Raw genomic sequence first — 54653 nt, forward strand, 5'->3', positions numbered from 1 at the left:
ATAGGGGAATAAAATCGAGGCTGCATGGCATGAAGCCACACCCTCTTTTGCCAGCACTCATTTTTATTGTTCTTCCTGGTGCCTGGACCATAAAGACCCAAATGGGAAGACTCAAATCTGGGCTTTTTGGCATGAAGCCAGTCCTCACTTTCACCAGTATCCATCTTTTCACTGTTCTTTCTGGCACCTTGTCCATGAAAACCCAAATTGGAAGACTTAAATCTGGGGTTCATGTCATGAAGCCATTTCCCCCTTTGCCAGCAGCTTTATTTTTATTGTCATTCCCAGCATGTGGGCCATGAAGACCCAAATGGGAGGACTCAAATTGGGGGTTTGTGGCATAAAGCCAGCACCACCTTTTGCCAGGACACATGTCATTATTGTTCTTCCCAGGGCCTGGGCAATAAAGACCCAAATGGAAAGACTCAAATATAGGGCTTGTGGCATGAAGCCAGTACCCCCTTTTGCCAGGACACATGTCATTATTATTCTTCCCAGCACGTGGGCCATGAAGAGCAAAATGGGAAGACTCAAATATAAGGTTTGTGGCATGAAGCCAGGTTCCCCTTTTTGCCAGCACCCATATTTGTAATTACTCTTCCCAGCGCCTGGGCTGTGAAGATTCAAATCTGTAGTTTGTGGCATGAAACCAGTACTCCTTTTGCTGGCACCCATATTTTTAGTGTTCCTCCTTGCACCCAGGCCACGATGACTCAAATGGGAAGACTCAAATCTGAGGTTTGTGGCAAGAAGCCAACCCCCTTTTCCCAACACTCATATCTTTTTCACTCTTCCCAAAGCCTGAGCCGTGAAGAGCTCCCCATCTTCCCTCCCGAGCCCGGTCCTCTCCCAGACTTCCCTATCACCGTGGATGGTACGACCATCCTTCCCGTCTCTCAGGCCCACAACCTCCGTGTCATCTTTGACTCGTCTCTCTTGTTCACCCCACACATCCGATCTGTTACCAAGACCTGCCGGTCTCACCTTTATAATATCGCCAAGATCCGCCCTTTTCCTCTCCACCCAAATGGCTACCTTACTGCTACAGGCTCTCGTAATATCCCGGCTAGACTGCTGTGTCAGCCTGCTCTCTGATCCACCTTCCTTCTCTCTCGCCCCGCTCCAGTCTATTCTTCATTCTGCTGCCCGGCTCATCTTCCTGCAGAAATGCTCTGGGCATGTCACTCCCCTTCTTAAAAACCTCCAGTGGTTGCCTATCAACCTCCGCTCAAAACAAAAACTTCTCACTCTAGGCTTCAAGGCTGTCCATCACCTTGCCCCTTCCTACCTCTCCTCCCTTCTCTCTACTGCCCACCCCACATGCTCCACTCCTCTGCTGCCCACCTCCTCGCTGTCCCTCGGTCTTGCCTATCCCGTCATCGACCTCTGGGCCACATCCTCCCGCGGTCCTGGAACGCCCTCGCTCCTCACCTCCGACAATCTAATTCTCTTCCCCTCTTCAAATCCCTACTTAAAGCTCACCTCCTCCAAGAGGCCTTCCCAGACTGAGCTCCCCCCTTTTCCCTCTGCTCCCTCTACACCCCCTTCACCTCTCCACAGCTAAACCCTCTTCTCCCCCCTTTCCCTCTCCTCCTCACCTTCTCCCGTCCCACCCCCACAGCACTGTACTTGTCCGCTCAACTGTATATATCTTCATCACCTTATTTATTTTGTTTAATGAGATGTACATCACCCTGACTCTATTTATTGCCATTGTTCTTGTCTGCCCGTCTCCTCCGATTAGACTGTAAGCCCATCAAAGGGCAGGGACTGTCTCTATCTGTTGCCAATTTGTCCATTCCAAGCGCTTAGTACAGTGCTCTGCACATAGTAAGTGCTCAATAAATACTATTGATTGATTGAATGAATGAATGAATGAATGAAAACAAATCTGGGATTTGTGGCATGAAGCCAGCTCTCCCTTTTTCCAACACCCAGATTTTAGTTGTTCTTCCAGGCAGCGGGCCACAAAGACCCAAATGGGAAGAATAATCTGGGGTTTGTGACATAAAGTCAGCCCCTTTTTTTCAGTTATTCTGCCTAATGACCAGTGAGGTGCAGGGGGTTAACAAGTGTCACACAGGCACAAAGCTGCTTGCAGTGGCTCTGCCCCAAGGGCGTGCTCAGAGTGTCAGACAAACACGACATCATGGCAGCCCTGCCCCCAGGGATCTCAGGGTGTCACACAGGACTATTGACAGTGGCAGTGGCCCTGCCCCTCAGTGCAGTGCGAGTAGGTCACAGTGTGACATGGGCATAACATTGCAGTGGCCCTGCCCCGGGGGGGTGCTCAGAGTGTCAGACGGGCACAAAATCATGGCAGCCCTAGCCCCTGAGGGCTCAGAGGGTCAGATAGGCCCATTGTCAGTGGCAGCAGCCCTGCCCCTCGGTGCAGTGCGGGGGGGGTCACAGTGTCACACAGGCACAAAGTTGCGACGGCCTAGTCCTAACCCTGCTCACAATGTCATACATTCATTCATTCGTATTTACTGGGCACTTACTATGTGCAGAGCACTGTACTAAGCACTTAGGAGAGTTCAGTATAACAATAAGCAGACAGATTCCCTGCCCACAGTGAGTTTCCAGTCTAGAGATAAGTTTACAGTACCAGTGCCAGAGAGTTGTTGTTCCTGATGCTGGGCAATGAAGACCCAAATGGGAAGACTCAAATCTGGAGTTCTTGGCATGAAGCCAGTCCCCTCCAACTTTTGCCAGCATATATTTTCACTGTTCTTCCCAAAGCCTGGGCCATGAAGACCCAAATGGGAAGACACAAATCTGGGAGGTTTGGCATGAAGCCAGTCTCCCCTTTGTCGGCACCCATATTTTTCATTACTCTCTCCAACATCCAGGCCATGAAGACCCAAATGGGAACAATGAAGTCTGGGGTTCTTGGCATGAAGCCAGTTTCACCATTTTTGCCGGCATCCATATTTTCATTGGTCTTCTCAAAGCCTGGGCCATGAAGACCCAAATGGGAACATTAAAATCTGGGGTTCTTGTCATGTAGCCAGTCCCTCCATTTTTGCCGGCATCCGTATTTTCACTGGACTTCCCAAAGCCTGAGCCATGAAGACCCAAATGGGAACATTGAAATCTGGGGGTCATGGCATGAAGCCACTTCCCCCTTTTGCCAGCAAACCATATTTTCACTGTTCTTCCCCTCACCTGGGCCATGAAGACCCAAAATGGGAAGACTTAAATGTAGGGTTTAGGACATGAAGCCAGTCCCCATTTTGAGGGTACCCATGTTGCTGTTCTTTCCAGGACCCGAGCTAGGAAGACTTATATCTGGGGTTCAAAACATCAAACCAACCCCTTTTTTCTGGCATACAGATTTCTGTTTGTTCTTCCCAGTGCTTGGGACAAGAAGATCCAAATGGGAAGACTAATCTGGGGTTCGTAGCATAAGGCCAGCCCCCTTTTGTCACCACCCATATTTTTAATCATTCTTCCTGGTCCCCAGACCTTAAAGACTTACTGTGTTACATAGGCACAACACTGCTATGGCCCTGCCCTCGAGGGCTCACAGTGTCACACAGGTACAGCACCACAGTGGCTCTGCTCTGGAGGGGCTCACAGTTGTCTCACTGTCAGAACATTTTTGGGGCCCTGCCCTCAGCGGAGCGGGAGGGGAGATGACTCACCGTATCCAACAGATCCAACGTTGAGGCCAATGTCACCCAGGCACAAAGTCATGGTGGCTCTGCCCTGGATGCGCTCACAGATTCAGACCACTCCACGTTGTGGCAGCCTTGTCCTTGGTAGTGGCAGGTGGGGGGGGGGTGCGGCTGGCAGCCATAGATCACCGCCAGCCACCCTGCCCTCAGTGGCCCTGCCCTCAGGGGGGTCGACATGCCCAACAGGTCCCAGGTTGTGGTAGTCCACCCTTAAGGAAGTTCACTGTGTGCAATGGAAAGCCCAGAGCACTGGAGGGAGCACAATTTTACATTAAGAGCATCTAATAAGTACATTTGTCTGCTAAACTTTTGGGAGGATTCAGCACAAACAATACACACCATCACTGTGCTTCACGAGTTTACAAGAACTCTGCACACAGCAAGTGTGCAGTCAATACCATGGATTCATTGTATTGTACTCTCCCACATGCTTAGTTCAGTGCCCTGAACATATAAAGTGCTCAATAAATTCCACTGTCCTGCCCAGGAAAGTCCTTTCTCTGGGGGCCGAGGATGCATAGAGTGACCCTGCAGACAGGACAGGGCTGTGTGCATAAAGAGGTTTGAGCCATCTACAGAATTAAGGGTACTGGGTCTTCTCAGTTCCACACTCAAGCAAAACAGAACCAGTTCCTTACACAGGTCCCCAATCTCCATTTCCACAACCAGACTTCATGCCAATTGTGGCAGTTTTTCTCACTACCTTTCCCCCAAAGCTCACCCCATATTCACACGTACATGCACGGGACCTTCCCTCTGGTGGCAACTTGGCCCCCAGCTGCATCTCTTAATTGTGGGGCAAGTCTGGGAATTAACTGTCCACACTGCAAAGGGATGGTCCTCAAGACTTGGGTGTTGTATTGAGCAGTCTCTGCCTAGAAAGTAATAGCTGGTCAGGTGCTCTCTCTCCTGCCAGCCCAGTACCTTGGTCATCCTCCCCTGAGCTGTGCACTGCCAGAGATTGGGGGTGCTTTTCATGACTGAGCCAACAGGATGTGAAGCTGACTTGGGACACAGTGCTGAGGCCTCCTCTGGGTGCAGGGCAGAAGAATGTGGTGTATCTGATGGAAGTGAGGTTTTGCTGGAGGCTTTCCACTGATCCTGTCTGAAACCTGGCCTTTGAAGACACAGACACACAAACACACACACACACACACACACACATGTACATACAGAAAGAGAGACACACTCTGAAACACAGAGTCACAGAGAGAAACAACCTAGTTTTTGCAGACACTATTTTCCCTGCTCCAAGTTCGAGAAGCCATGTGGCCTAGTGGATAGAGCCTGAGCCTGAAAGTCAGAGGACAAGGGTTCTAATCCCAGCTCTACCACATGACTGTTGTGAAATCTTGGGTAAATCACTTCTGTGCCTCAGTTACCTCATCTGTAAAGGGGTATTAAGACTGAGCCTATGTGTTATATAGACTGTGTGCAACCCAATTAGCTTGTCTTTTCCCCAGTACCTATTACAGTGCCTGGTACCGAGTAGGTGCTTAAATAAGTTTATCTCCTCCCCTGTCCTCTCTCCCTCCCTCCAAGCTCGCATCTCCTCCTGCCTTCAGGATATCTCTACTTGGATTTCCTCCCACCACCTCAAACTCAACATGTCCAGGACAGAGCTCTTTATCTTCCTTCCCAATCCTTGCCCTCTCCCGAACTTCCCCATCACCGTAGACAGCACAACCATCACAAGCCGGTAACCTTGGTGTCATCCTTGACTTAGCACTCTTATTCACCCCACATATACAATCCGTCACCAAAACCTGCCGGTCTCCCCTTCACAACATCACCAAGATCAGCCCTTTCCACTCCATCCAAACTGCTACTATGTTAGTCTAATCACTTATCCTATCCCGACTGAATTACTGCATTAGCCTCCTTTCTGACCTCCCAACCTCCTGCCTCTCCCCACTTCAGTTCACACTTCACCTCCCTGCCCAGATTATCTTTCTAAAGAAATGTTCAGGGCATGTCAACCCCTCCTAAAAAATCTCCAGTGGTTGCCTATCAACCTCTGTATCAAGCAAAAACTCCTCTTTTTTGGCTTCAAAGTTCTCGGTCACCTTGGCCCTTCTTACCCCACCTCCCTTCTCTCCTTCTCCATCCCAGCCTGCACACTCTGCTCCTCTCCGCCACTCATCTCCTCACTGGACCTCAGTCTCGCTTGTCTCGCCGCCAACCTACCTCTGGCCTGGAATGCCGCCCCTCCTCAAATCCACCAATCACTCTTCCCCCCCTTCAAAGCCCTACTGAAGGAGCACCTCCTCAAACAGGCCTTCCCAAACTAAACCCCCTTTTCCTCAACTTCCCCTCCCTTACACATCACCTCAACTTGCTCCCTTTGCTCTTCCATCCTTCTCCCCGCCCCACAGCACTTATGTATAAGTAATTCCATTTATATTGATGCCTGTTTACTTGTTTTGATGTTTGTCTCCCCCTGTCCCCCTCTAGACTGTAAGCCTGTTGTGGGCAGGGATTGTCTCTCTTTATTGCTGTATTGTACTTTCCAAGTGCTTAGTACAGTGCTCTGCACACAATAAGTGCTCCATCAATACAACTGAATGAATGAATGAGTGAACATAAAAAGAACACTGACCCTAAAACCAGGAAAGAGGAGGTGTATGGACAGAACCTCAGCTGGGTGTACCAGTGCCCTCTACTCTAGCACTGATCTACTCCGTTCTGTTTGTTGAGGTGAGGCTTGTTCTCCAGGAACTGGGAATCCAGCACAACTGCAGAAGTGAGTTTCTAGTACAAAGTTCGCCCACTCTGCTCCTCCCCACATACATGCCTGCTGACTTGGTCTCAGAAGGGATTCTCAGAAGGGATTCAACTTGGCTTCTCAGAGTGGAATGGGGTGAATACAGTGATGCCACTCTGTCTTACTCCTGACATTAAACCCTAGTTCCATTTATTTATATTGATGCTATTGATGCCTGTCCACTTGCTTTGTTTTGTTTTGTTGTCTGAATCCTCCCTTCTAGCCTGTGAGCCCTTTGGGTAGGGATTGTCTCTACTGGTTGCCGAATTGTACTTTCTAAGCACTTAGTACAGTGCTCTGCACACAGTAAGCGCTCAATAAATATGATTGAGTTAATGAATGAATTAAACCCCCTCCCCTTCAGGCCCAGAAAGATCTCTTCACTGACAGGACTGTGGCTAAAGGAAGGTTGGACCCAGCTAAGGGCCTCGGGTCTTCTCAGTCCCAGGAAGGACAGACAGAAACAGTTCTCTGCATAAACTTCCAGCATCTGTTCCAGAAACAGCCTCCTTGCAACTTCCTCCTCACTAGTCTCTGAGAAGCAGTGTGGTTTAGTGGAAAGAGTCCGGGCTTGGGAGTCAGAGGTCGTGGATTCTAATCCTAGTTCCACCACTTGTCAGCTGTGTGACTTTGGGCAAGTCACTTAACTTCTCTGGGCCTCGGTTCCCTCATCTGTAAAGCGGGGATTAAGACTGTGAGCCCCACATGGGACAATCTGATTGCTTTGTAACTACCCCAGTGCTTAGAACAGTGCTTGGCACATAGTAAGTGCCTAACAAATACCATCATCATTATTATTATTATTATTCTCCTTTCAACTTAACCCTGTTATTCATGCAAACATACAGGCATGTGTGTGCATGCTTGCATGCATACACATGCACACACACCCTCACCAACCTTCTTCTTGGAATGGCAGAGTGGAACCCATGGAAGCTGTGGAACCTGGCCTTTGGAGATGTACCTGGATTAGTGAACTTGGGCTCCTCATCCCTCTAGTCTCCCCACCCTGCCTTCTATCAGCAGCTGAAAACCACATCTGTTTGACACACCAGTCTCCAGGAGAACCATTTGTTGAGATGGAAAGATAGAGATAGTGGATTTCAGACAATCTAGTGGATTTTTGCCAGCACTAGTTTTTCCCAGTACATCACCTTTCCCAGAGAGGGAAGCATTGGAGACACAAGCACGATTCAGTTGGCTGCTACTTATTGCGCCAACTGAGCCTTAATCACCCTCCTCCTCCTCCTCAGATCCCACTCTGTTAGGTTAGGAAGAGTTCATTCTGCAGGGCCTGGAGTGTCCATCACAGCAGCAGGTTGAGTTCAGCCTTCTCTTCTCTTCTCTTTCCTGCTTGCACTCCTGCTGATGTAGTTTAAGATTGGAGTCCACACGGCTCTGCTCTTCAGAGAGGAATGGGGTGGACATACTGAGGCCATCCTGCCCTACTGCTGATCCTAGACCCCCAGAAGCCCCTGTCAGCAGGCCCAGAAGGGTCCCTTCTCTGGGGGCAGAGAATGTGTAGGGTGACCCTGTAACCCGGGCTGTGGGCACAGGGAAGTTAGACCCATCTAGAGAATTAAGGGCCTCAGATCTTCTCAGTCCCAAGTCAGGTCAGACCAAACCAGTTTCCCGCAGAGACTCGGTCCCGGATTCTGGGACCGGCCTCTGCGCCTAATGTGGCAGGACCCTCCTCATTTCTCATCCAGGGTTCAACTCTATCACAAATGCACATCTTCACAGTCCCAGACATATCCAGCACCCACAAGCACCACCTTTTCCCTTAAAGGGAGCAACAAAGCTTCTGGCTCCATCTCTCTCTAAGGAATAGAGTAAGACATATTTCACAATAGAAGGGAAGGAGGCCCCTGAATGAGCAGTTGAGCACAGCAAGGAGGGCACAGGTACTAAGGGTGAGCCTTAGAGGCACAGGTGGAGAAGCTGTTGGAGAGGTTACCAGGGAAGGAGGAGGAAGAGAAGGAGGAAGAAGAGGAGAAGGAGGAGGAAGAGAAGGAGGAAGAAGAGGAGGAGGAGGAAGAGGAAGAGGAAGACTTTGCTCCTGATGGTTGAGCTGGAGTTTCAGCAGCTAATGCTATACATGCACAATAAACATTGCACCCGACCCCCACCCCCATGCCCCGAGGATCCTACTCTTGGCTGAGAGGAGGAAGGATGGAAGAGGCTGCTGCCTGAAGAGATTCCAGCTACTAATACAACTGCTAGAAGTGGAACTTACCTTCTATTCTGGGGAACAAGGTGGCAGTGGTGGCAGAACACAACTTCATCCTCCCCAGAGATGAGGTCGCCTCCCCTATCTTACCTCACCCTACCCTAGTCCTGAGGCCACTTATTTCCATCAATAAGGAGATGTCCACCAGCAGCTCCCTCTTCCCCTTCCACTAGCAGCCTCCCCACCGGCCCCAGTCTCCCAAGGAGCCTTCCTCTCTCCCTCTCCCTCCACCAGCTCTCATTCTGGATGGGGTTGGAGATTGGGCCCCACCACATTGTTCTTGTCTGTCCGTCTCCCCCGATTAGACTGTAAGCCCGTCAAACGGCAGGGACTGTCTCTATCTGTTGCCGACTTGTTCATCCCAAGTGCTTAGTACAGTGCTCTGCACATAGTAAGTGCTCAAGATGGGGGCAGGAGGGAGTGAGGAGTGGGAGGGCGGGGAGCGGGGGCTGACCACGAGCTTCCTGTGAGCTCTGACAGCTCAGACTGCCGCAGAAGCCTCCTGGGGGATAAAGAGTTAGCAAGGAGAACCCCAGAGACTGGCCCAAACCGCTATACAGCCTCCCTCGTTCCTCCTGTCTGCTTCCCCTCGTTTAAGGCACAGTTCAAAGCCCACCTCCTATGGGAAGCCTACTGGGATTGGCTCCACCTATTTCCCACCCAAACCCTGTCCTCCCTCCAACTTTCCTATCACCATTACTTGAAGCATTCAATCGGCTTGCCTCCTCCTACCTTACCATCCTGATTTCTTACTCCAACCCAGCCCACACCCTTCCCTCCCCCAGGGCCAACCTATTCACTATACTTTCACCTCGTCTGTCTCGCCACCAACCCCACACTCGCATCCTGCCTCCAGCCTGGAACTCCCTCTAGCTTCGAATTTGACAGGCATTCACTCACCCCACCTTCAAAGTCCTATTAAAAGCACATCTCCTCCTAGAGGCCTTTCCCAACTAAACCCTCAAATCGTCTTCTCCCACTCCCTTCGGCGTCTCCCTTGCATTTGGATTTACATCCTTTATTCATCCCTCTCAGCCCCATCGCAGTTATATGCATATCCGTAATATAATTAATTTATTTATATTACTGTCTTCACCTCTGCACCGTAAGCTCACTGTGGGCAAGGAACAAGTCTACTAACTCTTATATTGTACTCTCTCCCAAGTTCTTAATAGATTGCTCTGGAGACAATAAGTGCTCATTAGAGAAGCAGCATAGTCTAGGGGAAAGAGCTTGGGCCTGGGAGTCAGAGGACCAAGCTTCTAATCCCAGGTCTGCCAATTGTTTTCTGGGCGACCTTGGGCAAGTCATTGACCATCTTGGTGCTTCGTTTCCTCAACTGTAAAATGGGCTTCCACTTCCTACTGCATCACCCTGTCTCGCTCCCTTTGCTGTTCCTCCATCCCAGCCCCAAAGCACTTATGTCCATATCTGTAACCTTATTTATTTGTATTGATGTCTGTCTCTCCCACTCGACGGTGAGCTCTTTGTGGGCAGGGAATGTCACTGTTTATTGTTGTATCATACTTTCCCAAGCGCTTTGTACAGTGCTCCAAACCCAGTAAGCACTCAATACATATGATTGAATGAATGAATGAATGAATGAATGAATGAATGAATGATTAAACCGTGCTCCCTCCTATTTAGACTATGTGCCCATGTTTGGACAGGGATTGTGTCCCACACGATAACCTTCTACCTACTCCAGTGCTTAAAACAATGCTTGGCACAAAGTAAGCCTTTAACAAATACTATTTTTAAAAAAATCAATCACTCAAAAAATCCTGCTCTGTTCCAGGGGCTGGGTTCCAGGTCACTCTCAGTGTGACCTTGGATAGGGCCTGAGTATGCTCTCCCCCTAGAGGTCACCAGCAGCCCCCACTGTAGCTGGGGGGTGTGGCAAGGAGCTCTGGGGTGAAGGACCTGCTCTGCTCCCAGTGATAATAATAATAATAATGTTGGTATTTGTTAAGCACTTACTATATGCAGAGCACTGTTCTAAGTGCTGGAGTATACAGGGCAATCAGATTGTCCCACATGAGGCTCACAGTCTTCATCCCCATTTTACAAATAAGGTAACTGAGGCACAGAGAAGTTAAGTGACTTGCCCACAGTCACACAGCTGACAAGTGGCAGAGCTGGGATTCGAACCCATGACCTCTACTCCCAAGCCCGGGCTCTTTCCACTGAGCCACGCTGCTTAGGGAGGCCCAGCAACATTGCCTCCGGCCCAAGGGAGGACAGACACATAGTTGGTCCGGGGCGCTGTGTCATCCCAGTAGGGGAAGGACTCAGTGGGATGGGCTTCATGGGAGGCTAAGGAAGTCCCGGCCTGATCATTCATTCATTCATTCTTCATTCTTCATTCATTCAATTCAATCTTATCTATTGAGCACTTACTGGGTGCAGAGCACTGTGCTAAGTGCTGGGGAGAATACAGTACAACAATAAACAGTCACATTCTCTGACCCTGACAAGCTTACAGTCTCGAGTGGGGGAAACAGACAGTAATATAAACAAATAAATTCCAGATAAATACATAAGGGCAGTGGGGCTGGGAGGGCGGGATGACTCAAAAGGCAGTGGGAGAAGAGGAAAGGGGAGCTTAGTTAGGGAAGGCTTCTTGGAGGAGATGTGCCTTTGGTAAGGCTTTGAAGTTGAGGTAGTGTAATTGTCAGTCAGATTTAAGGAGGGAGTGAGTTCCAGGCCGAGGCAGTACGTGGGTTAGGGGTCGGCTAACTGTGACATCTCCTCACAGTCAGCTCTCCCCCCCACCCTCCCCTCTCCCATCTTGGAGGCGCTCTCTCATATCCTCTTCCACTGTGCTTCCCGGCCTCCTTTCTCATTTCTGCCTCTGTTGGAGCATCGCAGACAGCGTCCCCATCAGGGAACTGAAGCCATCGCATTGCTGAACGACCCTCGGGGGAGAAGATGTGCCAGAGATCGGGACCGAGGTTGGGGTTCTGTCATCCTTGGAGGAGGTGAGAAGAAGTCATCGAAGGAGATGATGAAGCCACCCTCTGGGGGGGGGGGGGTGTGCAACCAAGCCCCAATAAAGCCCAGGGTAAGGAAGGTGAGGAGTTGAAAGGAAGAACGGTTTTGGCCCACGGCTGGCAGGAGCAGAAGGGAAGACTGGGACCAAAGCATGGACCACATCCCCTACCCCGCTCGACTGACTCAGAGTTTCCCGCTCTGGATGGTTCAGGAGCCCGTAGGCTGAGGAGGAGTAAGGCCTCCACCCCAGGACAAGGGCTTAAACCCTGTATTAGGCAACGGTCACCAACATTCAGCAGATTGGTCCATCAGACCCCACCCTTTCAGCATCCCTAGGCCTCCCTGGGGATGCTGAGAGTCGAGGCACTCACAAAAGCCACTAGGTGGTATAGAAGGAGGGAGGGGAACAGCCCCAGCCCATTCCGGCCCAGTCCAGCCCAGCCCGGCCCAACCCAGCCCCTGCTCTGGCTCGGTTGCAGCCCCTTCCAGGCCAACCCTGAGCCGAGGCTTGGGGGGAGACTCTGCCACTGTCTGGTGCTCTGGAGATCTCCCTGCCCAAACATGGGGACAGAGGCAAGAGGGAGCCCTGCTCCTGCCCCACAGCCCTGTGCCCCCTGGAAAATCTCCCGCCCTGTGTACTCCCCTGCAATGCAGGAGCAGTTGGAGGAATGTGGTTTATTGAGCACCTACTTAGGGCAGTGCAGGATACTAAGCGCTGGGGAAAGTTCCCTTTTTTTAATGGTGTTTAATGGTGTTTTTAATGGTGTTTTTTAATGGTGTACTAAGCCCTGGGGTAGAGACACGCTAATCAGGTTAAACACAGTCCATGTCCCAGATGATGTAACTGAAGCCCAGAGAAGTTAAGTGATTTACTCAAGGTCACACAGAAGACAAGTGGCAGAGCTGATATTAAAACCCAGGTCCTTCTGACAAGCAGCGTGGCTCAGTGGAAAGAGCACGGGCTTTGGAGTCAGAGGTCATGAGTTCAAATCCCGTCTCTGCCACTTGTCAGCTGTGTGACCGTGGGCAAGTCACTTCATAATAATAATAATGTTGGTATTTGTTAAGCGCTTACTATGTGCAGAGCACTGTTCTAAGCGCTGGGGGAGACATAGGGGAATCAGGTTGTCCCACGTGGGGCTCACAGTCTTAATGCCCATTTTACAGATGAGGGAACTGAGGCACAGAGAAGTTAAGTGACTTGCCCACGGTCACACAGCTGACAAGTGGAAGATCTGGGATTCGAACTCATGAGCCCTGACTCCAAAGCCCGTGCTCTTTCCACTGAGCCACGCTGCTCTGTGCCTCAGTTCCCTCATCTGTAAAATGGGGATTAAGATTGGGAGCCCCACGTGGGACAACCTGATTCCCCTGTATCTACCCCAGCGCTTAGAACAGTGCTCTGCACATAGTAAGTGCTTAACAAATACCAACATTATTATTATTATTATCCACTAGCCTATGCTGCTTCTCAAGTAAGTCCACAGAAAGCTTGCCCTCTATCACGGGAGATTTTTGCCTTCTCAGAGAGCATTTCTCCAGGAGGGTCCCTGACCCTTCCCCAATTTATCCAGAGCCTTTGGAGTAGAGAGAGACTGGATATGAAATTTTAACGATGAACATAAAAGTATTCTTCTGATTCTAAATATTTCTGTCTCCCAAGACAGAGCATAAGTGTCCTGTGGACAGAGAACGTACTCTAGATAAGAGAAAACATGTCCGAGGCAACCTGCCCATGGGGGTATGAGGCCACGCTCCTCTCCATTGGTCTGCCTGTCTGTCCTGGTCCTTGTGGGCCCTTAACTGGTACTGAACACTTTTAAGTCCAATGTTAAAATTTCATGTGGAGTCTATCTCTGCCACAAAACTCTGGATAAATTGGAGGCGGGGGGCAGGAGAGGGGGTAGGGATTCTGCTAGAGAAACACTCTCAGAGAGGATGAAATCAGGGTTCTTCCACAAAATGGCATATGTGATGTCATCATGTTTCTGGCAAGTGCTTCTGGCAGACATGTCCTTGGCTGGTGTTTGCAAGGGTGTCGGAGACCACCCTAGCCCAAGTGGTCAGAGCTCCTCGGGTCAGGCTTGTGGGGAGGGAGAGAGAGAATGGGGAGTGGGAAGCAGAACCAATGTGGGGAAAGTGCCTCGAGGCCAGATCCCCAGGCTAAGGTTTGGGGCGGGAAGCAGGGGTGACACAGCAGACAGGAAGACACAGAGAAGGAGGGAAGGAGGGAGGAAGCTGGAGATGTCTGGGGCCAGCTCAATGTTGGGCCATGGAATCCAGGGTGGGATGTAGAGAAGAGAGGGCCATGACCAGCCCCAGGAGATCACCTCCAGGCACCTCTCTGCTCCACCCCTCATCCTCCCACCCCCAAAAAGGTGCTCAATGCTCCCGCACCTCAGGAACAGGCCTGAGAGAAACCTCGCCTCATGTGTGGGGAACTGCTGAAACCGCAGTGTTGGCAAACAGTCCAAAAGTGGAAGGAATCATTTCCATAGAGGCTTTGGATAAAACAGGGACGAGTTTAATTCTGAACATGTTGTAGCTTCAACCAGAGGGTATTAGCCATTTTCACATTCTTTTTCAGTCAGAACCTAGAAGAGGCCAACTAACCTTATTTACTTCTCTCGCCTATTTACTAATGCATTTCTTATGACCCGAACTATGTGCTCCAAACAGTAAGAACTCTTAACGATAACAATGAACAACAGAAATGGAAAATGTGATTTTTGTCAAATCACGTTAACTAGAATTAGGAATCTTCCAGGTCCCTGAACTAAACTGGAAGCTCTAGAGATTTACTGGCTCCGGCCATGTACCCTGTGAACCCATGTAGCCAACCCCCTCCCCACCTTCCTTTTCATGGCCAGAGGAGCCGCGGGCAGGAGAAGAAAGCAGCGGTCTGGGCCACGGCCTCAGGAGGCTCGCCCTGATCACGCGACTGCCAGCTGGGACCGAGCATCCTCCGGGTCTGCCAGCCGACCAAACCACAGATAGCACCAGCTGGGCTTCGTTCCCTGAGCGGTCCTGCTGGCTGGCCGTCATCCCAGTGGGCCTGGGCAGAAGCAGGGAGAGTGGCCGAGCCCATCCTCCCATGGAGCCCCAGGTCGGGAGGGTGGGGGAGGTCAGGGTGGCCCAGTGTTGAGATAGTACAAGTGGCACTCCTCCCTGTCGAGGAAAGCCTTTCTCTGCTAAGACTGTCTGGGAGGAGAAGGCCGGAGCATCCCGAGGGTCAGAAATGCAGGCACAGCACTTCGCTGCGGAAACTGTGTCCCGATGCCGTTGGGGTAGGTGTTGTCTGAGAGTCACGTGAAACTATCAACTTGTCAAATATTTGGTTCGCGGTTCTCCGATCCCCGTTGTCCCCTTGGCCGCAAACCCCACTCCGAGCCCTGCGGCGACTCAGTTACTGTTGGAAGATCTGCGACACGCACCTCCCAAACTCCTCCAGGATCAACTGCTCTGCTAAACACTTGGGGTAGTGTGCTTGCTCAGCCTCTTTCCCCCGGGCCAGGAGACGAGCACAGGTGGCTTCGACTGCTTCCCAGGAGATGCGCGGCAGGGGGGTCCTGTACGGAAACAAACTGGTTAAGTGGCTGATGTGGGAGGGACACCAGAGATGGAGCCAGGAGAGGGGTGGTGACCCACGGGAGTCACGGGGAAAGGGAGAAACCACTGTCCCAGCTGGCAGGGCTGGGGGGCACTTTCTGGCCAGTGGACGTGCCGGCAGAGGCAGTGGGAAGGGACGGGTCTTCATCTCGGCTGTCTCGGCACTCAACTATCCCCTCCTGCTGCTCATCTTGCCTGGACTTTGGGAGGGATTGAGGTTCCCAAGGGTTTCAGAGCAGCAAGGGGCCAGGCTGGGCTCCAGAGGCAGGGTCCGCCCTTGGGTCGGAAAGGCAAGCCAGGGTCGCCCTCCCTAGGACCAGTCCTGAGGCTCTGCTAAAGGCCATGTGAAGTAATCGCTGTCAATGGTTCGATGTGGGTTGGCTCTGAGGGTGTGATATGCCCTGGTTGGATTCTGGCCAGAAATGGAGATTTCCCACTAAGAACTCTTTTCAAAAACACCCTTTGCCTCTCATGGACCCGAGTGATGCAAAATCACCCTCGGCCTTTTCTTTCTCATCTTTAAACTAGGCGGTCTAATTCCTTTCAACCTTTCGTCTCCCAAAGTACCAGTGAGCTTGAGCAGTCTGGACACATTCTTTAGGGAAAGATCCAGAAAAGCCTTCCTAGAGGGAAAGTTAGAGAGGTAGAAGGCAGAGTTGGGGGTCGGTCAGTCCCTCCTAAACCAGGAGGGTGGGTGAGTGAAGGTCCAGGGGGAGCGACCGGCACCCGGCTCTTCAAAGTATCCCAGTGCCACTGCTGAAGCCAGATTGCCAGGCCAGAGAGATGGCGGGCCTGCTCCAGTGATGTTCCTGATCTTTGGATCTTACAGAGAATCTCTGGTTTAGTTCACTCCCTTGCACAAATGAATTGGTTCCTGTGCCTCAGATACCTAAAAGATAATAGGTTAAACCTAAGAGAGATCAGTGCAGATCATTCTAGATGTGTCTCCTTTGTGAGGTTTGCCCCCTTAGACTGTAAGCTCACTGTGGGATGGAAATGTGTCTGTTATATTGTTATACTGGATTCTGCCAAGCCCTTAGTACAGTGCCCTGCACCACAGTGAACACTCAATAAATATGATTAATTGACTGATTGATTAGGCTGTAGATTCCTAAAGAGCAAAGATTGGATCTTCTATGTCTATTACACCCTCCCAGGTGCTTATAGCAGGGCTCTGCCCACAGTAGGTGCTCGAGACTTCCTCTTGATGGATTGACTAATCGTCTCTATGGGACCGCTGTTCCACTTTCAAAGGACTTTGAACTTGTGAATGAAACCTAGAGGCAAGGGATTGCTCAGCCTAGGGCCATCAGGTGCCACAAGGGTCGAAGGTATTGTTACCAGAGTCCTGTCGCAGACTCTCCAGGGAGCCAGATGCCTGGGTCCTGGCCTCCCCCTAGGCCCTGGGGGTCTGGCTCACAGCTGCTGCCTGGCTTCAAGGCTCTCCATCACCTTGCCCCTTCCTACCTCTCCTCCCTTCTCTCTTTCTACTGCTCACCCCACACGCTCCGCTCCTCTGCCGCCCACCTCCTCACCATCCCCTGTTCTCGTCTATCCCGTCGTCGACCCCTGGGCCACGTCCTCCCTTGGTCCTGAAATGCCCTCCCTCCTCACCTTCGCCAAACTAATTCTCTTCCCCTCTTCAAAACCATACTTACAGCTCACCTCCTCCAAGAGGCCTTCCCAGACTGAGCTCCCCTTTTCCCTCTGCTCCCTCTACCCTCCCTTCACCTCTCCGCAGCTAAACCCTCTTCTCCCCCCTTTCCCTCTGCTCCTCCCCATCTCCCATCCCATCCCCTTAGCACTGTACTCGTCCACTCAACTGTATATATCTTCATTACCCTATTTATTTTGTTAATGAGATGTACATCACCTTGATTCTATTTATTTGCTATTGCTTTAATGAAATGTTCTTCTTCTTGATTCTATTTATTGCCATTGTTCTTGTCTGTCTGTCTCCCCCAGTTAGACTGTAAGCCCGTCAAAGGGCAGGGACTGTCTCTATCTGTTACCGATTTGTACATTCCAAGCACTTAGTACAGTGCTCTGTACATAGTAAGTGCTCAATAAATACTATTGAATGAATGAATGAATGAATGGCTTCTGGGCTTCCAGTCCCTCTCCTGGCTCTCCTAGCCCCATCTAGACTGCAAGCTTGATATGGGCAAAGACTATATTCACTAATTCTCTTGTATTGGACTCCCCCAAATACTTAGTACAGTGCTCCGCACACAGTAAGCAGTCAATAGATACCATTGACTGGTGGATCAATTAATTGGCATGCAAGATGCCACAGTAGTCACCACCAGTTCCTGGGTGGAACTCCAGAGGCCACATGGAGGGTGGTGAGTGAACAGTGGTGAGGGTCCTCTCCTCCAGCTACAGGGGCTCCTCGGGGGGAGCGGCCACGAGGACCTTCTGCCTCTGCCTTAATCCCCTGGGCCTACCATGACAGAATGGACCGGTCCTGGGGTGAGATTAGGGTAAACCCAGCCAGCTACAGAATCTCCTATTGGAGAACAAGCCGGAAGCAGAGAACAACAGGTCCCCCCATTGCACAAGCTACCAGGAGAATGGGAAGGAGGTCTCATCGAAACCGGAGAACTGAGAGAACTTCCGTAAACGTGCTGAGCAGGGGCCTATCAGAGAATGGCCACTGCAGGTCCCCGGGGAGGTTGTGGGAAAGTAAATGAGGGTGGCCCAGCCTGCACTGGAGAGGGCCCCCTCGCCTGCTGTACCCTGGACTGTGAGGTGGTTGGCTCACCAGTGACAGGTTCACTGGCTTCATACAGGAACCTGCTGGTGAGACTGTTTACGGGCCACGGAAGAAGTTGACCAACTTGAAGATTCCTTTGCCTTTATCGCCTATGTCCTTCTCGAGAGTGGTTTTTTCAAGGGGCCCTACCTGTTGGTTCCCTGTTCGGAGGGGGCCACAGGCTCAGAGGGCAAAGGGAGAGTGCCGCCTTCAAAACTTCCAGGCACCGCTGGGTGGGGCCCGTTCCAGAGGATTCTTCGTTGGGGGCTCTCTTCATAATTTTTGCAACTGATGCATTTGCAGGTAGAAGAACACATAATTTTAGCCTGGCAAGACAAAACCCCTGAGGTTAACTGAAACTGTTGGTTTTTTGCTTCAAAGATAGGAAAATTCAAGCACTCAATCAGGTTGCCCCCATCCTACCTCAGCTCACTGATCTCCTGCTACTGCTCAACCCACACACTCCGCTCTTCTGGAGCCAACTTACTCACCATGGTCCAATCTTGTCTACTTCACCACGGATCCCTTTTCCATGTCCTCCCCCTAACCTGGAACTCTCTCTCCCTCCATATACTCTTTCACCCTTCAAAGCATTACTAAGGTCACAGCTCCTCCAAGAGGCCATCCCCCAATTAAGTCCTCTTTTCCCTGGCTCGCTCTCCCTTCTGCATCGTCTTTGCATTTGGATCAGTGACCTTTGGATGTTTGATACTCTCCCCACCCCCAACCCCACAGCGCTTATGTACATATCTTTACATTATATATTGTAAAAATTACTTATTTATTCATATTAATGTCTGTCTCCCCCTCTATACTGTAAGCTTCTTATGGGCAGGGAGCATGTCTACTAATTCTGTTGTTCTCTCTCAAGCGCTGAATACAGTGCTCTGCACATAGTAAGCGCTCCATAAATACCACTGATTGACTGATTGGTGGAAAGAGGAACGGGTGAGAGGTAAGAAGTTTTATCAAGCTGAGGTCCATGAGACAGTAATGGGAGTTTCATGACCCCACCCCACCACTCCCCGTCTCTGCACACCTCTCCCTGTCAACCAGCAACTTCACACTGGGCAATGTGACAGGCTACAAGTCATTCAAATGTTTGGGGGCTTTACGCAGGAAGAGTCACAGGTCCGGCCAAAAGCTTTGGTCCAGGAAGCTCTAAGTAGAAATAGTTAAGAGTCCTGAAAAGGGCAAGGAGAGTGGCCATTTCCTTCTCTTCCTTTTCCAACACAGGAAGCTTCTAGATGGCAGGTCCCTCCAGAGCATCGAGGTGAGGACAGCCTCGACCAATCAGTCACGTTTACCGAGCACATACTACGCGCAGAGCACTGGCCCGACCGACCAATTGACTGACCGAGCAATCAACCACCTGAGAGAATTTGACAGAACTAGAAGATGGGTTTCCTGCTCTTAAGACCCTTCCACTCCTTTGTCCTTCTCTGGGGAGCTTGGCTGCGACACTCCGGCTACTTCCCGAACCATCCGACAGTCACCGCCTGACACTGCCTTCTCCCTAGGCAATTTGAGGCAGCTGCCCGGTCAACAACCCCCGAGGGCCTGTACACACATCTCAGTTCCTGGCCACCGCTCCTCCAGGCCCACAGAGCCAAGGCTGTCCACCTGGGGCACCTGCCCTGTTGGACAGTGATTCTGCCCCTAAGTGCCTGAGTGGAGGTCGGGGAGGGGAGAGGAAGAATAGGAAAGAATAATAGCAATAACTGTGGAATTTGTTAAGTGCTTATTATGTGCCGGGCATGGTAATAAGCACAGGGTGGGAATACAAGCAAATCATGTTGGATGCAGTCCCTGCCCCAACTAGGAATTAATAATAATAATTTTCAAGGTATTTGCTAAGCGCTTAACTATGTGCCAGGCACTGTACTAAGCACCAGGGTTGATAGAAGCAAATTGGGTTGGATACAGTCCCTGTCCCATGGGGGGCTCACAGTCTCAATCCCCATTTTACAGATGAGGTACCTGAGGCACAGAGGAAGTGAAGTGACTTGACCAAGGTCACACAGCAGACAAGAGGAGGAGCCAGAATTATCACTCATGACCTTCTGACTCTCAGGCCTGTGCTCTATCCACTAGGCCATGCTGCTTTTGATGGCAATAATAATAATAATAATAATGCTGGCATTTGTTAAGCACCTACAATGTGCCAAGCACTGTTCTAAGTGCTGGGGTAGATACAAGGTGATCAGGTTGTCCCACGTGGGGCTCACAGTCTTAATCCTCATTTTACAGATGAGATAACTGAAGCACAGAGAAGTGAAGCGACTTACCCAAAGTCACACAGCTGACCCATGGTGGAGCCGGGATTAGAACCTATGACCTCTGACTCCCAAGCCCGGGCTCCTTCCACTGAGCCACACTGTTTCATAATAACAATGACAGTGATGATATTTACTAAGCACTTACTATGTGCCAGAAACTGTACTAAGTTCTGGGCAGATACAAGCTAATCAGGTCAAACACAGTCCCTGTCCCATGCGGGGCTCACAGTCTTAAACCCTTAAATACAGTCTTAAATATGGTTGAATGCATCCCCATTTAACAGATGAGGAAATTGAGGCTCAGAGAAGTAAAGTGACTTCCCCAAGGTCACGCAGCAGACAAGTGGATGGATTAGAACTCAGGTCCTTCTGTCTCCCAGCCCCCATGCTTGTCTGCTCTTAAAAGTCACTCTAGGAGACCCCAGCCAGCCTAGGGACGGCCTTCCTCCACTGGGAGCGTGGCCAATGAGATGGTTCTGGTGCCTGCTCCAGGTCTGTCTGGCGAGGTTGGAGCTAAAGACTCATCACAGAGCTATATGGCTACAGGTCGGACTGGGTTTCTTGGGCACCGAGAGTGAGTGGGGTCAAGACAAGGTAGCCCGCACCCGGGCAACTCCTGGAGACATCTTTCCTACTGACCTCGAAGCATTCGCAGTAATTCTTCAGGCAGCCTGACCGCTTGCAGTTACACCCCTTGTTATGTCGAGGTTTAACCTCTCCCAATTTCCCTTTCCCAATCTTGGGCTGGAAAGCTTCTGGATTGCGATTGAGACAGGCCTAAAAGAGAAGGGGAACATTCTAATGGGAGGGAAATCCCGGTTTCTGGGCCTGCGGAACGTACGCAGGCGGGGTCGACTGCGAGCCCCGCTCGGTCGGGTGGGGTTTTCCCTCCCCGCCGGCCCTCCGTCTGCCTGGGGCCTTAGTTCCTCATGCACGATCCCCATCCTCCCCTGCTCCACCACAGGCTCCTCTAGATCTGGGCAGGCGGAGTAGAGCCAGAAGAACTGGAAGAGGTGTGGGAGCAGATAGGAGGGGACAGGATGAGGGAGGGGGCGGTGGGGGGGAGGTGGTGAACGAATCAGTCCCAGGGACCTCCTGATGGCTGCAAGTGCTTGAATGGACGACTCGTGGGACCCATTCAGGCTCTCAGGGAGAGAGAGAGCAAGGCGCCTGGGCTGGTTCTGCCCTCTGCGATGTGATGGCTGTTGTCAGGCCGTAGCAAGAGCCCTGGGCTGGGGGACTGAGTGCCCCATCCGGTTTTGTCCATTTTCATGAGAATGGAAATCTGCATTGCCGAAGGCAGTTGGCTTTTCTGGATGAAAAGATGATCCGGTTGGAGAGGGTGAGCCTGAACATTTCCAGAATGGCATGCTGGACCCCCGCACCCAGGCTCTTCACCTGACTTCTGTCTTCTGAGCTCTCCCAGCCTTGTCTTGGTCCTAATCTCGGTGGTCTGGCCAATCAGCCCAGACTGTCCCTCCAGGATGGATATCGTAGGCACAGCACTCTCCCGATCCTCGTCTGAGCTCTCCAGCTGCAGCTCGGTTTCCTCCAAAGCCTTGGTTCCCTCTTTCTCTCCTCACCCTCTGCCCATAGGTGGGTCTCGAGACCCCCGACTCTCTTCTTTGTGTGCCCGGTCTTTTGGGGAGCTCGTCAGCTCCCATTGTTTGACCTAACCCTCTGGCCTCTTGTTTGCTGGACAGCCCTGCTACCATCCTTAGTACAATGCTCTGCACACAGTAAGCGCTCAATAAATACGATTGAATTCAATGAATCCTATCTCCGTGCCACCTGCATCAGAAGGACCTGCCAGGATTTACAACCGAGGGGGTGCAGATCCTAGCTCCACCTGTTTCCTCTCGCACCATCTCTTCCACCAAACATTCCCTTCTCGATGGCATCACCGCCCCTTCCTGCCCACGGGCTCACCATTCCTCTGGCTCCTCTCTCTCAGTCTCCAAGCCCCACCAGGTCTTCTTCCTGGAGAGTTCCCGGCTCGGTTCCCTCCTCTCCGCCCTTACTACTGCGGCAGGCTGCCACCGCCTCCTGACTGAACAATTCCCACAGTTTTCTTACTACTCACCATCCCTCTGACCTCTCCCATCTTTTGTCTTCCTTACAGACGCCCGCCTAGGTCACCTTCTTGAAACACTGATTGGAACATATCATTCCCCTCCGGCAAAAATCTCTGATGGCTCCCCGATGCCTCTATCCCAAGTCGGTCAGTCAGAATTGAGCACATTGTGATGAGTTGTCCACGCCTCTTCTGTCATTGGTAAAATCAAGATGGGTTTTGGTGTGTGAGATCTGGAAGGTCTGGTCTCTTGCCAAGGCAACCTAAATATATTTTCCCTTCTCCCATTGGTCCTTGTCACAGATGGTTACTTTTTGCTTCTCTCTTTTGAGCATGGACAGTCTTCTCTCTTCAAAAGCTACACTCAGCTCTTGTTCAGGGGTGGGTTGGTGTTGAAGTCCAAGAGCCCAACTTAGGCAAGTTGGACTTAGTAAGTCCAGGCTTGCCAAAGGGAAGATGGGCTGCTGGATGGCTGACAAATGCTGGTAAACAGGCCTATTGTCCTCTACCCCAGGCTGGGCAGACTTTGTGTCTGTGTACGTCACGAAAATGAAAGCAACGATAAAGGCCCGACTATCATTGATGCTCACAGCTGACATTTGGGAGCGTACTCCACTTTTGACTGCCCACTCCCACAGCTGGACCCAAGGGAAATTATACTCAAGATCTACCCAAAGGCTCTCACTGCCAAAGCCGGGCCACGGGGCTCTTGAAGTAATAGAAAATCTCTAGGACTGTGTCCAGCGTGATTATCTTGTATCCACCCCAGCACTTAACACAGTGCCTGGCACATAGTAAGTGCTTTACGAATACCATAAAAGGAAAAAGGAAAAGGACCTAAATCGCCCTCGTTGCTAGAGCTTTTTAAAGAACCGAGAGATTTAAATCTTTACCTTAATGGCTTTACACCGTTCGGCTTCGTGACTCTGATTGTTATAACAGTTGTTACAGTTGCAGTTGTTGCAAAAGTCACCACTGGCAAAACAATCGCAGTACCTGCAAACAACAGAGACAACACGCACTGAAGGCTTTCTACATGCCAGGCAATGGGGTCAATACAACATCCGGTCCAGGCCTGCATGGGACTCCAACTCTAGGAGTGAGGGAGAGCAGGCATCTTAGTCCCATTTTACAGATGGGGAAACTGAGGCCCCATGAGATGAAAGGACTCGCCCGAGGTCGTGCAAAAGGGTGGAGGCAGAGCCAGGACTAGATCCTGAGCCTCCTGATTCCTAGGGCTGGGGTCTTTCTGTTAGGTCCCTCAGGCTCGCTCTAGTCTCAAAAGGCAAAGACCTTAGCTTTGAGAGCTCAAGAGGTAAAAGAGAAGTCGTTTATTCAATACTGTGGGTCCCAGGTGAAAACCTGACCTCTGCTTTTTGGTAGCTGTAGTGTGTTTAAAAAAAAAAAAGAAAGAATGTCCATGTCGGGGATGACATTTGTATTTTAAAAACTCAAGGTGTCAGGGTTACGAGGGTAACACCCACAGCATTATGGGCTGGCTGGGTGACACAGATGGAGCCTGCTCTCCTGCAGTCTGAGACTCTGGCCCGATAGCGGTGACTACTCTGATGGGCTAAGCCTGATTGGGCAGTTTCAGCTCTTACACAGGAGCTGAGGAGCATAAGGGGAAGGAGAAAGTAGGGAGGGAGGAGGTGGGGAGAAGAAGTAAGAGGAGGAGGGGAGAGGAGATGATGAGGACGAGGACAAGGAGGAGGAGTCATCAACTGCCTCCCAGGAACATAAGTCCAATGTTGGAAAATATTGCCCTCAGGCCATTAGTCACTGTCATGGATTTAGCACTAGGAATTGGAATGTCTGGGGACTCTAGTCCTGAGGTTTCCCACAGCCTCACGGATCCCTACCCTAGCCAACAGTGGGATAGTGATGGTAATAGTGGTATTTGTTAAGCGCCTACTATGTACCAAGCCCTGTACTAAGCACTGGGGTAGATACAAGGTAATCAGGACCCACATAGGCCTCTCAGTCTGATTAGGAGGGAGCCCAGAGAGTGAATCCCCATTTTGCAGATGAGGGAACTGAGGTCCAGGGAAGTAAGGTGATTTTTAGACTGTGAGCCCGTTGTTGGGCAGGGATTGTCTCTATCTGTTGCCAAATTGTACATTCCAAGAACTTAGTACAGTGCTCTGCACATAGTAAGTCCTCAATAAATATGACTAATGAATGAACTTACCCAAGGTCACACAGAAGACAAGTGGTGGAGCCAGGATTAGAACCCAGGTCCTCTGACTCCCACGCCCACGCTCTTTCCACTAGGCCATGCCTCTTCTAATTGGGAGATTATTACTGGGAGATGGCTGTTCTGGAGAAGTCCACTCTGCAATCACACCCACATCCTAGCCCCGAATCATTGAGAAGGGTTAGGGAAGCAAGTGCTTGCCTGGGGCTGAGAGGTTGAAGGATCTCAGTTTCCAGGACCTGGCTGGACCCTCTGTGTGAAGGGCAAAGCCCACTGGCTTGCCCCTCCATGCCCTAGTGGAGGGGTGGCAGTAACCTGGGTGAAGCCAACATTTGGCAGTCCCAGACAGGAGAGGAGAGGAGGAAGTCCAAGAAAGGACCTAGGAGTCACTCTGGTCTTTCAGCCCCTTCCTACCACCCGCTTCCAGGCCAGAGCTTGGCCGGGGCTTGACTGTGGAACCGAGATGGTGGTTTCCAGACTCTGGTCAGGTAGCAAGTGGCTTAAGGAGAGGCAGAACTTCTGGCAGCAGATGAAAGTTCCATTTTCTCAAATCAACCCGACCCTTACCCTCTCCCACCTCCCCCTAACTAGGGATCACTAAATACGAGCACCAGCCCAGCCCTGGCACGAGAGCAGCAGTTGTGCCAGTGGAGGGATGAACCGGACTATCACAGTGGATGGCAAAGAAAAGCCCCCTCCCCCCAAGACCCAACCCACAGAAGATGGTTAGAATGGGCCTTCCTCAAACCCAGTGAGCCAGGCAGGAAGGCCCCAGCCAGAACAGCCCCGCTCTGCCTGACTGTAGAGAGGGCTGCATTCAATCTAGCCACAGAATAGCACTGGCCTAGCCACATGGCAGGGGGTATGCAGGAGGAGGGTCAGCACAGTTAGCAGGGGGACTAGAGCCGAGGCTGATGCCCCGGGGCTGAGGCCGGGGCCACCTCCGGGCCTCTGCTGCTAAGTGCAGCACCTGGAGCTCTCTGCTTCCAGGCATGTAAGGGGGAACCTCCTATCTGTTCTGCGGTGCTATCTTGGGGCTTGGCTGGGGGAGGGCTAATAGACCCCTAAGCGCCAGGTAAACTGTTTAGGGTCTTGTGCACTATCATTTCCAGGTGGAGGCTCGGGCCGAGGGTGGAGAAGAATCTCGGGGAGTAGACCCAGCCTGTGCCGTCCGAGAAGGTGATGGCATAAAGGGTACATTATGAGAAAGATGGCGGTACAGAAAGAGTGGGACAGAGACAGAGAAAGAGACAGAGAGAACAAAGAGTAAACCGGGGGAGCTCCCCATTACCTGAGTTCTCTGAGGAAGTCTAGACACGCTAGAGGGTCATTCGAGTCATCACTCCCTGATCCTTCAAAGCTTATCTTTGTAAAGCTTGAAGGGCTGCCTTCTTGGAGCCAGGAGGGTCCACTCAGAGGGAGGCTCAGTCCCACCCTCCTCAGTCTTAGGGAGAGGCCAGCCCCATCCCACCAACTTCTGGAGTCAGAGCTCTACCTGAAACCACCATCCTCCAAAGAGAGGAGAAAGGCGAGCATCGCTGTGTCTCGCGTGCCTATGCGCTTGGAGTACTCGGGCTGTGGGAAGTGACCCAGGATGCTCCAGAGGCAGTGCTCCCCTCCTCCACGCCAGCCAGATTCTGGAGCCATCCCCCAAAATTGACAGGACTGGAGTGACCGGAGTAGTTCATTCCCAGTAACTTAGTAACCTGGGCTTAGAAATATCAGAGGAGATGCTGACAATATGGTCTTCCTAAAAATCTCTTCGTTGGAAATCATGCTGGGGGCCTGTGCCATGGCTGCCCGGTGTCTAATAGAACAGGTTGAGACTCCACGGGGAGGAAGCAACTGGCTGATGAGCTGCTCTGTCGGGGTCTGGGGTCCGCTGGAATAATCTAAATGGCCGGTCCAAAGAAAGCGGGATCTCTCCCAGAGATGAATCACTTTGTGATGCAAATTCTTTGGAGAGATCCAGCGGGGTAGGGCCTGGAGGGAAGCTCCCGAGGGACTTAGGCAAGGAAAGTCCCAGGGGGGGTGAACTGCCCATTTACATATGACAGCTGGAGACTGTCACCTTGGGGAGAATGCCTGGGTGGGTGACCAGTGGAACTCTATCTTGGAAGATCCAGAATAAGAGGGGGATGGGGGTCAGTCACTGCCTGGAGATCCATTCTGCCTCAAGTGTTCGTGATGGCCACTAGGTCAGGCACTGGAGATGGCAGCTGTGCAGAGGCTCGAAAGAAAGCTTGGTCAGCTGATGAAAAATAGTTTGCATCAGGGCACAGCGCAGGGGTGTGGGGAGTGGGGGAACATCCGAGGGATCCTCCTAGGAAGGCTGGGTTGGAATCAGCCCTCAAGGAACCAGTTGACCTTGTGGGAGCTCGTCCAGAGGCCTGCCGCCGATGGGCATGGAAAAGGCCAAGGTGGACCAGCACACCCTCGGGGGAACCCACTGTAACCCCATCCGGCCAGCTGAGAAAAGCGGTTTGGGATCACTGGGGCCAGATGCCTGCCAAGGGGGGAGACAGTTGCCGGGGCTCTGAGATCGGTAGGCCCCGATAGGTAGAAAGGTAGCTTTACTGCAGCTGTTGCCTGAAGCTCCACCATCATCTGTTGGAGTGAACCAGTGGGGCAGAGAGTGTGGCCCCCACCCTCCCAAGATGGCCTCAAAATCATCATCACGTGCCATAACTCTGCCCAGGAACACTCCTCCTCTTCCTTTATTGACTCCCATGCCCCCGCCCACACCAATTATTCCAGACTTTTAATTCCCTCCTCAAACCTCCCTTGTCCCCACCCTGCTCCTCTCTCACCCCTGACAAACTGGCCAATGACTTCGTTGTCAAAATTGAAACCATCAGAGATGGACTCACCACTCCTCCAAGAGGCCTCCCCTGACTAAACCCTCATTTCCCCCGCTCTCTTTCCTTTCTGCGTCACCTTGGCACTTGCATCTGCCCCTTCATTCACCCCACCCGCAGTCCCATAGCACTGACACCCATATTCTTCATCGCTTTTACTGTCTATCTCCCCCTCCATTCCATTGTATTTATTGAGTGCTTACTGTGTGCAAAGCACTGTACTAAGCGCTTGGAAGAGTTTGACGACATGTACACATTCCTGCCCACAATGACCTCACAGTCAAGAGTCTGTGAGACTCTTGACTCAAGAGACTGTTAGCTACCTGTGGACAGGGAATATGTTAACCAACTGTTATAGTGTTGCTCACTACTGAGCTCTGCACACAATAAGTGATCAATAAATACCATTGATTGACTCCCCAAACTGAAACCATCATGTGTGAGCTACCCCAGATCTCCCCCTCAACTCTGCCATTTCCTCCTACTTCACCATCTACCCTCTCATCCTTCCCAGCCATCTCTCAGAAGGAGATCTCTTCCCTGATCTTGCTACCCACCACCACCACCTGTGCCTCCAATCCTAATCCTTTACACCCTAAGGACCCATCTCCACCTGCTTTTTCCCTCATTCTCCTTTACCTGGAAACTTTGTGATGACCTTTTCCCTTCTGTTTTCACACATATGCCTATGTTTCTCCTATCTGAGAAATATCTTCTCTTGACCCCAGTGCACCATCCAGCTATCCCTCCAGCTCCCTCCTACCATTTCGGTCAAAATGCCTTGAATGGATTATTCCTTCCAGCTGCTTCCTACCTCATCTCCTCCAATATCTTTCTTAACCCTTTACAATTCAGTTTACCAACCCCAACACTTCCTCCAACTGCTTCCTCCAAGGTCACCAATGACACCTCCTTGTCAAAGATAATGGATTCGACTCATTCATTCATTCATTCATTCATTCAATAGTATTTATTGAGCACTTACTATGTGCAGAGCACTGTACTAAGCGCTTGGAATGTACAATTCGGCAACAGATAGAGACAATCCCTGCCCAGTGACGGGCTCACCATCTAATCGGTGGAGACTCCTAATTCTCCTTGCCTTCTAAGCAGTTTTTGATGTTGTGGACCACTCCCTTCTTCTGGAAAAACTATTTAACCTCAGTTCCTCTTGATACAGTCCCCTCCTGGTTCTCCTTTTATCTCTCTGAGCGCTCCTTCTCATTCTCTTTCATCATCCTCCCTCAGCCTCCCACACACAAATTGGAGGCTTAGTTCTGGGTCCCTTCATTTCTCAATCGACACCAACTCCTTTGGAGCCCTTATCCAATCTCCCAGCTTCAACTATCACCTTTACCCAGATGATTCCCAAATCCACACCCTCCAGCTCCGACCTCTCTCCTTCTCTGCAGTTTTGCATTTCATCCTACTTCCAAGAACTCTCTACATGGATGTCCTACTGGTATCTCAAGCTCAGTGTGTCTTTTACTGAACTCATCTTCCCTCCCAAATCCTCCCCTGCCTCCAGTCTCTCTTCTCTCCAATCCAAACTTCACTCTACTACCCAGCTCTGAATGGTTTCTGAAATGCTGATTTATGCACATCGTTTCACTCCTCAAAAACCTCCAGTGATGGCCCACTCCTCTTCTCACCAACCAGAAATCCCAGACGGTTCCCCTAGCTACTACCACTTCAGCACTTTCACCTCACCTAACCACTTGGTTACTCTTGCCCCTGTCACTCCCAGGAGCACTTATTTATCAATCTCTATTCCTTCTCCCTACTTATATTCTATTTTAGCTAACTCCTTGAAGGTAGGAATCGTATCTGTTGACCTTATTGTACTCTGCTAAGCTCTTGGTACAGTGCTCTGAGCAGAATAAGAGTTCAATAAATATGATTGATTGATTGTCCTGGAATCTGTTTGGCCTTGCCACTAAAACCCACCCAGCTAGAGAGTAGCTTGGATAGTATTTTTGGCTTTGGTTTAAAAAGACCTCTCAGCAGAAAATGACCACAAACTCCATACCAGTTTTCTGCTCTGAAAATGGATAGTCCACAGAAAATTTCAGTCAACTTTGATCTTATCATTTACCAAAAAGGGAGAAAACACAAATCAGGTTTTGCCTGTGTGGCATGAGGAATTCCCTGCTTTTATATGTTACTTTTCTATTTTTAGGTTTGAATGTCAAATGAGGGGAAAAACAGGTGTTCCTCACCCTTGGCCTCCTATGTCTCATCCTCGTAAACAGCTCCTGTTTTTATTTCTACTCCGCCCCAACTGCAGCACTGGGTCTCGCCCATTGGTTCTGACTCCGCACCGCTGCGTGGATGCTGAACGACAAAAGGGTCGGAAGCAAAGACAAAAGGGCCACCACAACTCTCTCTCCTGCTCCTGCATGCTCAAGCCTCTTTTCCATCAACAGACCTCTCACTGACTTCAGCAGAGCCCTGGGATGGGAAAAACCCAAGTAGGGGGAAGGGGAGAGGTAGGTGGGGGGGGCAACCCTCGGGCCCTTAGGAAGGAGGCTGTGGCCTTTGTCCTGAGGAGGCTGGACAGAGGGCGTGGTGGTAGAGGGCACCCTCCCCTCAGTTCTTCATGGCAGGGGCGGAGGAATAGGGCAGCTGGAGGGCAGGCACGGCCTGAGAAGGAAGCCGGGACCTGTGGGGCTGTTGGTTGGTCAGCAATCCAACGCCCTACTGAACGGGGCCCCTGTGCCCTCCCGGAGTCCATGTTAAGTCTCCGGGGATCGGGAGGTGGGGTCGGGAAAGTACACGGGGTCTAAGAGGTGATCTGCCTGACAATATGGACCATCTCCGGCGGGTGTCTAGGTCATAAATCATTCTCTGAAAATGTGGCACTTCTTGCCAATCAGGAGTTTTGTTTCTTCATGGCTCAACTTTAAGGACTTCCACACAACATTATTTCATGTCTAAATATGAAAGATTTGGGGATTACTTACAATTTCAGACACTGGGATTTGGTACAGTTACATGGCTTTTTAGACTTTGTGTCCCATGAACTAACAGTTACTCTATAAGGATTCAAAAAGAAAATGTATTCACATGGTTAGTCTTTTTAAAAAAGAAAATTACCTAAACTTATGGAGATCGCCCAGTAAATAATTCAATTTCCAGCTCCAAAGGTTTAGGTTTATTTACAGGTGTCCAAATGAGTCCCAGAAAAACATGGGAACAATTTAAATCTGCAGACGCACTGGTCTGTTCTCTGTCGAGGGAAAATCAAAAATGATTTCCTGCAATGCAGAGCCTTGTTGGCTGCAGGCCAAAGGACCATCAGTTTGGCTCCCTGGACGTGCAGGTCCAAAGGTGGAGCTGGATTCATTTTCTAATTTACCTTGTAGAATTAATATTCACTCATATTAATGTCTGTCTCCCCTTCTAGACTAGACTGTGAGCTCATTATGGGTTGGGAACATGCCTGCTAATTCTGCTGTACTGTATGCTCCCAATCATTTAGTGCAATGCTTTGTACATAGTAAGCGCTCAATAATTACCATAGATTGATGGACTGATTGATGAGAGAATCGTCTGGTGTGTGATTAGAGATCCAGACAGGGGAGGCAGAGAAGAATGGCACTAGACACCCGACAGATTAAAACAGAAAAAAATAAGGTCAAGGCATACCATGAAGGCACACACAGGCCAAGGAGGGCAATAATGGACAGCTACATTTCTGTTTAGGGTCCCAAGTCAACAGTGATGGTGTCCGACAGGTGAGGTACTGGAAGTGACTGGCCGACATAGAAGGAGAAGGGGTGTCCCCCACCCCGATCGGAGTCATGACTGTCTGGCATAAGGACCCCTGACTCTGATCTGGGCCCTAATACCCATTCTATGACTTTTTCAGCTCACTGCTGGTCCCCGGTGACAAGTGTAGGCCTTCTCCTAAGAGCCGGTCGCCTCTTCTCTTAACTTGGAGAAGCAGCCTGGCTTAGTGGATCGAGCATAGGCCCGGGAGTCTGAAGGTCATGGGTTCGAATCTCAGGTCCACCACTTGTCTGTTGTGTAACCCTGGGCAAGTGTTTCTCTGTGCCTCAGTTACCTCATCTATAAAATGGGGATTGAGACCACAAGCCCCACATGGGACAATGGACTGCATCCAACACAATTGGCTGATATCCACCCCATTCATTCAATAGTATTTATTGAGCGCTTACTATGTGCAGAGCACTGTACTAAGCGCTTGGAATGGACAAATCGGCAACAGATAGAGACAGTCCCTGCCCTTTGATGGGCTTACAGTCTAATCGGGGGAGACAGGCAGACGAGAACAATAGCAATAAATAGAGTCAAGGGGAAGAACATTTCATAAAAACAGTGGCAAATAAATAGACCCAGGGTGATGTACATCTCATTAAACAAAATAAATAGGGTGATGAAGATATATACAGTTGAGCGGACGAGTACAGTGCTGAGGGGGTGGGACGGGAGAGGGGGAGGAGGAGAGGGAAAGGGCAGAGAAGAGGGTTTAGCTGCAGAGAGGTGAAGGGGGTGGGTAGAGGGAGCAGAGTGCTTAGTACAATGCCTGGCACACAGTAACTGCTTTAACAAATATCATTATTTTTTTTAACTGTAGCAATTTTCATGGAGAGGACTTAGAGGTTCCAGGGCAGTGGCCACCCTGATGAACACACCCCACTGACTTCCCTGGCTCCCTCCTCAGTGGCCCAATGGAGTGGAAATGTTGCCCGTTTCGGCTCAGCAGCTCGACACGGAACAGTTGAGAATTGTCTCATGTGCTACTTAGGAGATGACCACTCCAACTGTATGTGGGGACCCATGGAGCCAAGACTGGACAGCCATTCAGTTGAGGATGAAACTGCGGGTCAGGAATGGGAAGTCCCCCACATTTTCATCGGTGATTTGGACACTTCTCGGAATAGGAGGGGACTTCGGGAGTCCAGAAGTTCGCCCACTTTAAATTAAAGCCATCCCCCAGACCTCTGAAAATTCAATCTGGGGAATGATAAAGACAGGCAGCCGCCGCCACCGACACACCGGGAACTTAAAGGACTCCTTCAAATCCCTTCGTAGTTTGATTTCTGATGTGGGGGGTCACTACTTTAGCTCTTGCAGTGCTGATCGGGGTCATAGCCACGGCTAAGACTACACACATTCCCAGCATCCAAGCCCTCATCGTTGAGGGGCCAGAGGAACATTTAGCAGTCCTTCACATCTGAAGATGATGTTAACCTAGAAGACTCTGTTCAAGTGCCAATGTGACTGAAAGGACTGATGCCCATCTGACAAGTCCCTTCATGTTGAGGACAACTAGAGCTTATCCTTCTGCTGCTCTCTTCTGCATTGCTCTCTTCTGCACTGCTCTCCTCTGCACCTCTCTCCTCTGTACTTCTCTGCTCTCTACTTTTCTCCTCCATACCACTCTCCTCTGCACCACTCTCCTCTGCACCACACTCTTCTGCACCACTTTCCTCCACACTGCTCTCCTCTGCACCACTCTCTTCTGCACCACTTTCCTCTGCCTTGCTCTCCTCTGCACCACTCTCCTCTGAACCACTCTCTTCTGCACTGCTTGCCTCCGCACTGCCTTATTTTGTACCACTCTCCTCTGCACTGGTTTCCTCTGCCCTACTCTTCATGGCACTTGGTGCTGTTCTTAGTTCTGCCTCTTTCTACTGCTATCTTCCTGAGTGTCTATTCTAAAAACGGGCCCTCTTTCCTAAATTGCCAAATGCCATGCTGGTCTACAGGCTGCTGCAGACTCCCAGAGGTTTCCTGTGGTGTCACTACAACCTCTTGACTGCTTTTCGTGTTACCTGCATTCAGACTGAGCAGTCGCCCAACCTAATGTTGGTATTTGTTAAGCGCTTACTATGTGCAGAGCACTGTTCTAAGCACTGGAGTAGACACAGGGTAATCAGGTTGTCCCACATGAGGCTCACAGTCTTTATCCCCATTTTACAGATGAGGGAACTGAGGCATAGAGAAGTAAAGTGACTTGCCCACGGTCACACAGCTGACAGGTGGCAGAGCTGGGATACGAACCCATGACCTCTGGCTCCACTGAGCCACGCTGCTTCTCACTGAGCCATGCTGCCAACCTACCAACATAGAGTCATCCTCGGAAAGCTCTGAGTGGCAATGAGTTGCCTCGCTCTGTCTGACGGACTGGCTGTGTAGCTGGGAAACCTGTTTATGAGTCTGACTGGCCACCTGATAAGCACGCCAGAAAAAAGTTATCGCGAGAATATTCTACGCTGAGAAACCTGGATGGCCTGGGGAAGACAGGACACTACAACCATCCCTGCACAGCTCTTGGTTTGATTACTGGGAGCCCATGGGCAACTGGCAAGTTCTCCAAGGACATTCTAGGTTTCTGTTTTCAACACCAGCCCATTTCCCCTTGGTGAGCTACAAGCCCCAATGGGACCCCTTGACCCTCGGGAGGTTTGACTTCCAGATTCCACAGCCAGTTGTCAAAATCAAGGCCTGGTGGGTAACGAGGCTTGGTGGACCCTTGCGACACGAGCTTGAATGAAGCCCCTCAAAATGCAGACTGGCTCTCTGGCTGGATCCATTGATGATGGGGACCAAGGCCACACACTGGCAACTCTGGCAAAAACCGACATTTTGTGGTTCTGGTTGGAGGCCCGGATGGGGGTGGGGAACGGTGGTCTCTCTCCTTACGTGACTGCTATGCAGAGTTGAATGTGGCAGACGGGAATCGGTGTGGGGAGTGGACCTACTGGAGTGGCAGGTACTTCAGCTTTGGAAGCTCTTTCTGTCTCCCTGGCAGAGGCCATGAAATGTTGGATTGCTCAAAGCTGCCAATTCCCTGCTTCGGTCAATGATCTCAGAAGTTTAGGGAAAGTCATGCCACCAAAAATGGGGGCCGCTTCCAGATGGCGGCTTGGGTAACTACTTGCTTTACCCACACTGAAATTCGGCTCCGGCCGGAGCGGCGAGCAGAGGAAGTGGAGTGCTGATGCTGACTACTCCACAAGAAATATCTCCTCCTTAGAACCAATTCAGCAGAACCTCTTACACCAAATCTTGACCCAAACACCGTTCTCACTTGTTTTCCCACCTACCTCTCTGGCTGCTTTCTGACTGGGTCCTCTTCCACCTCTCACCTTGTGAGTGTCCCTCCAGGTTCTCTCTGGACTCCCTGCTCTTCTCATTCTATACTCACTTTCTCTCAAAGAGTTTATCCACTCTCATGGCTTGCAGCCCATCTGCGACCTCATCTCTTCTTGACTCCAGAACATCTCCTCCTGCATGTCCCACCAGCACATCAAGCTCAAAATGTCAATGAAGGCTTCCTCTTCCCTAATAAACGCTATCCTCCACCTCACTTCCCCATCACAGTGGATACCACTATCCTCCCTGACTTCGAAGCCCTCAACTTTGGTACTTTCCTTATTATTACTGCTAGACTGTAAACCCCTTTGCTAGACTGCAAGGTCCTTAGTGGGGGGATCATGTTTCTATTTTCCTCCCCCAAGTGCCTAGTACATTGTTCTGCACACATTAAAAGCTCTATAAATACCACTGACTGATTGACTGATCATTGGTCTCTCTCTCTCTCTTACATGCTTTCTTTCTTAACTCTCACAATCAGTACGTCGTTAAAACCTGTCGATTTTTCTTCCATAACATATCCTAGATCTGTCCCTTCCTCTTCTTCTACATGGCCACCACGCTGGTCCAGAGATTTAACATATCCCACCTGGGCTACCGTATCCGCCTTCTCACTGGCCTCCAAGCCTCCAGTCTCTCCCCTCCAGGCCGAACGTCACTCTGCTGCCGAGATCACCTTTGTAAACCATCACTCTGCATACACTTCTCACTCATCTTGTCTCCTCAAAGACCATCAAAAGTTAATCTTTCTTCTCTGCATCAAACACAAACTCCTGACTAATGGCTTTAAGGCCCTCCATCAACCCACGCCCCCTATCTTTTCTTCTCCCGCTGCACCCCAGCCCAGTCTCCTGTCCTCCTGAGTTCATTTTCTCTCCTGCCTCGAACGCTAGGCTCACACCCTTCCTCCGGCCTGGGACTCCCTCCCCCTGCAAACACACCAGACCTCAGCAATTCTAATCTTTAAAGTCCTCCTGAAATCCCACCTCCTCCAGGAAGCTTTCTCCAACTAACCATTCTTCTCTTCAGCTTACATCCTGTCAAGTCTCATCTCAAACTGTTAACCTCCTGTTATGCTTTGGTACCTATCAATTTACATACTCTTCTCTGCAAGCACTTTTCCCCCTATCTGTACATTATTCTGTGTCAGACATTAGACTGTAAGCTCCTTATAAGCAAAGACCACATCTCCTTTATCTACAGTTCTCTCTCCCAAGAGTTTGGCACAGTGCTCTGCATGAGGAAGGAGCTCAGTACATACTACTGATTGATGGAAAAATCCTGAAGAAAGGTATGATCTATTGACAGAGAATTGACTAATAATTTGGGAATTTACTTGTTTTCTGGTTCTTCTTGCTCATCCCACCCCCTCCCTCATCATTTCCTGGCTGACCTGTGGCTTCCGTTAGGCAGTTTTGGTCTCTTGCCCCTCTACCTATGCGTCCCTTCTTTCCTCCTCCCTCTATATCCCACCTCTTTTCAAGTAACGGCCTCTAGTGCTCCCAACTTGAACATGGGATGAAGACTGCTTCTTCTGAGTTTCAAAGACAAACTCTCCGGGACCCGCCCGGATCCTGGGCTGGTCAACAGAAGAAAAATACCACAGAAGCAGCAAAATTCACACTACACCATTGTGACCTGACAGAGGACCTGGAGGATTTCAAACTATTACAGTTGCATCATGAGAAGACAACAGTCCAATATGTGGTAAGTTTTCTGATTTTCCATTAGAGGACTTCCTCCTCCAACCTTAACCCCCACCCCACCCACCCCTAATTATTCTCCTAGTGAATTTTAGAAGTCAATGTCTGGGAGAGATTTTGACCCACCAATCAGTGTGTACCCTTTTTCACACAGGATCACCGAGGCATCATTTCTCTGAGGGTGTTCTTGTCCCAGACTAGGGAGGGGCTATCTTTAGGCCAGGAAGGTTCTAGAACTCAGGTGGGCTGGGCCCATGCAGGCCTCCAGAACTAAGGTGATTTGGCTGTTTTGATTCCTGGAATCACAACAGCTGTAGAAGCAGCATGGTTTAGTGGATAGAGCACGGGCCTGGGGGTCAGAAAGGCTTGGGTTCTAATCCTGAATTTGCCACATGTCTGGCGTGTGACCTTGGGTGAGTCACTTAACTTCTCTGACTCAGTTACCCCATCTGTAAAATGGAGATTAGGAGTGTGAGCCTCTCATGAGACAGGGACTGTGCCCAACCTGATTACTTTGAATCTACCCTAGCTCTTAGAACAGTGCTTGGCACATAGTAAGCACTTAACAAGCACTATAATTATCATTACTATTATTGTTATCAGTAACACAATTACAATTGACAGGAATCTCAAAAGCTGGCTTCCATTCTCCATTTCCCAGCTCAGCCTCCCAGTGCCTGAGCTCAAGAACAGGGTTTGTCCGAGCCCAAGGATGGTGGGTTGGACACTTGCAGAGATTCCCCCTTCTCTGGGCCTTCCTAGCACAGACTTGGCAGATGTGGCATTGCAGGATGACCTCCGATAGCCTCACTAGTTCATTTGCATTTCTGATTTCTGTCTAATAAGCTCAATTCGGTCTTTGATGGCATGCTCTGATTGGGTACTTCTTTCTGCTGCTGACACACTATTGTCTAAAACAGTGATCCTGCTCCAGCCTACCCTGGTCCTTGGACCAAATCTTGGCACTGCCACAATTCTGAATGTAATGTCCCCAGACTACTACAGATGTTCCTGGAAAGAAGTGTGGCTTAATGGATAGAGCATGGGCCTAGGGGTCAGAAGGACCTGGGTTCTAATCTGGGATCTGCCACATATCTGCTCTGTGACCTTGGTCAAGCCATTTAATTTCTCTGGGCCTCACTTACCTCATTTGTAAAATGGGGATTAAAAGTGTGAGCCCCATGTGGGACAGAGATTGTGTCTAAACCCAGATCTTAGAACAGTGCTTGGCACATAGTTAGCGATTAACAAGTACCATAATTATTATTGTTGTTATGTGTGACATGACTGTGAATGTTCCTGGGACAACAGAGATCTGTGACACAATTCTGAGCATTCCTGGGACAATTTACATGGCCCAATATCAGTGGAAATAACTTCCTAATGCTGAACCCCAAAGCAGGCGTCACCCCATACGGTGAGGTGACGACCTGAGATGCCCGATACTGGGAACCGATGTGATTGGTTCTGTTTCAATAAGAAAGACACTCAAGTTAAGCCACAAGTTGAACCACCACTAGAAAATCCAAAACCAAATTGAATTTCTGGATTTTCACTATTTAGAAACTCCCTAAGAACCCAACAGGATTGTCTCTGTTGCCGAATCGTACATTCCAAGTGCTTAGTACAGTGCTCTGCACACAGTAAGCGCTCAAAAGAGAACACTGGCATGTGTCAGACTACAAAGTTGAGGTTTTCTAGGGTTAGGATGGGTGGCGATACAACCAGGGCTTCTCCACTGGGCTGGAAGCAGAGCCGGGATCTACCTGATGATATGGCCCCTCTGAAAAATGAAAACGGCCCCAGGCTTGCCGACAACAATGAGGGAATTCTGCCCGAGGGGGCGGCAACACCTGAGTGGATTTCTCGATGTCCTTTCCGCAGTTGTTTTCCATGCTCTTTTCATGGGTGAAGCCCTACGCGGTGGACAGATGGCGACACGTTAGGTGGTGTCACCCCACCCTCCGAGAGATCGGCATCATACGCGGAGTCCCAGACACAGGGAGAGGTTTCAGAGATGAGGGACTACCGAGGGGCCTGCCGACTGAATGTTTTCAAGAGTTCTCCCTTGGTATACAGAGAATTAAGCCATGACTTCTGAATTTCAAGAACACTAAGGACATCCCTATTGACGAAATGACAAAAATCCCATTATCGTGGACTGTGGAATCTTCCTCCTTTTCAACTCTGCTGAAATTCTGGCAAAACCCGATGGGGAGAGGGCTCTACTGTGCTCTCGTTGGTTGTATACAGTTGAACTCCCAACTTCATTTTAGGCCTTGCTCTGGAGACAGCGACATGGGTTTTCCCCAGGACACCAGATGGCAGAAAAGCAGCCAGGCACTTCTGCCATCACATCGGCTCCAGCCAAAGCTCTGGACCCTGCCAACTGGCTAGACTCTCACAGGGACTTGGAGAGTTCTGGGCTCGATGCTCAGAAAAGTAGGCTGAGTCTCATGGTGGTTTGGCCAATGATCTTAGTCTTCTAGCGACATCTCATCCGATTCAATCTCCAGCAGTGACAGAGTGGAGCCAAGCTGTGTGGTGAATTGATCTTTACTCATCTCTTCCATGGCATGAAGGCCCAGTGCTTGCCTTTAACAGAACTAGGGTTTGAACATCCAAAGGCAGACCGAAGAATACCAAGCGCACAATGATCCTTATTGTCCTTCAGGGCCAAAAGATTCCATAAAGTTCAGCCCTTTTGCCTGTCTGCCAACAAAGGATTCACTGCTAGTGTTAGTGGTGACGGGACTTCTTAAATGCCTACTGAACGCAGTGTACTCCATTAAGTGCTCGAGCAGTACCTTGAACAGTCCTGTAGTTATTTGAAAAGCACCTGCTGAAACACATAACTCTTCTGACCCCCCCCCCGCCCCAGCACCAGAGTCGGGACTGATGATGGCGAGCCTCAGGAGCCTGAAGAACAGTGCCACTGGACCTCTTTCGGCCCCTGCGAATGTATGCAGGAGGAGACAAAGTGGTGGCGGGAGGGAAGAGGGGAGCTATGCCGATTGGCATGAATGCATTAGGGAGTGTGCTGGCTCAGCACTGAGCTCGGGTCCACGGTGACGAGCACAGGCAATCCATGGTATCAGTGCTGTGGCACTTTGTGTATGCAGCTAATCACCAGAGTCTAGTTATGAGCTGACTTCTTTTCTCACTCTCTTTCTGTCTCTCCCCTCTCACATCCCTGCCCCCCACCCCACCCCGGCTCTCCCTCATATCATCCTTTCTTTCTCATTCTTCTGCTCTCTCTTTTTACCCTCTTTCTTCCTTGGCCCACTTCTTAGGCCATATCGTAGTGCTGATGCTCTGCTTTTGCCTCATTGGTGGCACTCGGCTTTATAGCGGTCGTAGGCATTGACCATCATTGGTAACAGTGCCCCATTTGGCTTTTGGACTGTTTTCCTCCATGAGACCTTTGAGCATTTCCAGCGGCGAGAAGGAGGCATCCCCAAGTCCTGGATTGCGCCCCACCTTCCGCTCTCAGAGCCGCTTTCAATCGCTCCCCTGGACATGTTGTGGCAGGAGGGGAAGAGGGGTGACACAGATTAGGGAGGACAGAAGCAGCCCTCCGGGGCCATACTGAGACACCACTCGAATCGAGGGGGCTTCACTCCTGATCGGCACAAATCTACCCAGTGACAGGCCAAAAGTGCCTCGGTCGGACCTCAAAGGAGGCAAGAAAGAATAGCCGTGGGTATTCATGAGCATTGCAAACAGTGGTCACTGTTAATCCCCGGGAGAAAAACTACAAGTCTACTTGGGGTGGAGAGAGTGAGCTTGGTCTTTTTGGCCTGGTTGTGGACAGAAATGTAGCCTGCAATGACATCTTCTGAAGGTCCAAGAGGGAAGGGTCGGCTCAGTCTCATGGCTCTGGCCCCACACGAACAGCAGGTCTGTGCTCTTGCCAGGCTAGGAGGAAGGAGTCGATCCAGGCGCAAGAGGGAAAGATGGGCAGACAGAGAGTGATGGGGTCCCTTCCTTGGGATTTCCCGTCCCCTTCCCGACAGGTGGTGGGAGGCCGGGGAAGGGCCAGGGTCTCAGGCCTCCGGCCCCAGTCCCTGCCTTGCTACTTTGTGCTCGCCCCCAGGGCCACGTCTCCAGTTGCTCTTTTTGGTCCTTGGATAAGCTGGCCTGGCCTGAGGCATGTCGGCCAACATGGAATGTGTGTGATGTCCATGGGCCAACAGGTAAGAAATTTTTGTTTTAGCATTCACCCCTACTGTGACAGATGGTTGCTTTTAACAACTTTTAAACCAGTGGCAAATAATGGTTTGAACATTTCTTACCCAGCTACTGTTACGCCTGTCGGCCCTTGAAGATTTGGTTCTGAAAGAAATGTGGCTCCATCAGTTGCTGGTGATGAGGATCCCTGTTCAAGCTGTTCAAAACAGAAACAGGCATTCAGAGAACAATTCATTCATTCATTCAATCATATTTATTGAGTGCTTATTGTGTGCAGAGCACTGTACTAAAGCGCTTGGAAAGTGCATTACAGCAAGGATTGTCTCTGTTGCCGAATCGTACATTCCAAGTGCTTAGTACAGTGCTCTGCACACAGTAAGCGCTCAATAAATACAATTGAATGAATGAATGAATGAACCAATGCCCACGAAGGGCTCACAGTCTAGAACGGGGAAGACAGACATCAATAAAAGTAAACAGGCATCAATATAAATATAGATATATACATATATACAGAAGTGCTGTAGGGCGGGGCGAGGGGGAAGAGTAAAGGGAGAGAGTCGTGATGATGTGGGAATGAGGGGGATCTGAGGAAAACCGGCGCTTAATCTGGGAAGGAACAAGGATGATGGAGCATCCCATTGGGAAGGACAAAAGAGCTGTGGCCCCGAGACTTTAGGACCAAGAACCCGAGTGGAGGAACCAATTTTTGTGCAGGTGATTTGCATAGCACCACTGGCACTCTTTGGTCCCCGCGAGCAAAGTTCTCACTGGGGCATGGAAGGCAGTGAGTGAGTGATCCAAGCCCTTATCCTATCCTACATTGACTACCACATCAGCCTCCTTGCTGAGTTCCCTGCCTCCTGTCTCTCCCCATTCCAGTCTGTATTTCACTCTGCTGTCCGGATCTTTTCTCTACAAAATTGTTCAGTCCATGTTTCCCCACTCCTCTACCCTTCCACCTCCGCATTAAACAGGAACTCCTTATCATTGGCTTTAAGGCACTCCATCATCTTTCAGAACCCAGGTCCTTCTGACTTTCCAGCCCAAGCACTATCCATTAGGCCACGCTGCTTCTTGACTTGCCACTTTGTCTCCTCCTATCTTAACTCATTGCTTTCCTACTACAACCCAGCCCGGACACTGCATTTCTCTCTTGCCAACCTACTTGCTGTACCTCGACCTCATCTATCTCGCCACTGTCCTCTTGCCAACATCATGCCTCCGGCTTGTAATAATAATAATAATGTTGGTATTTGTTAAGCACTTACTATGTGCCGAGCACTGTTCTAAGCGCTGGGGTAGACACAGGGGAATCAGGTTGTCCCACGTGGGGCTCACAGTCTTCATCCCCATTTTACAGATGAGGGAACTGAGGCACCGAGAAGTTAAGTGACTTGCCCAAAGTCACACAGCCGCCAAGTGGCCGAGCCGGGATTCGAACCCATGACCTCTAACTCCAAAGCCCGTGCTCTTTCCACTGAGCCATGCTGCTTCTCTTTGTAATATCCTCCTTCTCCAGATCCAGCAGACAATCATTCTCCCCACCTTCAACACCTTATTAAAAGCACATCTCCTCCAAGAGGCCTTCCCTAACTAAGCCCTCTTTTCTTCTTCTTCCACTCCCTTCTGCATTGTCTTTATTCACCTTTTATTCACCTTTCTCTTAGTCCCTCAGTATTTATGTATATATTGGTAATATATTTACATTAATGTCTCTCTCCTCCCTCTAGATGGTAAACTTGTTGGGGGAAGGAAATGTGTCAACCAACTCAGTTATATTGTACTCTCCCAAACACTTAGTACAGTTCTCTGCACATGGTGAGTGCTCAATAAATGCAATAGATCGATCGATTGATAGATTGTTATGGGATGAATGTAAGTGCCATGGTGGTCGGAAGTACACCAATGCATAGGTGGCCCAGAAGTCCTGAAGTAAGCTCTAGTTGAAAAAGCTCTAGTTGACTGTTCTTTTGTATAACTACTCTTGCTGTTGAAGTGCCCTAATTTGAAAACTTGCTATCCTAGAGAGGGAAATGGGACATCTGTCATTCCCTGCAAACCTCAGCCATCATCCCTTGGGGTACAGTATAGCTTAGTTGGAACCCAGATGCTTCCCATATATTTCAGGGGAACCAAATCTGAGAGTCAGAGCATGGCGCCATCAAACTACTGGAGTGATCCCAGGGTGCCCGAGATAGAATCCTGTCCATCCCGTCCCCACCACCACCACCAAGAAAAGCTCCATCCCACCTGTAAATTGCCCTGGGCCCTGGTAGACCCTGATGTTATACTGGGAAGTGGCCGGAAACATCTGCGGCACTCAGAGCTGGCTGGAAGAGATTCTGCCCCAGTTGACCTTCGCTGCAGCTGTTAAAGAGCTGCCTGGGGTCAGAGCCTGGGGCGAGAGGGGGGAACGACACACGGTACCACCTTTCTCCCACAAAGTGGCCAGGATGCCACAGGGTACAGCACATGAGAGCAAACATTCATTTATTTAATTACTTAAGTACTAACTCAGATTCACATCCCCTTTTCCCCCTTCCTTCTGTTTGTGGATCATTCTAGCGTCTAATTCTCCAACTAGACTGTAAGCTTCTGGGTAAGTCACTTCACTACTCTGTGCCTCAGTACCTCACCTGGAAAACAGGGATTGAGACTTGGAGCCCCACATGGGTCAGGAACTGTGTCCAGCCCGATTTTCTTGCATAAACTCCAGTGTATAGTACATTAACTGGCACACAGTAAGCACTTAACAAATACCACAGTTATTATTATTATTATCTCGAGTCTAACTCTGTTGTACTTTCCCAAGTGCTTAGTATAGCTCTCTGCACATAGCAGGCCTTCAGTCAATACAATTGATTGATCAATTGATCAAATGATGCAAAGCAAGATGGTGAATTGATGCTGTTATCGGGTTATTGCAGTAGCAGGGATCTGTATTTAGAACACGGCAATGTCGGGGTTTCAAAGAAAAAATGCCTCACCTGTTGTGAAATGAAATTCAAATTAGCTGGGACTGGCAAAAACCTTCCTACTAAAGTAGTCACAGGTTGGGATCCATCTGCAAGAAAAGCAAAATGAAAATGAATTCAGAGCATGGAAATCTGTCTTCCTCTTACCAATGAGAGAATGTCTGAGAGATTCCAATGCTTGACCAATTTATGGAGGCATTGATGAATCTTCTTGCCGTCGGGTTGTGTTGAGTGTGGAGTGTGGCCACTTATTTTCACTCCTAAGGTCAGCGTAAATGTGGCCATCTTTGTTTTCGAAAAGCTCAAGTGCACAAGGATGGTTATTAAAAAGAAGAAAGGAAGGGAAAGTTGCCAGTCACCCTATGCTGCCAGCTGTGCAGTGGGGCTGAACGTGGAGAGCTCCTGACCCAGTGGGGTTCAGGGAAGAGCTTATTGCTGAGACACAGTGTGGCCTAGAGTATAAACATGAGCCTGAGAGTCAGATGGACCTGGGTTCTAATCCTGACTCTGCCCTTTGTCTGCTGTGGTACTTTGAGCAAGTCACTTGACTTCTCCTTGCTTCAGTTCCCTCATCTGTAAAATGGGGATTAAGACCGAGAGACTCCTGTGGGATGAAGTGTGTCCAACTCGATTAGCCTGTACCTATCCCAGTGCTTAGAACAGTGGATGGCTCAGAGTGAGAGCTGAACAAATACCAGAAAAGCAAAAAAATCCCCTGGCCAGTGCAGCCCTGGGTGAGTCCTCTAGGAAGGGCAGTCGGGTCGCTTGTCCCTGTTGCTCCTTCCCTGCTCACCTGCCCCACTCACCCCATTGACGGGCCACCACCACGCTCTGGGCTCGACAGGAAGTCCAGGCCCATCAGCCAGGGAGGACGGGCATTCGTCTCACTCAGCCAGTGGACCTGGGCTGCTGCGGAATGGAAGGGAGGCGCTGTTTCTGCTCGCTCACCTGATGGGCCTTCCTGGAGAGTTGGAGTCTTCCTGGACAGAGCGGGGCTTTCTGACGATGGGGGATTTAGAGAGGCCATGCTGCATCCAATGGGTCTGGAGGATCCCCCCGACCAGGGAATCGACAGTGGTCACAAGAGTTCTCCAGATGCCATCTGACCAGATCCACAAACTGGACCTCGGCAACCTCAGGGAAGTGCAGCAGCACTGGACACCTGTCCATATGTCCTAGATCAATGACTCCAAGAGGAATGGTTTGGGGCTTGAATCAGCTCCAATTGCCCTGAAAACGGCAGGACTTTCCATTTGCTTGGCCTCTTGGTTTGATCATCCCCTGCCCCACTGGTCCTGAAACACTCACTTCCAAATGCAGAAAGGAGATGAGAGGAGTATGTACATGTGCAATTTATTTATGTTAATGTCTGTCTCCCTCTCTAGACTGTAAGCTCATTGTGGACAAGAAGTGTGTCTGTTTATTGTTATATTGTACTCTCCCAAGCACTTGGTACAGTGCTCTGCACACAGTAGGGGCTCAATAAATCTGATTGAATGATTGAATGAAAGAGGAGATGAAAAGAAAGAAAAAGATTTGGTGACAACTGAGTAGCGCAGGGCTTCCTCTGGTTTTGTACCTGACTGCAGGAGATCATTTTGGTCTTGGTGCTGCGGGATCAGATGAAGTGTCCTTAGCTCTCCTGGGCCAGAATTGTTCAGACATAGTATCTGCATCCCCCCTTTCAACTGGCAGAGCACCTGAAAGAGAAAAGCAGGACCACCTTTCATTTCAAAATCACCACCTTTCATTTCAAGCAGGAAAGTTCTGATTTGGGGTGAAAAAACATTACAGGAACCTTGAATCTGTTAGTTATTTTCTTTTACAATTGATGACCTAAGCAAAGGATGGTAAAATTGTCCAATGTCAAGTACCCATCCCCTATTGGTAAGGTCTGATTTTTACTGGACTTCCCATTGCTTTCAGGATTGAATTTCAAACCCAACTAGTAGCAGAGTTCTAAGCACCTTATCAAAACACTTGCCCCTCACTTCTTCCCTCCCTGATCACCATCTTCAACTGTTCACTTTCCAGTGTCTCCTTCCCCATTGCTTTCAAAAATGTTCACGTCTCCCCTGTCCTTAAGAAAAGCCTCCCTTGACCCCAAGGATTCTCCAGTTATTGCCCCATCTTCTCTCCGATCTCCTCAAACAAGTTATTCATACCTACTGTCTCCACTTCCACACCTCCAACTTTCTCCTTGCCTTGCTCCAATCTAGTTTCCACCCCCTTCCCTCCAAGAAATCTGCCCTCTCCAAAGCTTACCAGTGACCTTCTTGCCAAATCCAATGGCCTCTACTCAACCTCTCAGCTGACTTTGACTCTGTGACCAGCCCCTTCTCCTGGAAACACTATCCTACCTAGCCTTCGCTGACAACATCCTCTACTGGTTCTCCTCCTCCTAGCTCACTGGCCACTCCTTCGCAGTCTCTTTTGGGGCTCCTCCTCTGACTCCCACCTCCTAAATATGGGATGCCTCAAGGCTCCATTCTGGGTCCCCTTTAATTCTTCATCTGCACTCACTCCCTTGGAGAACTTATTCACTCCCATGGCTTCAACTACCATCTCTATGTGACTAATTCCCAAATATAACTCTCCAGTCCCAATCTCTATCCTTTTCCATAACCTCATATTTCCTCCTGGGTTCAGGACATCTGTACTTGGATGGCCCGTTGACACCTCAAACTTAACATGTCCTAAACAGGACTCCTCATCTTCCCACCGAAACCCTATCCTCCCCCTAAATTTCCCCATCACCGTAGACTCCACCACCATCCTCCCTGTCTCACAAGCCCACAACCTTGGTGCTATCATCTACTCATCTCGCTCATTCAACCCACATATTCCTTCTGTCACCAAATCCTGTCGGTTCAACCTTCACAGCACTGCTAAACTCCACTCCTTCCTCTCCATCTAAACTGCTACCTCGCTGATCCAAGCACTTATCCCATCCTGCCTTGATAATTGCATGAGCCTCCTTGCTGACCTCCCTGCCCCCTCTCTGCCAGCACTCCAGTCCATATTTCACTCTGCTGCCCAGATTATTTTTTTACAGAAATGTTCGGGCCATGTTTCCCCACTTGTCAAGGATCTCCAGTGGTTGCCCATCCACCTCCACATCAAACAGAAACTCTTCACAATTGGCTTTAAAGCACTCAATCACCTTGCCCCCTCCTACCTCATCTCACTACTCTCCTACTACAACCCAGCCCGCACACTTTGCTCTTTTAATGCCAACCTTCTCACTGTACCTCAATCCTGTCTTTGTCACTGACCTTTCGCCACAACCTCCCTCTGCACAGTAAGTGCTCGATGAATACAATTGACTGAGTGGGGTGACATGGACTAAACATTTTTGTAGAAAAATGATCCGGGGAAGTCAGCAAGGAGGATGATGCAGTAGTCAAGGCAGAATGGGATAAATGCTTGCATCAGCGAGGTAGCAGTTTGAATGGAGAGGAAAGGGCAGATTTTAGCAATGTTGTGAAGGTTGAATCCAGAGGATTTAGTGATAGATTGAATACGTAGGTTAAATGAGAGAGAGGAGTCGAGGAGGGCACCAATTTTACAGGCTTGTGAGACAGAAAGGATGGTGGTGAAGTCTACAGAGAAGCAGCATGGCTTAGTGGAAAGAGCCGGGACTTGGGAATCAGAGGCTGTGGGTTCTAATCTCAGCTCCGCTATTTATCGGCTGTGTGACTTTGGGCGAGTCATTTAACTTCTCTGTGCCTCAGTTACCTCATCTGTAAAATGGGGATGAAGACTGTGAGCCCCACGTGGGACAACCTAATTACCTTGTATCTACCCCAGCACTTAGACAGTGCTTGGCACATACTAAGCACTTAACAAATACCATCATTATTACTATTATTACAGAGATGGGAATGTCGAGGGCAATATAGGGCTTTCGTGGGAAGATAAGGAGTTCTCTTTTAGACATGTTAAGTCTGAGGTAGTGGGAGGACATCCAGATAGAGATGTCTTGAAAGCAGGAGGAAATGCGAGACTGCAGAGAAGGGGAGATCAGGACTGGAGATGTAGATTTGGGAATCACCCGCTTTGAGGTGGTGGTTAAAGCCAAGGGAACAAGTGAGTTCCCCAAGGGAGTGGATGTAGATGGAGAATAGAAGGGGACCTGGAACTGAACCCTGAGGGGACTCCCATAGTTAGGGGGTGGGAGACAAAGGAGGAGCCTGCCAAAGAGCCAGAGAAAGACCAACCAGAAAGATAGGAGGAGAGCCAAAAGAGGAGAGTGTCCGTGGAGCCGAGGTTGGATAATGTTTCCAGGAGAAGGGGGTGGCCAACGGTGTTGAAGGCAGTTAGAGGTCAAGGAGGATTAGGATGGAATAGAGGCTGTAGAATTTGGCAAGCAGGAGATAACTGGTGACCTTTGAGAGGGCGGTTTCTGTGAAGGGGATGGAAACCAGATTGGAGGGGATCAAGGAGACAACTGGAGAGGAAGTTGACAGAGAGGGTGTAGACAATTTACTCAAGGAGCTTGGAAAATGGTAAGAGGGAGATGGGGCCATAACTGGAGAGAGCCATGGGGTCAAGGGAGAGTTTGGGTTTTTTTAGGATAGGGGAGATATTATGAATATGTACATCGGTGTGGCAAGACTGAGGGTAGGGTGAATCTCAAGTGCTTAAAAGGTATGGATCCAAGTGCCTAGGTGGCACAGAAGGGAGAGGGAGTAAGTAGGGAAATGTGGGCTGAGCCAGTGAAAGCCTCTTGGAGATGGGATTTTAATGAGGCTCTGAAGGTGAGGAGTGGTGGACTGTCATATTAAGTGGGAGAGAGTTCCAGGTAGAGGATGGATGAGGGCAGGGGGTTGGCGATAATGTAGATGAGATTGAGGTACAGTGAGTAGGTTAGCATTAGAGGAGCAAAGTGTGCAGGCTGGGTTGTAGTGTGAGAGCAAAGAGGTGAGGTAGGAGCAGCAAGGGGATACTTTAAAGTCGATGGTAAGCAGTTTCTGTTTGATGCGGAGGTGGCTGGACAACCACCGGAGGTTCTCAAGGACTGTAAGATCATTGTGGGCTGGGAATGTGTCTGCTTATTGTTTACCTTGTACTCTCCCAAATGCTTAGTGCAGTGCTCTGCACACAGAAAGCGCTCAATAAATACGATTGAATATGATTGAGTGGGATGACATGGACTGAATGTTTTTGTAGAAAAATGATCCAGGCAGCAGATTAAAGTAAGGACTACAGTGGGGAGAGACAGGAGGCAGGGAGGTCAGCAAGGAGGCCGACGCTGTAGACAAGGCGGGATAGCATAAGGGCTCAGATCAGGGAGGCAGCAGTTTGGATGGAGAGGAAACCACAGATTTTAGTGATGCTGTAAACGTAGGGTCGACAGGACTTGGTGACAGACTATGAGGGCTGAATGAGAAAGAGAAGAAAAGAATAATGTCAAGGTTATGGGCTTGTGAGACAGAGAGAATTGTGGTGCTGTCTACAGTGATGGGAAAGATAAGGAAGGCCGGGTTTGGGTGGGAAGATGAGGAGTTGAGATTTGGACATTCATTCATTCATCCAATAGTATTTACTGAGCGCTTACTATGTGCAGAGCACTGTACTAAGTGCTTGGAATGTACAATTAGGCAACAGATAGAGATAATCCCTGCCCAGTGACAGGATACTTACCCTCCCTCCTTCCCTCCCTCTTAGACTGAGTCCCATGTGGGACAGTGAGTGTGTCCAGTGTGATTATCCTATATTTACCCCAGTGCTTAGCACAATGCTTGACACATTGGAGCAGGGATCATATCTAACTGCCAAATGTGTCTTCCCTCCCAGTGCATAAAGTATACACTTAGTAAATGCTATTACCACTGTTCCTACATAGTAAGTTCTTGATAAACACATGACTCAATTACTACAACAGAGAAGCGGGTAGCTTAGTGGCAAGAGCCTGGGCTTGGGAGTCAGAGGTCGTGGGTTCTAATCCCAGCTCCACCACTTATCAGCTGTGTGACTTTGGGCAAGTCACTTCATTTCTCTGGGCCTCAGTTACCTCATCTGTAAAATGGGTTGAAGACTGTAAGCCCTATGTGGGACAACCTGATTAACTTGTATCTATCCCAGTGCTTAGAACAGTGCTTGGCACATAGTAAGTGCTTAACAAATACCAACATTATTATTATTATTATTATTCTGTACTTTATTTTGTTCTCTCATGTGGACCATGTAGTACTTATGCATGCTTTGGTCATGTGTGCTTGAACTACCATGCTCTACATATTTCTCTGCTCATATCTATGGCTCTGTGTTTTTTGTGTCTTTTCCCCGTTGGGCAGTGCTTTGCACACAGTAAGCGCTTAATATATACAATTGAATGAATGAATGACATGATGCTGGAGGGCAGGGACCTGGACACTTGTCATCATCAGCTCCGGCCACCCTCCACTCACCCTTCCCCACCCCTGTAGGCCCCGGACTGTGCTGACCCCCGTCTGCCCCTCTACCTTATGTTGTCTCTACAGACAGCATGAACACCATTCCACCCCCTGTGGGGGAATGCCTGGAGGCAGCCTGGATTTCCCCAAATTGGTATACGCAGAAGCGGAGGGTAAAGTGTGAAAACTAAGGTCAGAGACTGCCAGATCCAGGGGCAAGTTGGCAGCTGGAATAAATGGATGAACATACTAAAATTTTGAAAGATGGAGACCCAAACCTGGCTACTTTATCTTCATATTATCTCGACCATTAATTACCATTGGGTTGGGATCATTTTGGTGCGAACAGCTGGCATTTTCCCCTATCTCTTGAAATGATGGAAACATGTCACAGGCACTTGGAACAGTTAGATTCTGAAAATCAGCTCCTTCCTGGCTGTTTCTTCCAGTATTATCAACTGGGTCTCTCATGTCAACCTAGAAAAAACAATCACATTGGAAAAGCATACCGAGGACCCTGCCTTACACTGCTATTTGGGGGAGAATATTTACACTCTCATAATTCAAAACGGGGCCCCTCTCCTAATAATGTATTATTAATTATTCTAATAATGTAGAAATAGAGAAGCAGTGTGGCTCAGTGGAGAGAGCACGGGCTTAAGGGTCAAAGGTCATGGGTTCTAATCCTGGCTCCACCACCTGTCAGCTGTGTGACTTTGGGCAAGTCACTTGACTTCTCAGTGCCTCAGTTACCTCATCTGTAAAATGGGGATTAAGACTGTGAGCCCCAAGTGGGACAACCTGATTACCCTGTATCTACCCCAGCGTTTAGAACAGTGCTCAGTATATATTAAGCGCTTAACAAATACCAACATTATTATTATATATTATTATTATTGTATTATTAAGCACTTACTATGTGCCAGGCACTGTATTCAGTGCTGTAGGGGACTACAAGCAAATCGGGTTGGACATAGTCCCTGGTCCCACATGGGACTCACAGTCTCAATCCCCCTTTTACAGATGGGGTTACTGAGGAACAGAGAAGTGACTTGCCCGAGGTCACACAGCAGACAAGTGACAAAGCTGGGATTAGAATCTACGACCTTCTGACCCAGCCCTGTCCTCTATCCACTTGGCCATGCTGCTTCCTCCCACTGCGGCTCCGGGGAGCAATCGCTGCACCCACAGAGGCCTCGGGGGAAGCAGAGCAGAGCCCCCTCCCTAATTCCTTGAACAAAGATGGCTTTGCTCCCAACCCAGTGCTCCCTCACAAAAGAATTGCCAGCCCATCCAATGACATTAAACCCTGCCAATTTAGGATCATGTTTGGAAGCCCAAGTGGGAACAGCGCCGGTTCCTATAAACATCAAGTATGACAACACAAGGGACTTATTTCTATTAATGTGTGTCTCCTCCTAGAGACTGAAAGCTCCTTGTGGGCAGGGAATATTTCTACCAGCTCTTGTCATACTGTTACTCTCCCAAGAACTTAGTCCAGGGCTTAGAACAGTGCTTGGCACATGGTAAGTGCTTAAAAAATACCATCATCATTATTATCACAGTGCTCTGCACATAGTAAATGCTCAATAAACATGATCAATTAGTGTGCACACAACACGGCCAGGATTATTGAGCGTTTTGGAATAAAAGCGCTATAAAAAACCAAGCCATGGGTGAATTTCACCATTGGTGGTGTCTTCTTCAAATATGAGACAACATTCTCTCTCTCTCATTGCCTATCTCTCTCTTTCCTTGTGTTTCTGATGAGCTGCCAGACAGGATTTCATGAGTCTGAGGTGGCTTGAGGTCCCCCGAGGCCTGAGGAGAGCTTGGCCCCAAGAGAAGCCCACCCATCCGCCTCAGGAGGCTGATGGTCCCAGAGGAGCCGGACCGAGCTGTTTCCCAGTTCTGGGTGGGCTCGTCTTGGGAGTCGCCAGGCTTTATTAGAGAAGCAGCGGGGCTGAGTGGAAAGAGCCCGGGCTTGGGAGTCAGATATGGGTTCCAATCCCGGCTCTGCCACTTGTCAGCTGGGTGACCTTGGGTAAGTCACTTTACTTCTCTGGGCCTCAGTTCCCTCATCTATCAAATGGGGATGAAAAGTGTGAGCCCCACGTGGGACAACCTAATTCCCCTTGTATCTACCCCAGCGCTTAGAACAGTACTTGGCACATAGTAAGCGCTTAACAAAGACCATTATTATTATTCTTCTTCCCTCCCGGTGGTCGGGTCCTTCACATGTAAGGGCCTCCGTGTGTCGTGTCCCCCCGGCCTCGTGTGTCCCCTCGCGGGCCGGGGTGGGAGGGGTGTCTTGGCCTCTGCCCCGGGGCCTCTCCGGGCCTTACTCCGAAACCGAGCGCGGCTCCTTCTACAGGAGCGGAGCGGAGGGGCGAGGGCTGCAGGCTGGGCGGCTGCGGGGCCACGGGCGACAGAAAATGGACGTAGTGCGCGTGGCCCCGCGGCGGGGACAGGGACGGGAACAGCGCTTCCTCCAGGGAGCTCAGCTCGGGGAGATTTGCGTAGTCGTCGAGCAGGTCGCCGTCGCCGTGGCCGGGGTAGAACGGAGGCAGGAGCATTTCGGGGGGGTCCACCGGCCCCAGGTAGGCGTCTTGGAAGGTGAGGAAGTCCCCGTCGGGCGGGATCCCCGCGACACCGCCCGGCTCCAAGCTCTCCGCCCCAAACTGCCGGCTCTGGCCGAGGAGTTCGGCCACCAGTCGCTCCTCCGGACTCGGTAGGGGCTCCATCGTCCGCTCCCCGTCGCCCTCCGAGCCCCAAACGGAGGAGAAGGGCCGTTGCTCCCGCCCCGCCGCGAGGCCGAGGCCGCCACACCTCGAGCGCCCGCCTCGTGCCTCCAGGCCGGGAGGCCGCCGCCTTTCCCGCCGCCGGGACGCGCGACCACGCGCGCGCGCGCGCGCACGGGCGAAGGGTGTTTTCCCGCCGCCGGACGCAGCCCGCGCATGCGCGTTGCCCGGAATGGGTGGGGGCGGGGAGGGCCGAGCTCCGCCCGCCCACGCGCGTTGCCCGTCCCGAGGCCGAATCCGCGCGCTCGCCCCTCCCGCCCCTGGAGGCGGTGCCCTGGGGGGGAGGGGGAGAACATGACCTCGTGCGACTCCCCCGCCCCCACCCCGGCGGCAGTTAAGATGGCGCCCGTCGCCTCAGCCTCCCTCACCACCCTCTGCCCCTTCCCCTTCCACGGCTCCACGTCCTTGCCCTCAAAAACAGACCAAAGCCCGTCGCTGGGGGAGGAGGAAGGGGGAAGGAGAGGTGTGAAAGAAGGGGAGGGGGCGTTGCTCTGTGTGTGTGTGTGTGTGTAAGACAGCTCACTGACCTGAACTTTGAGGGACTCTCAGAGTTAGGGGGTTGGGGAGGCCGAGATGGAGCCCACCATAAATACTGAGAATGAACAGCCGGAGAGATAGGAGGAGAACCAGAGTCCTTCTTGCCAAATCCAATGGCTCCTACTCCATTCTAATCCTCCTTGACCTCTCTGCTGCCTTTGACACTGTCGACCATCCCCTCCTCCTCCATACCTTATCTCACCTTGGCTTCACGGACTCTGTCCTCTCCTGGTTCTCCTCTTACCTCTCTGGCCGGTCATTCTCGGTCTCCTTCGCTGGAGCCTCCTCCCCCTCCCATCCTTTAACTGTTGGAGTTCCTCAAGGGTCAGTTCTTGGCCCTCTTCTGTTCTCCATTTACACTCACTCCCTCGGTGAACTCATTCGCTCTCACGGCTTTGACTACCATCTCTACGCAGATGACACGCAGATCTACATCTCTGCCCCTGTCCTCTCCCCCTCCCTTCAGGCTCGCATTTCCTCCCGCCTCCGGGACGTCTCCACCTGGATGTCGGCCCGCCACCTAAAACTCAACATGAGCGAGACCGAGCTCCTCATCTTCCCTCCCAAACCCGGTCCTCTCCCAGACTTCTCTATCACCGTCGATGGCATGACCGTCCTTCCCGTCTCTCGGGCCCGCGATCTCGGTGTCATCCTTGACTCGTCCCTCTCGTTCACCCCACACATCCTATCCGTTACCGAGACCTGCTGGTTTCACCTCTACGATATCGCCAAGATCCGCCCTTTCCTCTCCACCCAAACGGCTACCTTACTGTTACAGGCTCTCGTTATATCCCGGCTAGACTACTGTGTCAGCCTTCTCTCTGACCTCCCTTCCTCCTCTCTCGCCCCACTCCAGTCTATTCTTCACTCCGCTGCCCGGCTCATCTTCCTGCAGAAACGATCTGGGCATGTCACTCCCCTTCTTAAACAACTCCAGTGGTTGCCTATCGACCTCTGCTCCAAACAAAAACTTCTCACTCTAGGCTTCGAGGCTCTCCATCACCTTGCCCCTTCCTACCTCTCCTCCCTTCTCTCTTCCTACCGCCCACCCCGCACGCTCCGCTCCTCTGCCGTCCACCTCCTCACCGTCCCTCGGTCTCGCCTATCCCGCCGTCGACCCCTGGGTCACGTCCTCCCGCGGTCCTGGAACGCCCTCCCTCCTCACCTCCGCCAAACTGATTCTCTTTCCCTCTTCAAAACCCTACTTAAAACTCACCTCCTCCAAGAGGCGTTCCCAGACTGAGCTCCTCTTCTCCCTCTACTCCCTCTGCCATCCCCCCTTTACCTCTCCGCAGCTAAACCCTCTTTTTCCCCTCTTCCCTCTGCTCCTCCACCTCTCCCTTCCCATCCCCCCACAGCACTGTACTCCTCCGCTCAACTGTATATATTTTCGTTACCCTATTTATTTTGTTAATGAATTGTACATCGCCTTGATTCTATTTAGTTGCCATTGTTTTTATGAGATGTTCTTCCCCTTGAC

At 50.4% G+C, this 54653-nt stretch overlaps 1 protein-coding gene across 3 annotated transcripts; it reads right to left on the bottom strand.

Moving 5' to 3' along the window:
* Positions 1–14170: 14170 nt before the first annotated feature.
* Positions 14171–52672, bottom strand: TESMIN (testis expressed metallothionein like protein). Of its 3 annotated transcripts, XM_029061605.2 has the most exons (10): positions 52181–52672; positions 50154–50312; positions 45017–45137; positions 43450–43526; positions 40564–40655; positions 30404–30475; positions 23279–23381; positions 20951–21088; positions 18183–18358; positions 14171–15237 (listed from the first exon to the last, which is right to left on the bottom strand). In XM_029061605.2, the coding sequence occupies exons 1-10, from the start codon at positions 52577–52579 to the stop codon at positions 15075–15077; spliced, it is 1500 nt and encodes a 499-aa protein (XP_028917438.1). In that variant the 5' UTR covers positions 52580–52672; the 3' UTR covers positions 14171–15074. The 3 variants fall into 3 exon arrangements, with proteins under 3 accessions (XP_028917438.1, XP_028917440.1, XP_028917441.1); XM_029061607.2 differs by lacking the exon at positions 30404–30475 and having other exon boundaries at positions 52181–52671; XM_029061608.2 differs by lacking the exon at positions 20951–21088 and having other exon boundaries at positions 52181–52671.
* Between the last annotated feature and the right edge of the window lie 1981 nt (positions 52673–54653).

This window comes from Ornithorhynchus anatinus, chromosome 3, assembly GCF_004115215.2.
Source record: "Ornithorhynchus anatinus isolate Pmale09 chromosome 3, mOrnAna1.pri.v4, whole genome shotgun sequence".
Classification (NCBI taxonomy): domain Eukaryota; kingdom Metazoa; phylum Chordata; class Mammalia; order Monotremata; family Ornithorhynchidae; genus Ornithorhynchus; species Ornithorhynchus anatinus.

Bases quoted from the DNA above. Each gene is read 5' to 3' on its own strand.
- TESMIN (XM_029061605.2), bottom strand. From the start codon at position 52,579: ATGGAGCCCCTACCGAGTCCGGAGGAGCGACTGGTGGCCGAACTCCTC. The intron at 50,313-52,180 runs GTAAGGCCCGGA...TGTTTTTTCTAG, and splicing joins GAGCCGCGCTCGGTTTCGGA to GTTGACATGAGAGACCCAGT. The intron at 21,089-23,278 runs GTAAAGATTTAA...CTTCTCTTTTAG, and splicing joins AACGGTGTAAAGCCATTAAG to GCCTGTCTCAATCGCAATCC.